At 33.3% G+C, this 58,569-nt stretch overlaps 5 protein-coding genes across 26 annotated transcripts; 3 read left to right on the forward strand and 2 right to left on the reverse strand.

The window, feature by feature from the left end:
* The first annotated feature begins 1,529 nt into the window (after positions 1 to 1,529).
* On the forward strand, positions 1,530 to 1,922 carry LOC107874310. Its single transcript, XM_016721132.1, has one exon. It carries the CDS (start codon positions 1,530 to 1,532, stop codon positions 1,920 to 1,922), a length of 393 nt encoding a protein of 130 aa, XP_016576618.1.
* Positions 1,923 to 15,836: 13,914 nt separating this feature from the next.
* Positions 15,837 to 18,075, reverse strand: LOC107875040 (pyruvate decarboxylase 1-like). The gene is made up of 3 exons (XM_016721687.1): positions 17,677 to 18,075; positions 16,988 to 17,034; positions 15,837 to 16,304 (listed from the first exon to the last, which is right to left on the reverse strand). The coding sequence occupies exons 1-3, from the start codon at positions 17,729 to 17,731 to the stop codon at positions 16,017 to 16,019; spliced, it is 390 nt and encodes a 129-aa protein (XP_016577173.1). The 5' UTR covers positions 17,732 to 18,075; the 3' UTR covers positions 15,837 to 16,016.
* Positions 18,076 to 23,653: 5,578 nt separating this feature from the next.
* On the forward strand, positions 23,654 to 31,281 carry LOC107873356 (nucleolar protein dao-5). Of its 19 annotated transcripts, none has more exons than XM_047414751.1 (13): positions 23,659 to 23,721; positions 23,983 to 24,068; positions 24,569 to 24,664; positions 24,955 to 25,140; positions 25,233 to 25,344; positions 25,436 to 25,469; positions 25,656 to 25,696; positions 25,797 to 25,834; positions 25,910 to 26,062; positions 26,802 to 29,284; positions 29,448 to 29,525; positions 29,624 to 29,734; positions 30,878 to 31,281. In XM_047414751.1, the coding sequence occupies exons 3-12, from the start codon at positions 24,594 to 24,596 to the stop codon at positions 29,689 to 29,691; spliced, it is 3,264 nt and encodes a 1,087-aa protein (XP_047270707.1). In that variant the 5' UTR covers positions 23,659 to 23,721; positions 23,983 to 24,068; positions 24,569 to 24,593; the 3' UTR covers positions 29,692 to 29,734; positions 30,878 to 31,281. The 19 variants fall into 19 exon arrangements, with proteins under 19 accessions (XP_047270711.1, XP_016575665.2, XP_047270707.1 ...); XM_047414760.1 differs by having other exon boundaries at positions 23,660 to 23,752; positions 25,659 to 25,696; XM_047414759.1 differs by having other exon boundaries at positions 23,681 to 23,721; positions 25,659 to 25,696.
* Positions 31,282 to 39,286: 8,005 nt separating this feature from the next.
* On the forward strand, positions 39,287 to 43,195 carry LOC107873355 (ATP synthase subunit delta', mitochondrial). Its single transcript, XM_016720174.2, has 2 exons — positions 39,287 to 39,918; positions 42,591 to 43,195. The coding sequence occupies exons 1-2, from the start codon at positions 39,661 to 39,663 to the stop codon at positions 42,933 to 42,935; spliced, it is 603 nt and encodes a 200-aa protein (XP_016575660.1). The 5' UTR covers positions 39,287 to 39,660; the 3' UTR covers positions 42,936 to 43,195.
* Positions 43,196 to 50,445: 7,250 nt separating this feature from the next.
* Positions 50,446 to 54,478, reverse strand: LOC107873354 (superoxide dismutase [Fe], chloroplastic). 4 transcript variants are annotated; one of them, XM_047414763.1, is made up of 10 exons: positions 54,250 to 54,430; positions 54,104 to 54,153; positions 53,708 to 53,735; positions 52,679 to 52,737; positions 52,046 to 52,234; positions 51,370 to 51,541; positions 51,190 to 51,263; positions 51,055 to 51,081; positions 50,915 to 50,938; positions 50,446 to 50,806 (listed from the first exon to the last, which is right to left on the reverse strand). In XM_047414763.1, the coding sequence occupies exons 1-10, from the start codon at positions 54,299 to 54,301 to the stop codon at positions 50,717 to 50,719; spliced, it is 765 nt and encodes a 254-aa protein (XP_047270719.1). In that variant the 5' UTR covers positions 54,302 to 54,430; the 3' UTR covers positions 50,446 to 50,716. The 4 variants fall into 4 exon arrangements, with proteins under 4 accessions (XP_047270719.1, XP_047270721.1, XP_016575659.1 ...); XM_047414765.1 differs by lacking the exon at positions 52,679 to 52,737 and having other exon boundaries at positions 53,661 to 53,729; positions 54,250 to 54,478; XM_016720173.2 differs by lacking the exon at positions 52,679 to 52,737 and having other exon boundaries at positions 53,661 to 53,735; positions 54,250 to 54,470.
* Positions 54,479 to 58,569: the final 4,091 nt, after the last annotated feature.

Raw genomic sequence — 58,569 nt, forward strand, 5'->3', positions numbered from 1 at the left:
ATAACATAGCCAACATATACATAACATTCTGTGTATATGTTGGCTATGTTATGTATATTAATAGGGAGAGAGAGTAAAGTAATTAAAAAAGTGGAAGAGGGTGTAATTACTTACAAAAGGGTTGGTATTTATTATTATTATTATTATTTTATTTTTATAGCAGCAACACCTAGCTTTTTTTTAATTAAAAAAAAATAACTAGCAGGGATCGAACCACCTGCGCAGTAGGCTGAAAGAAGCGCCCAAGAAGAGCAAATAATACCACTGGGCTATCTAAGTGTCTTGTTTCATATGGTTCAACATTAATATACGTACATAAATATAGATTTTCTACCTTATATAAACAACGTAATCTTTTTATCGAGGGGGTTCGGGTGGACCCCATGACAACCACGTAGGTCCGCCCTGCGTTAATTTAATAATATTTTGATAACGTTAATTTAATACTAACATTTTAATAACATTAATTTGATAACGTTAATTTAATATACTACTACTACTATCCTTAATAACGTTAATTTAATAACGTTTTATTAAAATTATATTTTTTTTTATTATTAGTATAGTTTTATCTTTAATTTAATATTTAAATAAATTATATTTAGATATATTATATAACATAAATTTGCCCTTTGCATTATAATATATATATACATACCCGTGCGATTTTTTTGTATGAAACTGGCCCACCTAATTAATAAATCAACAATATTGCTCTTTTTTAGCAATGATAAAATAAATTAGATGTCATTTTCATCTTTGAGTCGAAAATAATGAAAAAATAACTGTGAAAAGTCATTTAAAGGTTATATTTGTGCAGTTTTGAATAGTTAAAGGTCATATTTGTACACTGTCAAAGTTATAAATTTGATGTCAAGTTTAGGATCATATTTATGATTTATGCCCTTAGATTTTAAGCTAGACGTGCCCAGTTTTGCGTGTTTAACACGCGTTTTGCCACGTAGGATCAGAGGTCATATTTGTGCAGTTTTGAATAGTTGAAGGTCATATTTGTGCACTATCAAAATTTAAAATCAAAGTTATAACTTGATGTCAAGTTTAGGGTCATATTTATGTATTATGCCTTTAAACAACGATGATTGATTTGCGGAAAGTAGCATGTTTTTTCTTTCTAACGCAACAAACTTTCAAAAATTACACTTTCTATTGTTGGAATGAACTGTAATACTGACATTAACTGGTTGGATTTTCTCCCCTTTGCTATTTGGCGTCTTTGGTTAAACCAAAATGATAATGTCTACAATAAAAAAACGAATTTCTTGAATATTAATCTGGTTCGCAGTAAAACCTTAAGAGTTTTTACACTATCACTCAGCCCCGTGTAGAAAGTAATTTGGGTACTATTACTATATCAGTTAGATGGTTCCCTCCTGCACCTGGTACATAAAAATTAAATACTGATGGTTCATATTCTTGCTCACTACATTCTGGTGGTATTGGTGGCTTAATCGGCGACTCTACTGGTCACTGGATTATGGGTTTTCCTACCCATAGTTCTGCGTTCTACTATGGCTGAACTAAAAGCTTTATGCTTGGGTCTGAAATTAGCTTTGGACCACAACCTCCAGCCATTGGATGTTGAAACTGATTCGCTTGAAGTCCTAGATTTACTTTCCTTCCCATCACCTTCTTATGATAAAATTGTTGCTTCTTGCAGGTCAATGTTGAGGAGTTTGGGGAATCCAGCGGTACAACACAATTTCCGTGAAGCCAACGGTGCAGCGGACATCTTAGCCGAATTTGGGTCCTCATCAACCGCCTTGTCATATGTTTTGTTATCTCCTCCCGAGATCGTTGCAACTCAGTTGAAACGGGATCGTGACGGAGTCTCTACTAGTAGAATTATCTCTAAAGCATCTTATAATAAGCTAGTCTCTTGTGTTATCATCTGCTATGCCTAGTATGTATATAGGTTCACTTTCTAATGTAAATTTGCACTCTAGTTCTACTTCTGTTTTGATGTTTGGCTCTAGTAGTATGTCGTTATCCTCCAAGAACTACAGTGCTCATACTACTGCTTGTAACTCTACCAATCTCTGGTATTATATATATATATATATATATATAATTCTTTTTCTACCAAAAAAATATATGTAGAGGATCATAAGAGGATCACTCAGTAATTTTATTATTATAATTAAACTTAGTTGGTATTTGGACATGCGATTGCATGTGGTAATTTCAAATTATGATTTTAAATCCATGTTGGATATGCAATTTGAGATTATTTTTTCAAAAAATCATGATTTCAACTTTTTAAAATACAAAACTTGACCTAAAACTTTATATTTTGCAAAAAAAGAAAAAAAAATCTTTTTAAATTTTCTAAAAAGAAAACTTATATTCACTATGAAGAGATTGTCTGTATCATGTAAAAAAATTATATAAGAATAACTAGTTACTAATACTATTGGACTAGTGGATTTTTGTAAAGTGTGCGATTAGATGTTTGTAATTGCAATTATTTATGACGATATGCTATCAATATATTATAGTTTTATAATATTCTATTTAAAAATAATAGTTTACTCATTTAATAACATATATAATAATTTGAAAAAGTTTAACAGTTATTTACACGTTATGATATTTTTATGTTAAAATTACAAATTAAAAAAAAAATTAAACTGAAGATTTAAATAAAACTTTAATTTCATGTTAAATGACTTCGTATATTAGTTTCAAATTATGATTTCACTAGATGTTAGAGGCCCACGCAAGAACGGGCCCAACATTTAGGATTAATTTAAGTGTTATATTCCATATATTATATTTGGTGTTTGTTTTAGAAATTTGAATTTGTAAGGAAATTTAAAGTTATAAAGTTATTGCCTAAATAGATTTTAATTTATCTATAACATAAGACTGGAACTGCAACGTATAGTTTTTAGACTTCCTTCATAACGATTACAAAAAAAATTGAAGCCTTTAAAAGTGTGATGCTTAGCGTAACTTGTTCATATATAATATTCCCTCCGTTTCAAGAAGAATGACTTACTTTTCTTTTTAGTCCGTTTTAAAAAGAATGACCCATTTTTCTTTTTTGCAATACTTTAATTTCAACTTTCCACATGACATGTTTAGGACCACAAGATTAAAGGACATTTTGATAGATTTGACACAACTCTAATTTAAAGCCATAAGATTCAAAAATTTTCTTTATTTTCTTAAACTTTGTGTCAAGTCAAAGTAGGTCACTTTTTTTTTAAACGGAGGGAGTATATGTTTGCGAATAACAACTATACCGATGACAGAAGAACTTACATTACAAAACTAATATCAAGTTGTACACCCTTCAAGTTTATTTGTCAAATCCACATTAAAGTTAGGTCTGTATAGTCCATATCCCATGAGGAAATACTCTATTGGTATCAATATTGCATGTGGTTGTTCTTCTGTCACCATTGATTCATGCTCTTGCACCTGCAAATTGCAATCACAGCCCCATACCTTTCGTCAACAGCACCATTCCATATATTAATTCAGTATTTACTAAAAGTACAATAATATATAAGATTTACAACTCACCACAACATTCAATGCATATAAAATGTCCACAGTTGCATCATGCTCTACACTTTCAACTGGAATATGTAGCAATCAACAATCACTTATGTTTACATAGACAATTCCTGAAGTAAGCCAACCTGCCAAGAGAAGTGTCATAGCTGAAGCTTCTGCCTCAGAGATCAAAAACATTTCCAGCAAAGTTTCTAAGAAGTCCCAGCAGAAGGCAAGTATATGTCACTTACCCCGATTACTTTTAAAAATGAGCTTCTTGCTGCTAGAACCTGTGCCCGTTATTTAATTATCATGATCAACGTAAAAAGCATGAGTTTGAAAATGTGTTTAGACTCCATCTTTTTATTGTTGCTTCATCGAATATTATGTTGTTACTTAAAAAACATTCATTAAAGAAAACCACCAGCAGAGAAGAGTGAAAATATAGCATGGTTACATGTAGGTGTAGAGGTGTGTACAGACTAAACCGTCAAGTCAAACCGAATCGATGAATCAAACCAAATCGAGAAAAAAAAATGAATTATGGTTTGGTTTGATTGGTTTGGCGTTAGAAAAAAAAAAACGACCATTCTTGATTTGATTTGGTGTTAACCAAAAAAAAATTAAACCGAACCCGAATCAAACCGATATATATATATATATATATTATTCCAACTTTTTTATACATAAAATGTTAATTATAATCTACTTTTTAAATATTTTTTCAACTAGTTTTAGTAATTTTCAATAATTTGAAAATAGATGTAGATATATATTTAGATTTGAACCTTTAAGTTGTAATATTTGTCCATTAATTGCTAATTAAATGACCGAAAATACAATATAAACTTAAAACCTAAATTTTTCACTCTTCATCTCACTTTTTAGTTTCAAAAGAGTTTTCCGCTCCTTATTTTTTCATAATTATGGTTTTTCATTAGCACATGAGTGAAAACATATTTGATCTAACTTTCGATCACAATATAATTGTAAAAACTAAAGATTATAAAAAAACAAAAAAAAATGAAAAACCCAAAAAGACCGACTAAAATCTAAACCGAAAAGACCAATTTTATGTTGGTTTGATTTGGTTTATAGTTTTAATAAACCGACATGATTGGTTTGTTTGTTTTTTAATAAATAACGAGTCAACCCGACCTATGTACACCTCTACTTACATGAATACCATATTCCTTGGTCTTCAGCTCTTTTAAGTTCAGGTCGCAAATAATAGAGAGTACCACACATACTGCGTCTGCGATTGAAGATGAGTACCGCCCAACCAAAGTCTGCAAATTCAAATTCACCCTAATTATAGAAAAACACAGTTAACAACTCTGCCTATTTTTACAGCAGCAAAACAAAGCATAAACTCCAACAAAATGCAAAATAAGTACCTAAGCACCAACCAAAAGGTTCTCTGGTTTAATATCTCTATGCATCACATGCTTCCCTTGACAGTACACAATCCCATGACAAAACAAATAAGTAGAACGTTTGATCAATTTCATAGTAGGTAAATTAGAGAGCATATTAAAATGATATTACGTGTTAAAGGTCCATATAATTCTAGTTTCTCAGAATTGGGGCTATCTAAAATGGACCAAAAAAAAAAAAAAAAAGAACTTTCAACTGACATGAATTCTGTTTGTCCCCTAATTGAAAAGGGAATGAAATAACAGAGAATTCAAAGGTTCCACAGAAATACTAACATATAGTCTAATAGGGTGATAAAAACTCAACAGATATTGTTACTCGATTGCAGGAATCACAAGTATTCGAGGATCGAGTTGATTGCCCAGGAATTAACTCGAGGATACAATTTCAGAAGAACGAGGAAATAGAGAGAGAGATAGAGAGAATTGAGAGAGAAGGAATTGGGTTTATTTCATATCATGATTGTAACTGAATGATTACATGCCCTGTTAATAGAAAATACAAGTTGATCAGCTATTCTAACTAACTAAACAGTTACAGCTAACAAACTCAACTAACTGTTCTGTTCTGTAGCACACTGTACTTAACTAACTTTTGAATTCTAACTTGCATTCTATTTATGATAACAGTACTTCCCCCTTATACAAGATCCTTGTCCTCAAGGATCAAAAGATGGAAAACGAGCTTTCAACACATCACCAAATTCCCAGGTGGCTGCATCAGTAGAAAGATCAAGCCACTTTACTAACACCTGCGCAACAGCCTTATTGCCTTTCTTGACCATTCTTCTTTGCAAAGAAGCCTCAGGATGAGGACAATTTGGATTAGCCAAATACATTGTAGGAGGACAAGTGATAGTAGAAGGAACTTCATAACATCTTTTCAACAAGGACACATGCACTGTAGGATGTATCTTGACAGAACTAGGCAACAAGAGAGTGTAGGCCATAGGTCCAACCTTCTTGATGATTTGAAAGGGGCCATAATACTTAGCAGCCAGCTTATGATTAGAGTGATTAGAGATAGTAACCTGCTTATATGGTTGGACTTTAAAATAGACCCAATCACCAACTTTAAAATGTCTATCGCTTGTATGCGAATCTGCCTGTTGCTTCATTCTTAATTGAGCCCTGAGTAAATGGTGCTTCAAGAGATGCAACTTAAGCTCTCTATTAAGTAATGTAGTGTCCACCTCAGTAGAAGCTGATTCCCCTGGTAGATAATAAGGAAGATGTAGAGGAGGAGGTCGCTAGTATAAAGCCTCATAAGGAGTAGTCTGAATAGCAGAAATAAAAACAAGTATTGTACCAATACTCAGCCATAGGTAAGCATGCAAACCACTTAGAAGTATCATCACTATAGTAGCATCTTAAGTAGGTCTCAAGACATTTGTTAAGCACCTCAATTTGTCTATCAAATTGAGGGTGGTAGGCTGTGGAAGTATGCAATAGCACACCTGAAGACTAAGGAGCTCTTTCCAAAAAGAGCTAAGAAATACAACATTTCTATCACTTGTAATGGCATCAGGAAAACCATGCAATTTCACAATATTGTCAAGAAACACCTGAGCTACTGATTGAGCTGTATAAGGATGTTTTAAGGGAAGGAAGTGGCCATACTTGCTCAATTTGTCAACCACTACTAATATGACCTCATAACTATAAGATTTAGGCAGACCATCAATGAAGTCCATGCTAATTTGAGACCATACAACTTCAGGGATAGGCAGGGGTTGTAATAGACCAGGGTAAGCAGCAAGGTCTGACTTATTTTTCTAGCATACATCACATTTTTGGATGAATTTCTTCACCTCAGTTCTCATGTTCTTCTAATAGAACAGTGTCAACAACCTCTTGAGAGTAGCTTCTAACCCTGAATGACCTCCATGAGGTCCAGAATGCCAAAGAGTAATGATATCAGTCCTCAAATTCTGTACCTTACCAATTACCAATTTTTCTTTCCTTCTCAATTGGCCTTGTATCAAAGTAAATTATTTATGAGAAGAAGGATCAGCCTGTAAATCTATAATTAGCTGATTTAATTCAGGATCAGTATGTCAACTGTCTACAATAGCATTGAATAGATAATTGTTTTCAAGAGAAATAACAAGAGCAAGCAACTCAGCACCAGTAACCCTTGAGAGGGCACCAGTTGCTTTATTTTCAGCACCTCTTTTATATTCAATAGAGTAGTCAAAGGGCATCAGTTTAGTCAACCACAAAAACTGAAAATTGGTATGCAGTTTCTGTTTCATCAAGAACTTCAATGCATTTTGGTCAGTTCTGATGATAAACTTTTGACTCAATAGATACTGTGACCATTTAGTAACAGCCTGCACAATGGCTAGTAATTCTCTATCATACACTGATAGAGAAGTATGTTTTGGAGATAAAGTTTTGCTAATAAAGGCTATAGAATGCCCTTCCTGCATAAGCACAGCCCCAATGCCATAACTACTTGCATCAGTTTCCATAATAAAAATCTTGCTAGCATCAGGTAAAGCTAAGATGGGTGATTGCATCAATGCTTCCTTCAATTGTACAAATGCATCATGAGCTGCAGAGTTCCATTTAAATCTTTCCTTCTTTGTCAAATCATTTAGAGGTTTGTAAATTACTCCAAAACCTTGTATGAATCTCCTGTAATATCCAGCCAATCCCAAGAAACCCCTTAATTGTTTTAATGTAATAGGAACGGGTCAATTCGTGACAGCTTGGATCTTTTGAGGATCAGTAGATACACCCTCAGCAGTAATAAAGTGGCCAAGATATTCAATACTCCGAACACCAAAGAAGTATTTACTTTTCTTGGCAAACAACTGATGTTCCGCCATTTTCATGAACACAGACCTCAGATGTATTACATATTCTTCTATAGTTTTACTATAAATCAGAATATCATCAAAAAAGACCAACACATAGTTCCTTAAAAACTTCTGAAACACCAAATTCATCAATCCTTGAAAAGTTGCAGGAGCGTTTGACAATCCAAATGGCATAACTAAGTATTCAAAATGCCTGAAGTGAGTTCTAAAAGCAGTTTTAGGAACATCTTCTTTCGCTATCCTCAATTGATGATATCCAGACCTTAAGTCAATTTTAGAGAAGATTTTGGATCCTTCAAGTTCATCCAATAAGTCTTCTACAATAGGGATTAGAAATTTGTTTTTCATAGTAAACTTACTCAAGTCTATATAATCTACACATAGTCTCCATGTACCATCTCTCTTTCCTACTAACACCACGGGTGAGGTAAAAGGACTACAACTAGGTTGAATGATCCCTTGGTCTATCATTTGTTGCACCATGTTTTCAATGATATCCTTCTTAACTGAAGGATACCTGTAAGGTCTCTTATTCATAGGCTCAACACTAGATTGTAATACAATTCTATGATCGAATATACCTCTAGAGGTTGGTAGGCTAACAGGTTCTTCAAATAATGTAGCAAATTCTGATAATACCTCTAATATTGTAGGACCTTCCTTCCGATCATTATCAAATTCTGCTGGATGCCACTTTACTTCATCACTTCCTTAAGAGATCACCTGAATCATACACAAATAAGATTGTATTCCTGTGTGCTTTTCCAATTTTCCAACACTAGGAGTTAACACTTAACTGTCGGACCCTCTAAGTAGATGTTTTCTCCCTTTGTGCCAGAATTCCATTATTAAGTTTCTAAAATTCAACTTGATATTAGCTAGAGTCAACAACCATTGAACTCCCAATACAACTCCATAAGATCCCAGAGGTAACAATAAGAAATCAGCACAAAATTCAGCACATTGCAACAACCAAGTGATAGTAGTCATTTTATCCACTTTCATACTTCCATTTGCAGCAGCCACTACCTCAGGGTTAATAGATCTTACATCACATCCTAATTTTCTGACTAGATCAGGATCTATACAGTTGTGAGAGCTCCTAGTATCAATTAGTATATGCAATCCCATTTTAGAGTGATAACCAGTCACCTTTAAGGTTCTAAATCCTAAAGATCCATTCAAGGCATGCATAGAAATCTTCATGTGTTCTATAGGTTGTACCATTTCTAGTGGATCAACATATTCCTCTTGTAATTCTTCATTGTGTTCTTCAACTAATGTCTCCATTTATTTTGTTTCATCTATTTCTAACAAATACAATTCCTTGGAGGTGCTACATTTATGTTCAGGTATATACTTCTTATTGCAGAAGTTGCACAATCCTTTTGCCCTTTTGTTATTTAGTTCTTCTATGCTCAAAGTCCTTTGTTCACTCCTTTAGAAAAATTGGGATTATAGTTACCTGGTGTAGGCAAAAGAGGTTTGTTATTGCTATTTTTCTGATCTCCAATCCTCCTTCCATTCATCTGAGACTGCACAAGTTATCTCATAGCATTTTGATATGCTTCTTGCATTCTTATATTTTTGTACACTTGGGAAAGTGAGGAAAGATTAGTGATCTTCACGGCAATGTTTAACTCAGGTTTTAAACCCCCAATATAACATCTGGTAGCATTCTCTTCTGAGAGATTTACCCTTGTCAAACTTCTCTCAAAAGCTGCTTAATACTCTTTACACTTCCCGTCTGTCTGATCTTTTTTATTTCCTCCATAGGATCATCAAATTTAGTGCCAAACCTTTCAACCAAAGCTCTAACATACTCTTTCTAACTGATTGTCTGGAAATACTATCTATATCTCATAAAAGACACATGTGATTGGACGGTTTCCCCTTCCAACTGTATAGAAGCAATTGTTACTTTTTTTTCTGCTGCTACATTCTCCATAGAAAAGAACTGTTCAATCTTAAACAACTAACATCTCAAATTATCTCCACTAAATTTCAAGAATTCCATTCTTGACCATCGATTGAAGCTTGAATGATGGAATTTAGGAATGTTATGAAATTGAGAGTTATTGCGATTGCCAGGACTCCATTCTCTTTCCCTATGCAATTCGACCCTCTCACCTTGATTAGAATCTTCTTCATTCCTCAATGGAACAGTGTTTCATCGATTATCACCAGCTAGTTGTTTTCTTAATTCCATCATTGTGTGATCTAATTTCTCCAAGGATGAGACCTTCCCAGCTAGATGTCCTACCTCTGTTATCAGATTTTGCATTATTTCACGCAAATCCCTAATTTCTGCATTAGGATTTTCGTTACTCGATTCACCAATTACCCAAGCTCCCATCACCATTGATGCCACGGATCACCAATCTCTGATACCAATGTTACTCAATTGTAGGAATCGCAAGTATTCGAGGATCGAGTTGATTTCCCGAGAATTAACTCGAGGATACAATCTCAGAAGATCAAAGAAATAGAGAGAGAGAGAGAGAATTGAGAGAGAAAGAATTGGGTTTATTTCATATCATGATTGCAACTGAATGATTACATGCCCTATTAATAGAAAATACAAGTTGATCAGCTATTCTAACTAACTAAATAGTTACAGCTAACAAACTCTACTAACTGTTCTGTTCTGTAGCACACTGTACTTAACTAACTTTTGAATTCTAACTTGCATTCTATTTATGATAACAGATCTCCTTGTGGAGCTCAGCTTTGGCAGAATCGAAAAATAGGATCAAATTATCCCTTCATATTTGTAGACAGTCAACCAAGCATTTAATAAGAAAATACATATAGATGCAGCTTTAAAAGCTCATAGGCACAACTGCATACTATAAAATCGGCAGAAAACTAACTCACCGGAGAACATAAGAAAACATCAAAAGTTCTGGTTCACCTTCCCTCACATGGTTATTCCTTATTTGTGCGACATTTGTGTTAAAATTACCTTTGATGAACCTGGAAGGATATCAAACTATTGAGCAATGTGGCTCCACCACACGTGCACAGATTAGAAAAGGAATTAAAACATGAAGAGTATGTTGACTAAGTAGACGTAAAAAACAGCAACAACCTAATATCATTCTTTCCTTATCACTCGATAGGGATTGCATGTTTAACTGCTTAATAGCATCTTACCTACATCAAACTTTGTTAGAAGTAAGAATTCAAACTCATACAGGCTTTACACTTACCACTCTGTCTCTTCTTGCTTTTTTATAAATTCATGCATTGATAGTTATATTTTAAAATAATTTTAGTTTTTAATTATTGTGATTTATAATATTTATTCTTCTGTCTTCGTCAATATATTTACCCAACTTCAGAGTCGGGGTCAAATCCACGAGGAACATGTGAGTGGTGATTAAACTAATTTAAAACTGTAGCTATAAGTTGAATTCAAACAAATAATACGAAAAGATAAAATGGGGGTTTTTGATGATCAAACAAATGTTAAAGTTTTAACTTGCTTCAGAGCTCAAAACTAAAATTTCAATGGTTCAAATCAATGATATAGAGGAACTAGGGTTGTGATCACTATGATTATTAATCCCCATTAAATAATAACTATAGTATTGGACTGTCATGACTTGTGGGAAATACTAAATTATCAATTTCGACAATCCATCTAAGTGTTTCTCAACCTACTTAGATATTGAACTCCCTAATTCTCTTGAACTCAGGAAATTATTCAATTCATACTGATTTTATCTCGAGTTGATCAATCTTGTTACAGCATTAATCATTAGATGAGAACTTAACCTTCCCAAATCCTCGTTGATAATTCACTACCTTTAGTTTATTTCTCAGTTCGAGCAAATCAACATAAGGTAGGATCTATTGTTTGCAACCAATAGATAACTATCATTACAAAGAAATTATCAAGATGTCCCCACAATCACTCAAACCCTAACAAACTATTAAATCCATGGAGGAATAATCATAGATCCCATAACCCCAGTTGTGGGTTTTAGTTCCAGATGATATAAAAAGAGATAGCAACAATTGTATTCATCATTCAAAGAAATTAAACTTACAAAAGATGAAGTTTGAGGTTCGTTCTCTTCCAAATTCAAGAAGAAGTTCCCACAACTCAATCACAGAGTTGAAATTGAATTCTAAGTTAAGAGACCAAAGAGAAGTAAAGTAGTCTTTGGAATAAGTTCAAGATGTTCCGCCCCTTATGAAACCCTAAAAGCTGCTATTTATATCCGTAACTTAAGAAAAAATTGAAATTAGAAATTCAGATTTTTCTCCTTAACTGACGACATGTCTGACTGCTAATCAGAGATCTAATAGCTTATCAGACCTGTCGTCAGACATGTCTCCATTCTCTTGTTCTCTGCCTCAATGTGACGACATGCCTGACCGCTTATCAGGGAGTTGATGACTTATTAGACATGTCGTCAACTCCTCTTCCTATTTTAAGTGTTGCTGCCTTCGGCTGACAACGAACCTAAGGACTTATCAGAAGTCTTACGACTTATTAGATATTGCCGTCACTTTTCTAATTCAGTTTCTGCACACTGCCTAAGGCTGACGATGGTCCTGACGACTTATCAGACAAGTCGTCAACTATACTTTTATGGCTACTTGTTCCAAATTCTCCTCTTTTGTCTTTATTGTCGTTGGTTTTCTTGCATCTTGACTTTCCTGCATTATTAAAGAGAAAACAATCAAAAACAATGTTACTTAAGAACTTACAATTATTCCAAGTTAAAAGTCTTAAATGTGCTAACAGAAGGCCAGCACATCTGCAGAATTGAAAAATAGGATCAAATTATCCCTTATCTTTGTAGACAGTCAACCAAGCATCTAATAAGAAAATACATACAAATGCAGCTTCAAAAGCTCATAGGCACAACAGCATACTATAAAATCGGCAGAAAAACTAACTCGCCGGAGAACATGAGAAACCATCAAAAGTTCTGGTTCACCTCCCCACACATGGCTATTTTTGATTTGTGCGACATTTGTGTTAAAATTACCTTTGATGAACCTGGAAGGATATCAAACTATCGAGCAATATGGTTCCACCACACGTGCACGAATTAGAAAAGGAATTAAAACATGAAGAGTATGTTGACTAAGTAAACGTAAAAAACAGCAATAACTTAATATCATTCTTTCCTTATCACTCGACAGGGATTGCATGTTTAACTTCTTAATAGCATCTTACCTACATCAAACTTTGTTAGAAGTAAGAATTCAAACTCATACAGGCTTTACTCTTACCACTCTGTCTCTTCTCGCTTCTTTATAAATCCATGCATTGATAGTTATATTTTAAAATAATTTTAGTTTTTAATTTTTGTGATTTATAATATTTTTGCTTCTATTTCATCAATTATACGTCTCTAGACATAGTAAAATGTTCCTACTAAACACTTCGCGCTCATCAGAAAAGCTTCTATACATGTTCTTAAATATGAATTACATAGGTAATTAGACCATTTAATAAGTCGTAAAATCTTAGCGTATTCTAATTGAGGTTGATGTGTATAGTAAAAGGAGGTGGCAAATATTATATGGTTAACAATCTACGTAATAGGTTGTCACGCCCCAAAATCCCATTGGGCCGGACTGGCACCCGAAGCCGAGAAGGCCCGGGAGAACCCGTTCAAATACCTGTACTTTCACTTATATATCACCAAAAATTTGGACAGCACTTCGTTGCATATAGAAGGGTCTAATTACCTGTATCAGCACAACACGCACAAATATATATATATAATACTTGGCCGTCGGGGCCACCACATATACAAATATAACATCACTATATAAACTTCCATGACTTTACCCTTCCTTATGTCTACAAAGCCTCTAGGATATACATGACATAACTAGGGTCGGGACAAACCCCCGCCCACACATGACTCCTGTACAATAACAAAACATACGGGACCGACTCGAAAAGCTCCGAAGCAAACTGGAGCTCACCAACAATAGCTGTATGACCTGGCTCCTATCTATGCTGTGAATGAGCTGAAGTACCTGTGCCTGCAGCATGAAATGCAGGTCCCCGTGGGGGACGTCAGTACGAAATATGTACTGAGTATGTAAAACTGTAGATAATCACATATGATATAGGAGCTCAATAGAAATCAGAAACAAGTGAATAAGTCGTAATAGGAGTGGACCACACTTACTAGAACTTGTGACAACCTGTACATTGTATTTATTCAATCACTTTACCTTCGTTCTTATCGTCTTTGTAATTATTACTGTACTGTACTGTGACCATTAGGCTGCCTCTAGTACATATCAACTGGGATCGACCCATGCTAGGCTTATGCCCCTGGGATACCACCCATAAACACATAAATAGGGATCGACCCATGCTAGGCGTATGCCCCTGGGATACCACCCGATAAGAGAGAACTCCCATCACTTAGTTCAATTAATCTTTGAGATTGTTATTTCGGACGCCACCATATTTTTGATACTTTGAAACAATGATACATCAATAGGAACCAAGTAATAGACCTTCTATATAATAACGATGTAATAAAGACTCATTGGTACATCAACAATGTGTTTCAGAATCATCAATATCACAACAATGAAATAAGAGCCTTTTGGTATATCAATGAAACATTTTGACACTTTATAGGATGGAAACAACTTCGTTGGTAACGTAGAACAATACATGTTTTTGGACAACCTCGGAATCTTACTTGATGGAACATTGGTGTTTTCATGCCAAAGAACATTGTTAGAGTATGCTTTACATACCTCGTCGTAGATTCGGATACCAATTCAACACAACTTCCCGCCTTTACAAATCACTTATCTACAATGAAATGTTTGGCATCTAGTATTAGCAACCCAACACCACAATTCTCTTCCATAATTCCATACAACCAATATTTGCAAAGCATTCCAAAAACCAACTTGAACAATAGATTTATGTGTATATATATATATATATAATCATCATTTCAATACCACATCATCACACCAAATCCCTTTACAATTCAACATAATCCAACCATGCACAAGAATAATCCAACATCATTTCCAATCATCTTTCAACAACAATCAAATAACACACTTCTTATGCTCACATGCATATATATACATATCCATATAAATAACACCAACATAATTTACATCCTTACCATAAAATGGCCCTTTTGATTTCGAAGTCCTGTTGGCACAAATAAGGGGTGCTTCTCGAAGCCCTCGAGACGGTGAACACAACTACGGAATCAATTTGGATTTTCTACGGTTGAATCACAAGATAATTGGAGTTGAAATTTGGCTAGGGTTTCTTATTCTTCAATAATGGATGATAAATAATGGATATGAGGCTAAGTATATGTATATAATGACCAATTTTCGTTCATGAGGTGATGGAAAATGACCATATTGCCCTTAAAATTTTAAGTAAATCCAAATCTGTGCATGGTGGACTGTTTTGACAAGCTAAAGTAGATCGACCATAACTCTTTGCTCCGATATCGAATTTGGGTGAAATTGGTATCGTTGGAAAGATAATTCAAAGGTCTTTCATTTCATATAAAGTAGGCCACCCAGTTCGTCCTGTACAAGGAGTTATGATCGTTTGAAGTTGACCCTAAAAATCTGTTTTGAGAGGCTGAAGTAAAACGAGTATAACTCATTACTCAGATGTCGGATTTGGATGAAACCAATTGCATTGGAAAGAAGACTCAAAGATCTTTATTTTCATAGGTGGAAGCTCTCCCATTTCATTATATTAAGGGAGTTATGAGCGTTCAAAGTTGACCCAAAAAACTGGCAGGCCTCAGTAGTTTGTGTGCAGGAAATTTTCCTGCACATTTACTATTCACCATATCCCGGCCACCGTTTTATAGTTTCGAACGTGCTCGATTATATCCGAAACTTATCCATTTTTGGAAATCTTTATATCGTTGGAAAGCTTATTCAATAACCTTCGTATGAAACCATCGACGGGCAAATTCCGGTATAAATAAAATAAAAAATTAATTCCATATAAATAAGACCAATACACGTACTTGAATACGCCAATACATGTACTTGAATACGGGGTGTTACATAGGTGTTTGAGGGCATGCACAAAAAGCTTTTTCAAAAAAGCTCCTTGAATGATGGCATTACTGCCATCAGATAGCCACAAGCATCAGCAAGTTCCACAAAGGCTTTTTGTTCTTTTGCCACTTTTACTTTGGGACTTCCCACAATAACCGGCTTTACAGATTTGTTCAAGAACTTAGGTGCATTCCCTTTTTAAGACAACAGCGTAATATACTGCACATTCTTTCGCTAAAATGGAAAAAAAATAATTGTTAAGCCGTAAAGTGGAAAATGTATGTAAAGAACAGGAGACAACATACTTTGAAGCAAGATAGAAAGTAACAAGTTCTATAGCAAATGTGGGGTGAAGGATCCCAGGAAAATTGCAGGCTATGCTAACGTAAACTGGCTTGCTCCTCTCCAGAGCAGTTGATATTGCAATACCAACCAATCCAAGTGCATCATCCAAGTTACTCACCACTGTCTGTAACATTATACCAACTTGATCATTTTCAACAAACATCAAATCTAAAAATTACACTTTCAATTCTATTAAAAGCAAATTCACTGGACATCTCCAAATACATTAACATAATTATGCAAAAGTTCAATAATATAGTCCATAATAATTTACCTAAAACAATGTAGAAGAACTAAATTAGCAATAATTCTTAACTGGATTGTTTCTACTCAAGAATTAAGCACATACTCTTTTGAACCATTTACGACCCTTTCTTTTTTAATCTGTTCTAAAATGATTGTCACGTTTTTTTATTTGGCAACTTATTTAATGGCGCATTAAGATCCCCATTCTATATTTTTGGGTCCCAGTTAGCATTTTATTGGGAAAAAAATCAACAAAAAAGTAAGCACGTAAGTCACTTTCGCAATTTGGTAAATATAACAAAACCTTCCCTTATTTCTAAAACTCGGTGAGCGTTTCCTATTTTCTAAAGCTCCGTGTGACTTTAATAAGGAAAATTTGGCAAACAATTAAATCTTTAGCTATTTCTTAAACTACATGTCCGATCAGAAAGTGTAACATAAATTGGGACGGGGTACTACTATACATGATTAATGAAATAAGAGCAATTGTCATCAGAAAAGCAAAATTGCAGCACAATGTAAAATAGTAAGATGAACAAATTTAAGGATTATAGGAATTACCTGAGTACAAGTAACAGTTCGAAAACACCTAAGCTCCTGGCTAAAACCTGGTAAGCCAATAGTATGATGCAAAATTCTGTTAGTACCATAATTATTCGAATTCAGTATGTATCGAGTACTTCACAGCTAAACAACTTGCAAAGACATTTTATTTAGAGTGATCAAGATCGCAAAGTGAATCCCTTCAATAATTTTCGAACAACTCATGCTCATGCAATGGAGCATAGCTCAATCAAATCACATCCCTAATAGCTCAAGTATAAATCACAAAATATCAGGATAATTTAGGCGTGTTTTATATTCTCCACTCATAAAATAATAGTAACAGAATTCAACAGCTAAAACATTATTGCAATTTCAACAAAAATCACAGAAACACAATTAGGTTTTCCTTTGTTGCTCGAAACTTCACATCAATCATACGAACAATAAAATTTATTAATCTCTTAACAAGATGTTATCAAACAATAGGAATAAACAATATGATAACAAAAGAACAATAAGATGAATACACACAAATTTACATGGAAATCTTTGACAGAAAAAATCACGGGCAGAGGAAGAGAAATTCACTATAATGTACGGAGACGAAAATCTCAATAACGTATTTATATGACATCCAAAAACAACCCACTAAATGCACTTGTAAAATATGTGCGTACAAATAAATCCTAAGTAAAAAAATATACAAGTCCAAGAAATTCCTTCGCAATCACCACAGACCCCGCAAAAAATCTCAAACATGAATCGCACTACAAATTTTCAGTACACAATCAATAAAATTCTAATCACAAACTTTAACACAAAAAAGCTGAAAATTGAGATGGGAATGTCAGTCCACCAATGTCGGAAGAAGGATGGACTATCAATTCCCATCTCATACTAAAAGAAAAGTGTACGCCCAAAGAATAAAAGGAAAAAAAAATAGCAACAAATTCGGAAAGAAAAAAAATTGGAAATTGACTTAGCCCCAACTAACTTGAGCTCCACGCACTCCCTTTTCTTCTCTTCTTCTTTCTTTCTCCTAAACCGTCACGCGTTCTTTTTCAATAAATATATCCCGCGTTCTTTTTCAATAAATATATCCCCTCACCGTATTGTACGCCTCTCCATTATAGTGAATTTCTCTTCTTCTACCCGTGATTTTTTCCGTCAAAGATTTCTATGTAAATTTGTGTGTATCCATCTTATTGTTCTTTTGCTATCATATTGTTTATTCCTGTTGTTTGATAACATCCTGTTAAGAAATTCGTAAATTTTATTGTTCATATGATTGATGTGAAGATTCGAGCAACAAAGGAAAACCTAAATTGTGAATTTTTCTTTCCCATCAAAACTACACTTCTAACAGCTCCAGAACCCTTCAAAGACACACAACTGATCAACAAAAACACCCACAAATTCACCATCCCACTTGCCAAAATAAAATAACTCAGCAACCTATAAAAACACTCAGATTTCACTATTTCCAACGTATCCAAAGTTCCAAATCTTAATGTCAATTTGAACAAAATGCACAAATAAAAAAAAAACTTTAAAATAATACAAAATTCAGTATTCTCAAAACCCCACAACCTAAAAACTCCAGCCAAGGCTTTTTATCACAGTGTTTTATGAGAAAGGAATTTCATCAAACACCTTGCATGCATTATGAACATATCAACAACAACAAGCCACTTTCAAGTAATAACATTGCAAAGGAATATGTAGCGGCAAGAAATTGAAACTCAGTTGAGATGAAGAAAACGATGAAATAAAGCAACGAAGATGCCAATTTAATACTGGTTTGCACAATGAAGAAAATCCCCAAAAGTATACTTCAAAAAGTAAAATGGAAACCTCGTCATTCATGGTGAAGTCGTGTTCCACTGACACGTGCCACAACTACTACCCGCGCTTAACACATATTACATGGATTGACCTGAAATGGCAAAACTGCACTTTGTTGTAAGCAGGGAGGACAACTAGGTGTGCGTTCGTTATTCGGTTCGGTATTTTTAAAGTTTGGGTTTGATATTCAGTATTTGAACATAGATATCATATACCATATTTATAAACATCGGTTCAGTAATTCGATATCGGTAAATTAAACTTTGGTTCGGTATGATATTTTGTAATACCATATTAAAGTTGGACATGTGCATATGGACGTTTAAACTTCAAAGAGTATGTTTAATAGAAATCCTATTTAGTATTCTTTTGGTTGCTTTTTACGAATATACTATCAAAATTCAAGAGATTCTTTGGAATGACTAGTACTATTGTCTATTGGGTTGGGTTATATTTATATTCGATATTAGGTAAATACCGAATAACAAACGGTATTAATATCTTGTACCAAAGCCAATTTTGAATACCAAAATATTAAAATTTTACTCTCAAATACCATATCAAATTACCGAATACTAATTAGTAAATTTTTCGATTTAGTTTAGTAATTCAATTTTTGGTATTTTATGCTCAGGCCTAAGGACAACCCAAAGGCTAGAGCTCCTTGCTTCATTATAAAGTTTATACACATTTAAATTTTTTAATTATTGTAATTTACAGTATTTTTTTACTATTTTTCAAATAGTATATGTTACTCCCTCTGTCTTAATATATGTGAGTGTGATAGTATTTAACGAATCAATTAAATTTTTTATATGTCGTTAAATAATTTAAGTTGTACATCTTTTAAATTTTTTAAGTTACTAATTATTGTGATTTATAATATTTTTACGTAATCTTTTAAAACATATAACAAATTATTTTTTTTAGATACTTTAAACTATTAACTATTATAATTTATAATATTCATGTAATTTGCAATTAATATATGTCACTCACCTTATTTAAACTTTTATGGTATTGATAGTCAATTATATATTTAAAATAATTTAAATTTTTAATTATTATGATTTATAATATTTTTTCTTTCATTCTAATTTAAGTGACACTGGTATAATTTTGAGAGTCCGTCAAATATTTTATATTTTTAATTTTTTTAGTTGTTAATTATTGTGAATTATAGTATTTTTTACGTATTCATTTGGTCTCAATGTATGTGACATAAATAAAATTTAGATAATCAATTATATTTTTAATATATTTTTTTAGATATTTTAAACTATTAGCTATTATAATTTATAATACTCTCTCTCCTTGTCCAAACTTTTATGGCGTTGATTATCAATTATATTTTAAAAAAATAATTTAAATTTTTAATTATTGTAATTTTATAATACTTTTTCTTTTATTTATATTTAAGTGACACTGATATAATTTTAAGAGTCAACCAAATATTACGATTGAAGTAGCAAAGCAGACATGCCTTAAATGAGTCATAATAATTAATTACAAGTGATATAACAAAATTTCTATAAAAAAAATACTTGTGAAAAAAATTTAAGTGGACTCATATGAAACGTCAGGTTAATATAAAACACCAAGAGTTAATTTATCATTTTATGCCTATTTAATTTTTCTTATTAGATATTATTAATTTTTAATACTTAAATGACTTATAATAATTAATTAGGGTGATATAGTATAATAACGATTTAAGCAGCTAAAACAAACATGTCATAAATGTCTATTTTTATTTTTCTTACTAAATATTATTAATTTTTTAATAAGTAAATGACTTATAAAAATTAATTTGGGATGATATACTAAAATCACAGGTAGAAGCAGCCGAAACAGACATATCATAAATATTTATTTATTTTATTACATATTAATATTTTTTAATATGTTAATGATTTATAATAATTAATTAGGGGTGATATAAAAAAATCACGAGTTGAAGCAATTGAAGTAGACATGTCATAAATGATTATTTATTTTTTATATTAAATATTATTAATTTTTGAATGTGTAAATAATTTATAATAATTAATTAAGTGTGATATAGTAAAATTACGGGTGGAAGCAGCTGAAACAGAAATATCATAAATGATTATTTACTTTTTTTATTAAATAATATTAATTTTTTAATATAATAATTATTTACTTTTTTTATTAAATAATATTAATTTTTTAATATTTAAATAATTTATAATAATTAATTAATGATGATATAGTAAAATCATGGATTGAAACAGCAGAAGCAGGTGAAAGTAGGGAGGACAACCGAGAGGTATCTGCTGATGGCACTTATATACAAATAGTAAAATCAAGGATTGAAGCAGCTGAAGCAGGTGGAAGCAAGGAGGACAACCGAGAGGTGCCTGCTGATGGCACTTATATACAATAGTAATGTGTAAATAATTTATAATAATTAATTAAGGGTGATATCGTAAAATTACGGGTTGAAGCAGCTGAAACAAAAATGTCATAAATGGTTATTTACTTTTTTTATTAAATAATATTAATTTTTTAATATTTAAATAATTTACAACAATAACAACAACAAACCCAGTAAATTTTCACATCGTGGGATCTGGGGAGCTGATAAATAGACCTCGGCTCAAGACAAAGGACATTATATAAAACATCAAAAGCATGGAACACGCTAAAAATAACATAGGTACGACATCCACACAAAATTGTACATTGCCAAACAAAGGACACCGAGGCCCTCCTACCTACTGACTACGACTCATCCACCCATCTTAGCCCTCTACCCTAATGCTTTTCCTCCATACCTTCCTATCCAGGGCCATGTCCTCAGTCATTTGTAATCGCTCCAAGTCATGTTTAATCACTTTCCTCCAGTATCTCTTCGATCTACCTCTACCCCGCTTGAAACCATCCAAGTCCAACCTCTCACACCTACGAACTGGGGCATCCGTGCCCCTCCTTATCATATGACCAAACCATCTCAACCTCACTTTCCACATTTTATCCTCCACCGATACCACTCTCACCTTCTCCCGAATAATCTTATTCCTAACCCTATCAGTCCTAATAAATTCGCACATCCAACGCAACATCCTCATTTTTGCCACCTTCAACTTTTGGATATGAAAATTCTTAATCGATCAACACTCCGCTCCATAAAGCATAGCCGGCCGACCTGCAACTCTATAGAATTTGCCTTTCAACTTATGGGGCACCTTCTTATTGCATAAGATTCCCGAAGCGAGCCTCCATTTCATCCATCCTACCCCAATACGATGAGATACATCCTCATCTATCTCTCCATTCCCCTGAATCGTAGACCCAAGGTACTTAAAACTATCCCTCCTACAAACCGCCTGGAAATCCAACTTCACTACCACCTCCTCATCTTGCCTCGAGTCACTAAACTTGCACTCCAAGTACTCCGTCTTGGTCCTACTCAACCGGAACCCTTTAGACTCCAGGGTTTGTCTCTAAACATCCAGTTTATCATTAACACTTTGATGCGACTCATCAATCAAAACTACACCATCCGCAAAAAGCATACACCAAGGCTCCTTGCCTTGTATACTCCGCGTCAACACATCCATCACTAAGGCAAATAAAAACGGACTAAGAGTTGATCCCTGGTGTAACACTGTCAAGACCGAAAAATGCTCGAAATCTCCTCCCACTGTTCTTACCCGCGTCTTCGCCCCCTCATACATGTCCTTAATCGCTCTAATGTACGCTACTGGGACCTCCCTGTCTCTAAGCATCTCCAAAGAACCTACCTAGGGACCTTGTCATACGCCTTTTCCAAGTCAATAAATACCATATGAAGATCCCTCTTTCTCTTTCTATACTGCTCAATCAGTCTCCGCACTAGGTGAATTGCCTCAGTCGTAGAGCGACCAGGCATAAAATGAAATTAATTCTCCGAAAATAGACACAATCTTCCTCAACCTCCGCTCCATCACCCCTCCCAAATCTTCATCGTGTGACTCAACAACTTTATACCCCGATAGTTATTGCAATTCTGAACGTCACCCTTGTTCTTATATAAAGGGATCATCGCGCTCCATCTCCACTCCTCGGACATCTTTGCGGTCTTTGAAAATGTTGTTAAACAAGTTGGTCAGCCACCTCAATCTTGCCCTGCCAGAGAACTTCCAAAAATCCACGAGGATCTCGTCGGGCCCCGTCGCCTTCCCTTTCTTATCTTGCGAATAGCCTCACTGACCTCCTCTACCTTAAAACGCTGAGAATAACAGAAATCGCAACACTTTTCGAACTTAGTAAAATCACGGATTGAAGCAGCTGAAGCAAGTGGAAGCAGGAAGGACAACCGAGATGTGCCTGATGGCACTTATATATAATAGTAATATAATAATTAATTAATGATGCTATAGTAAAATCACGGATTGAAGTAGCTGAAGCAAGTGGAAGCAGGAAGGACAACCGAGAGGTGCCTGCTGATGGCACTTATATATAATAAAATAGTAAAGTAATATTCCCTCTGTTTTAAAAAGAATGATCTATTTTAACTTGGTAATTTTTAAATTTTGTGGCTTTAAATTAAAATTGTATCAAATATATCAAAATGTCCTTTAATCTTATGGTCCTAAACATACCATGTGGAAAATTGAAACTAAAGTATTGCTAAAAGAAGAAAGATCATTTTTTTAAAAATAAATTAAAAAAATAATTTATTCTTTTTGAAGCGGAGGGAGTAATATGTAATATCCAAACGAATTGTTGACCCTTGAAAGAATAAACTAAAGAAAATAAGTAGAGAAATGTGATTTCACTAGCCTGTATGTTCAGTGCAATAATAAACACATCACCATATTAATCAAGTTTGTCCCCACTTTCTTTGTCTTTCATTCTGATTTCTGCAGCCTTTCTCCAAACGCAATCTCCACTTTCAAGTTTGTTAGCGAATACAGTAAAATTAATTTGGTGAAATTTGAATTCTAAAGTTTCAAAAATGAAAGTTTAATTATAAATTAATTAATCATTATTATATCATAATAACACCGATTTGAAGACAATTAATCATTATGATTCTGTACAAATGCAAGTTTAAATATAAATTAATCAACTCTCTCAAAACACACACACTGTTTCTCAGCTTTACCTCTTTTTTGTCTTGTCTCTTGCACTCAAAATTGTCCTTTTTGTGCTTTTAGCTTCCACACTCCCACTGTGGCTCTCCATAATAATTTTGAAAAAGCACTGTCAGTTGTACATCTCCTGTCTGTCTACTTCATTTTCTGTAAGTTACCTTGTACAATTTTAGCTTGAAAATTTGACTTGTTGTAAGTGTATACATTGACTTGTTGGAACATGGGGTTTTCCTGTCGGTGGACCTTTTGCTGTACTATTGCCCCAATATTAGATTTCTTTTAATGGTAGATCTAATTTTTCAATGTGGGTTGGTGGGGTCTTCATTGTTTTAGTTCAAATTCTGGTTCACTCACCTTTCACATTTAGATTCAAGTTTTTTCAAGTTTATGTCATAGAATTTAATTTTACTCTGCTTCTTTAAGAAATATTTTAGGCAATCTTGCTTAAATTTTAGTTCACATTAACTATAATATGTTTGCTTCTGAAAATCTTGATCAGCTGATGTATTGATTTGGTAGCTATTTTGTGTTATTTTTGGTGTAAATGTTTTATTTCTTCATCAATCAAATGAATTCTTAATAGAAGTCAAGTATGTTAGATGGGAGTATCCTAATATAGGGATAATGTAATTTAGTGTTTTTTTACCAGAATTGAGTGCTTTTGAGAGATCAAGATGGAGGGAGGTGAAGATGCTAATGTCTTGCTGGAGTATGTTGAATTTCAGATTTTCCCGAGCCAGGGCAGGTTAGACTTCTGTTCTCTGTTCAACTGGTTTCATTCGTGTTACGACCTCGTAGTTCCTTGATCTTTGTTCCCTAGTTCTCATTTTATAAGGTTCCTGCAGTGGCATCTTTAAGAGGTTTGATCAATCATTGACACATTGTGGATAAAAATTTGAAGACTGACTATTCATTGGCCAAGCGCAACTAATTGAAAACACCAGTTGGGTTACAATGATTAATGAATTCGACATGGATGCTACTTTGGATCACAAATGAGCTTGTTCAATAATTTGGTTTTCCTTCTTGAAACAGGTATGAGACACGTATGTGCTATGGCAACAAGGTAGAGGCAGCATCCTCTGGGCTTCTGGAGCAATTAGTACTACATTCTCCCAAAATCAAGTCATTGCACTCCAAAGGCTCGGATTCCAGCTTCAAATTTAAGCCCCTGGGAAATCTTAGTGATGCCAAATGGTTTACGAAATCCACTTTAACCAGGTATATTCAGACAGCATTTGCTTCAAGCTATTTCTTTATTAGTTCTAAGTGTTCATATTCTCACATTGCAATTCCTTCTTTTTTTTCTTCAGGTTTCTTCGTATTATCAGTTCATCAAATATAGTTAATGTGGCCAAGGCAATGGTAAATGAAATATCACAGCTTGAAGATGCTCGAAAGTTTCATCTTTCTTTATACACAAAGGTGCTTTGGTGTTTTAACATGCTTTTTTCCCTTCAACTATTTCATAGAAACACGTGGCAAGCAAAATACTAAAGCTCGTTTACTCTTTCAGGGTCCTCAAGATCATACTGGGAGTGGGGAAACAGGTTAGTTCTACTATTCTGTGTTTAATAATATTAAACATAAAACCGCATCATGTCCTATTCTGCCTTGAATTATGCCTAGACTAGTTTGACTATGTTGCCTCTGCGACTACCCTTTCTTCGTAGAATGTTTGTCAAAAGAAAAAGGGACTGCAGAGCAAGTGATATCCTTTCTTCTTCTTTTTCCAGCAGATGTCAGCTACTCAAATTGTGTGGCACCAACAGTTGATGTAATTTGATCTCTCCTTCTTCGTGAATCATCTTCTCGTTTCACAGAGATTATTGCTTATATATGAGTTGAAGCTAACGTGATTTCTGATTTCCATCCAGGCTGATGATAACCCATCGTCAACAGATGCTGCTTCCAAGTATGTCTTTGAGACTCTTTAAAGTTTAAATTCTATAGTTATTCAAGGATCTCCTAAAATCCTCACTGTAAACAGGAATGAATTGTTGCGAGCAATGGACTTGAGGCTCACTGCATTAACAGAGGAATTAGCTACGGTTTTTGACCAAGCTGTTGGCACCAAATGCTCTTTGGGGGATATCACTAACATAGAAAAGTTCTCTAACTATTTTGGAGCTGTTAACTTAAGGTACGCTAATGGATTGGAAAGGCAACTGATGGTAGAAGGGTTTTGTTTTTACATTTAACAAATTATGTGGTAATTTCTATGTTCTATCAACATTTCTGAGAACTTTTAGTTTGTCTACTATTTTGAGTGGTCATATTATAATGGAAGCCACATTTTCCCTTTGGTTCAGTTTGAAGTACCATAACTTAATAGTAAAATAATAGAGTTATAGGAAATTGAAAGTGAAGTACCACAAATTATGGCATGGAAGGAGTTATTTTTGAATTGTCCATGTGTTGATTCGGAGGTCTTCCTAACCCGTTCTCGTGGACATACACTCATTTGGTTGAGAGGAGAGACTTGAATTCTGGGTTTGACACTATTATGACTGCTCCCTTTGTTGAATTAAGGTGACTTAGCTACCCTTGCCTCATACTAAGAAATTTCCTCTCAAAGGCCTTAGTGCTTCTTAGTTTTACCAGTTCAGATTGGAGCCTTTTTTCTGCACAAGTGCTCGTTATGGAGGGATTGAAAAAATTTGTCCAAATTCTTTTGAAATAATGTGAGAGGGGGAATCATTCACTTTCTTGGGGCAATAGAACTTTGAAAATTTAAAACTTCTGAGTATTGGATGTATTTCTTTCGTATGTAGTTTAACCTGTAAATAGGCTCCTTCTCCCTATCAATGATATGAAACTAAATCTTCTAGAACCACGATATGTGGAACTGGTAATGACCAAGGATGTGCTGTATCTTGTAGGAACTGTCTGCAGAAGTTTGTTGCATTGAGACAGGAGAACACAAATTGTGATTCTCTTGGTAAAGAGCCACCTCTCTCCAACACCGATGTCAGGAACGAAAAAGCTGGTCCAGTATGGAGTACTTCTAAGACATCCAGACCGTCACAGTCAGATACAGCTGTGAAATATAGTGCCTCGCCTGCTCAAGCTGCTCAGCTTGAGAGGCAAAGCTCATCAGCAAGTGAGGAATCATCTTCGACTAGTGAGGAGGAACAACCATCGGTGGAAAGGAGTCGGACCTTTATAAGAACTGCATCACCAAGGAGGTCTGCATCTCCTATGCGAAGAGTCCAAATTGGACGCTCTGGATCACGGCGATCCACTGCTTTAACAATAAAGAGTCTGAATTTCTTTCCTGCCAGGGAAAGGTCAGTTTCTCATATAGATGAATCTCCAAGTGATTGTGATGAGGAAGAACGTGAGCAAACCTCAAAAAAATCTGAGAACAATGTACAAAGAATGAGCGTGCAAGATGCAATTCATCTCTTTGAAAACAAACAGACAGGTCAAAAAGTAGATTTTCAGAAGACAAAGTCATTATTGAATGTCTCAGTTACTAAGAAGGAGGTATTAAGAAGATGGAGTTCAGGGGTGTGTGAAAGTGCTAATCCACTAAATGTTGCTTCTGGTGATCTGGCTTCCCTCGCAGCCAAGAAATTGGAAGATCAAGAAACCAAGAGCGCTTCAGAAATGAAGCAGGATTCTTATACTACTCCCGAAACCTATGATGCTGAGGCTGTTGACAATGATTTCAAATCAAACTTACCTGAAGAAAGAGCATCTAGTCCAGAGAAAATGAGAAAGGAATCTTTCCCTAACCAAGATGAAGAGATAGATCAGAAATTAAATGCCTCAGTCGAATGGACTCGAAAAAAGGAAGCAGAACTAAACCAATTGCTGACGAGAATGATGGAAACCGAGCCTGCCAAATATCAGAACTTGGCACCTGGTGCTAGCAAACTCCAACGTGTGCCCAATGAGCGTAGAGGTGGTTTCTATGATCATTATAAAGAAAAGAGGGATCATAAACTTCGTGGTGAAACTACCAGGAAGCAAACAGAGAAGGGAAAGCAATTTAAAGCACTGCAACAAATTCTTGATGAGAGAAAAGCTGAAATGGTCTCAAGAAAAGTGAGTAATGATAATAAAAAGTCAAATATAAAGAGAACACAGAAAGCAGTGAAGAACTTTCCTGTATCTGCCAATCCCAGAAGTGGAACTCCTAATCCTGCAGTTGTAAAGAAAATTCCAGCAAAAACATCACTGTTGCCAGCTACCCGCAAGTCATGGACATCTGCACCTTCACCAAGGGCTCCAGAGATATCACCTGCTAAAACTCCTGTAGGTACTACACCTACCCGTAGAATATCACAGCCAGCACCAACCGCTCCTCGGTCAAGCCAAAAGGTTGAGAGATTACATCCAAAAACAGTGAGAGCAACTGAGAATGGTACCAAAAAAACTGTTAAAGGTGTAAGTGAAAAAAAGTTGGAGACTATGACAAAAACTAGCAAACCTAGAAGATCCAAAGTTCAGCCTGCATCTGAAGATTCTGCCTTCTCAGCCAAACCTAAGCTCCACAAGGTAACAAAGAAAAGTAGTGTGGTACCTATGGAATCAAAGGAGCTAAAGCCTTTCCTTCGTAAGCGCTCAGGCACTGGATCTACTTGTAACTCTGGTATTGGTCCAGTGATCAAGGTTAAAGTTTCATCTCAGCCTGAAGAGTGTGTGATGGACTCTGCAGATTCGGTTCAAATGGAAGTGAAAGGGATGGATTCTGTTTCTTTTGATACTGTTAATCAAGTGCAGGATAGGGGTCTTGAAGATTTAAAAGTTCACGAGGATAAAAACTCTAAAGCTCGGGCAAAGAACGCCCAGAAATGCGAAAACACAGAAAGTTTTGATATGGTCACTCCAAATGGCACAGATGATTTTGGAAGGATTGAAGATTCTACCCCAAAAGAAGAGGTCGAAGGAGAACCAAACATCTCACCTAGTGCCTGGGTGGAAATAGAGGAGCTCGAGGATCAGTCTTTTCCAAGTAATGGTGATTTCTGTAATAATGATTCTCTGGGTGACATTGCACCTGTAAGAGTCTCAAGTCCACGAGTTCGTCATTCTCTTTCTCAAATGCTGCTCGAAGACAATGGCGAAACTGATGTTATTGATTGGGATAATGCTGAGAATACACCAACCATGATCTATCAGAAGGATGAACCTAAAGTTTTAAAGCGGCTTCTGAAGTTTGCTCGGAAGGGTAAGACTGATGCAAATTCAACTGGTTTGTCAAGCCCCTCTGTATTTTCTGAAGGAGAGGATGATCGAGAGGATTCTAAAGTTCTTATTAAGAGAAGTTCGGACAATTTATTGAAGAAGGCTACACTTCATGCACAAAACGTTGGCCAACAAAAATCTTCATCATCTGAAATGTACGAGCTATCTGGTATATATTCTTGCTTCACATCAAGCATTTTATTTTCCATTCTGATCACTGTTTAAGTTGTCTGATAATTTTAATCATTTCATATATGCAAGAGCGTTAAATTGTGCTTTCTGATGAACTTTGGTACATTATTTTTATGGATTTTGGACGGTTCTGTTTGCAGCATCAACTAATATAGGCAAAATCGCTGCTAAGAAATTGCAAGAGGGACATATCTCAGCATCAGCGACTACAACAAAAGGTTACCACTTTTTTTTTTCCAATTCCAGTTTGACTTTCTTACCATAAATTTATATGAGTATGTTTGTTTTCTTAACGTTGTGGTGCTTTATGTTTCAGCAACAAGATCATTCTTCTCTCTTTCAGCATTCAAAGGAAGTAAACAAAATGATGCAAAGCTTCGATGAGAAACCTGCTTTAATATATAGGGGGATAAAATGTTGTTAACTGGTAATGTTTCTGTTTCCTTTTTAGCCATTTTTTAAAGATAAAAATATGTTAAAATCTTTCTATGTGGATCCTTTAGAGAGACGCCAAGTGAATAACTTGTTCCTATAGTAAAGAAAATAATTACTCCCTCTATCCCAATTTAATTGCCGCTTTTCATTTTTTGAGAGTAAAATAATTTAAGTTTACCGTAAATTTGGGCACAAATTTTTTAATTTTTTTAAAAATAAAATTTATATATTTAAAAATTACGTAAAAAGTATTATAAGTCACATTATTGATAATTTAAAATATTTGAAAGATCTATGAAAAATATGATTAAAAATAAACTTGTTTGAATTTTGAAATTCGAAAGGTGACACAAATTAAAACAGAGGGGTATTTGTTTATGCGGGGACTATTTAGCGGCAAAGAGACTATAAAGCACAACATTACCGTTCACCGCTTCATCTCAGCTGCTACTGGATTCCTTTCTCATTTTTATGTATGAAAAACGGAAACAGAAATATTTAACTTCTTTTCCGGCAACCATTGATGGCTTCTAAAATGTTGGTTGATATTTGGTAGGCGTTTGCCCATAGATTCTAAATATTTCTCACATTATTTAAAATTTATGGACATGGAATTGTGTTTGATAATATATTTGCAAAAAACATTTGGAATTGTATTCATTCTTGAATACAACTATATAAGTGAAAAGGTGGAAAATATGCTATAAACTATTTCTAAATTTGAAATATAACTTCAAATTGGATTTAAAATATTCATGATCAAACACTAACTTTTAAATAAATAAAAATTATTTTAGGAAAAAATGAATAATCTTAATGGCTAAACCGTCCTTAATAACAGATAAAGAATGGCCATGTACATTCTTGTCCCTCGTAGCCCTTGTATTTGTGTTATTATTATTTGTTTCATTTGTCATATTATTTTGTTTTAGTTATTGTCATGTCTTTCTGAATTTTTTTACCTGACCCGAGGTTCTATCAAAAAATAGTTGAGTAAAGGCCCAAAATCATACATTATCTTTTGCTTCAGACACAAAATAATACATATTCTTTCAACCGGTGCACTAATAAGCCTTTTGTTTAAAAAGTGGTGCATTTTTAGACACAATCTTAACACCGTTAATTTTTTTAATAGCCCCTCACCTTCATCATCCTTATGCACTTTGCCGAATCAAGAAGCATATAAGAGGGAAAAAGGTGGATGATGATGATGCAGTCACTTGCAATATGGAAGAAGACGATCCTATGGAAACAATTCAGGTATGTTGCTTGAACCTGATGTTGCATGTAACCGCGAAGGAGATATTGGAAGCAATGATTTATGGGAAACGATGATGAATAATAGAATATTGAAAGACATTACAGTTGATCCTATATTATTGTAATTATATGCGTTATTTTTTTGTGCGATTATAGTTGTTTAGGTTTCTTAAATCCCAAACAAATGGGTAAAGAAATTGATTTTGCTATATAAATTTGTGTATATGTTATTTTAGTTGAATAAGCCGCTTAAATGAATGAAATACAAATTCTTCATCAGTTACTTTTCTTAATAGAATAAGTTGATATCATTCATTAAATGTCAATGTATATCAGATATATATGTTCAAACTTGTAAAAATTGAGAAGGGCCTGAGAGGATGAGTAATGAGTATTACTTACCTAATTAGTTTGGATACATACAATATGCAAATTGAGAAGGGTCTGTCTGGAAGTGTTCCCATTTTTGCTTCTGCCAGATGACTCTCTACCTCTTGTTATTGATATATAACAACACATAAAGACAATGACATCCAATTAAAATAAATTCTTGAAGTTTATAAATCTCGAGTTTCAAGTTCCACCAAAATTCATTTGATTTTCTATGTGCGGAATGAATTACTTTGATGTCACTAGCCTTTCTATGTGGTGTATAATGTATAATACCAATAACAAGTACAGAATTATCCAGTAGAAGGGAATACAAAAACATTTTGAGATGCACCACTTCAAGTCATGGGCTGTAGTCGGAGCACTCTGCTAAACAACACATGCGCTTTTAAAATACCAAGTCTCTGTGCTCATGACTCATGAGCAGCTGTATAATGATAATTGCATACTTTTTAGTTCATTTTCATCTCAAATTCTTCATGTTCATTATACTTATCCACATCTTACAGCACCCCAAGATTGAATTTCACGAGAAGTGATAAACATGCTCATGAGCTGCTGCATAAAGATAATGGCATGCTTTTGAAGTTATTTTCATCTGTAACTCTTCACATTCGTCATGCTTGTCCACATCTTACGACACTCCAAAATTGAAGCCCGCGGAGTCATAAACCCATCTCAGATTTAGAGGCTAACTATTTCATTAGGCTTCAAAAAGGCACTTTATTTCGTAGCATACCTACGGTGTTGTGCTCACAATTTAAAATGGCAGGGGAGGCGGCTATATTTGTTTACCAACCTCAAGAATCTCCTTTGCCCTTCTCAGTTTCTCCTTCATCACAGAAAGTATCCATCAGATAACAACGTGACAATTTTAAACATTAATCTCATAGTAACATACACACTTGAAAGGTTTTAAATTTGCGCGGCAACAAACTCTCAAGCTATTTACCAACCTCTTTTTCGCGGTTGAGAAATTTGAATGAATTACCACAAGCTCCGCTTAAGCATTCGACATACATTTAAGTTATCTTGATATTTTTTTCTGTTAATGAATACCGACATGAATGGAACATTTGTTGAATGACATACAACGATCAAATTACAGTTATTTTTCAACATAAACTTCAGCCAAAATACTAAAACAACATCCAAATTACAGTCACTTTTCAGTAAAAATAATAGCCAAATTCCAGCAAAATACACTATCTAAATCGCAGCCATTTTAAGTAAAAAAAAAAAACTAAATTCCAACAAAAAGATCAGCCAAATTTCAGCAAAAATAATATCCAAGTTGCTATCATTTTTGTGTTTTTTCTCTATTAGCTTGTATTCTAGCTATGAGCAGATACCGCAACTTCTCCAAAAGTGTCACAATTGGCTTGTCTCTAGCATCAATTATCGTGCTATTAAGCACTTCACACAAATTATTTAACAAAATGTCATGCTTAACATTTGAAGAGAAATGCGATCTTGATCATTCACTAGGTTTTTTTTCATTTAACCAAGTAGCAGCATCAAGATCTAACTTTGAAACATTCTTCATGCAATCATCAAACCTTTTGACAGTACTAGCCTTTGCAGCAGCCCAAAGTTCTTCTTTTAATGTGACACCGCCAAAGCCATTATTTTTTAAAATTATTATAAAGGTGTCTAACACAGAGTCTGTGACTCACATAAGGTAAGACATCATTAAATGCTTCAATAAGACCTTTTTGCTTGTCAGACATAAACGTCCAATCATTTTCACCTATACACAAATCAGCATCCAAATGATTTAAAAACCAAGTCCATGTCTCTTTACTTTTCTTTTCTACAATCGCATATTCAGTAGGAAATATATTGTTGTTAACATCGAGGCCAATGAAAGATAACAATTGAGTCCCATACATTAGACCCTTCAATCAACACCCATCCAAGCCTACTATTTTTCTACAACCTGCTCTAAATCCAAGCTTACAAGCAGCAAAATAGATATAGATTCTTTGAAATCTTTGTGGCTCGTTGGGGACCTCGTTGTCAGTAAGCTTCATATATATTGTGTTGTCTGGATTTGTTCTATTAATCTCATTGCAATACTCCCACATCATTTTGTATTGATCTTTAATATCACCATCAATTAATGCAATAGCTTTTATCTTAGCTCTTTTAGCTTGAGATAAGGTCACATGAGCTCTTAGTTCGACACTTACTTTATCCCGAAATTCTGCCACTCTTCAATTTCTATTCGATCCAACTTCTTTGAGGTACTTTCTTGCAATGAAAGATGAAGTGATTGTCCTATTTTCATAATGTCACTCCTTACAAGTATGTACGGTATCATAAGTTCGAACCTGGAAAGCCTTATCTCTTTGTATTTTTGAAGCCTTGATTTTTCATTTGCACTCTGGATGATGTATACAAATTGCTTCCACTCTTAAATTATCATTCCTACACCATTAAATATACTCTCCATTCTTAATCTCATGAGTTGCTATAATATTTTTAAAGTCTATCTTTGTATCAAAGACATATTCGAGACCTAATACTGTGTTATTTATCTCCATCGATCTTTGAATTGTACTGAGAAAAGTTGAAACTTTCAGTTTCAGAATCACAACAATCAAAATCTCCATCTATATCAGCTATCTTTCTCATTATTTCAACACTAAGGAGCTCCCCCTCTTCTAGAATGCTTTGGTTCCTCTTCCCATGTGTATCAAATGTAACATCATCTGATAGTCACTAAAATTTTCACCTGATGAATTTTCATACAAAATATGTTGTTTATCATTTTCTCCCATGTTTGATTGATTTACTGAATTCATTTTGTCCATCTGTATCCAAGTGTTCAAAGTATATCTCAAGCACATTGTCCTTTTGGATGTTTTTTCTAACTGCGTATGCTTCAAAGTCTGTAGAGATCAACTTTCATTTATTATCAGATTTTCCACACCGTTGCAAAAAGGTTATCGAATCATTCGCATAACCACATAACTCTGCCATCTTCTTGAATTCAACAAGATTCAGTTCTGCCGCATTTACATAATCAATGTAATCCATGTTTCCTCCAACGTACTGCTTGTCTGGTGTACGCTTCATAATTTCTCTATGATATATTTTCACCGTGACAAATGAAAACTCGGTTGACAAATCTAAAATTACAAAAAGTGAACTTCATAAAGTGTTGTTACAGATCAAAAAAAATTCAAAATTGTTGTTTCTTGCAAATGAACTAACATGATTAAGCTAACCATATTGAAAACTAGCAAACTAAATTGCCTTACCTAGATTCCAAGAAAACCAACAGATTTTGAGACATTACTCTACCAAAATAAGCAAATGAACTATTCTTCTATATTTGCTCAAAATCAAGGTGAGAAACAATATGTGCTCTAATTTGAATAATTTATTATCAATTTGAAAAAATAAAAGAATCTCACCATAGAAAGGAGGTGATCGTCTATCACTGTTGCGTCTTAAGAACATTATTACTTCCTGATAATTGGTGCTTCTATAGATTCGATTCGGGCTTGATATGATTTGTTGTTTCAAATTCTCAATTTAAAGTTGGGTGGAGGGTTATGTTTTTCCGAAGAAAAGAAGACAGAGAAACAGAGTATATACTTTTGGAGGGAAATAAACTAATCTTACCTGCAGGTGGGTTTTTTTTTTTTTGAGGGAAAAAATTAGCGTGATAGAAAAGCGATTGACTGCTGTTAAAAAAATTAACAATGTTAGGGTTGTATCTATACCACTTTTTAAATAAAAAGAACTATTAATGCACCAATTGAAAGAATATGTATTATTTTGTGTCTAAAGTAAAAGATAATATATGATTTTGGGCCTTTACTCAAAAATAGTCTCTATCTATGTAAATTGATACAATGTAACAACATAGAGTTGGCATTGACAAAGTGTAGCCAAATCTCCTAAACTTCACATCAAATACCCAAATTAACCTTTTTGGGCAATTTTCAATTGCCAAAAACTATTTTCTGTCTCTTCTTTTAAAATAATTATTAAATATTTTCTCTCTTTTACGTCAACATATTTTACTTTTTATTTTTCAAAATTACTTTTATCTGCAATCGTGTTTTGCTCTTTTTTTCCCATTTTCATTCTCAGGTTTTCTTTTCCATTTTTTTCTTACAATCTCTCAATTAACTGCTATTCACTTCATCCCAAACACATGGAATCTTCCATTTCCTTTTTAAGTTTTTCTTAATTGTCTTATTTTAACAAAAACTAATTCATTTTAAAGTTTTCTCACGCAAATCAAGGTTGTGATTTATGCACAACTTGATAGAAGATTGGTGTTGTGTTACTGTGTTTGTTGTTAAAAGTAATGACTAAGAAAAATTAATGACAAAATTTTTATAATAGTGTGGGTAGTGATTTTGATTTTAAAGATTGTCTTTTAAAATTTTCAATTTTATCACATGCATGTAACATTTGATTATTTAAAATTAAATAATTTTATTTATTGTAAAAAATTTTAATGAAAAGTAAAAATTTAATTTATTTTTTAAAGATTCTTCACACTTTAGTATAATAATGTAAATCTAAATATATTTTTTTAGTGTAAGCACCTATTTATTTTACATCATCACTTTTGTTTTTGTCATGCACTACCCCTTTCTCTTATTGTCGGGTATTTTTTTTTTTTTTGGTTTCTATATTTATAATTTTTTCTTGTTTTTAAAATCAAATTTTTACATAATCATTGATTACATTTTTATTACATACAGATTGATCTATAGAATTTCACGCAACTAAAAAGATGAATAATTCATAGATAAAGAGAATTTTGATTTCTGGTACATATTGCATAACATAATCTATAGATTAGACAATAAATTAATAGTGCATAGTGAATTTGGTAAGAATTACACAATTTTATCTTTTGTTTACCTCCTCTTCTTTTTAATACACTCTCGTTCATCTTTTTATTCTAAAAAAAAGTATAATGATATTACTGCATCATCTAGCAAGTCCAAGCTCTTGATATATTCTTATAATACGATTTTTCTAACTTAGAATTCCATTTAACTGTCATTAGAAACAAAAATTAGTCACTATAAAAATAGAAAGAAACTTAAAAATCCTTTATACACAACAAAGACATTGTAGACATCTAAAATTTGTGGAACTCTTCAAAAAGAATCCAAATTCTGTTAGAATTCTAGGAGGCTACTTTACCTTAAATCTCGCCTATTTAAAGGGTAACATATTCACAAATTCCGCCTATTTAAAGGGTAACATATTCCCTGAAAAAAGCATCTTGAATATTCCTTAAATTCTGGGTATTCGTAAAAAGATCAAATCTCCAAAGTCTTAATAAATTCATGAGATATTTATAAAGAGGAGATCTCCAAGATTTTCAAAGTACCAATAAATTCATGGGATATTTATAGATCAAAACCTGTCTTCTTGATAATCAAATACATCAAGAAGAAGAAGACAAACCCTCCTTCCTTTCATGGAGATCAAATTCAAATATTTTTACGTTCGAAAAATATGCCACTAACAGTCCTCGAATTACGGAGAATTCATATCCAAATATTCAAATATTTCTACGTTCGAGAATTTATTGTCCAACAAATTCTGGCCCATCCAGTGGGATCAAATATGCCCTTCATCTCTTTTCTCATAAATCAGATCTGCAAATCTGTAGCCGCCGCATAAAGATGGAAGCTCTGTTGTTACTTTAAGACTCGTCATCAAATCTACACTTCGACAAGCCTTGAAGTAGGGGACATTTGTAGACATCTAAAATTTGTGGGACTCTTCAAGAAGAATCCAAATTCTGTTAGAGTTCTAGGAGGCTAGTTTATCCTAAATCCTGCCTATTTAAAGGGTAACATATTCCCAAATCCCACCCATTTAAAGGGTAATATATTACCTGAAACAGACATCTTGAATATCTCATAAATTCTAGGTATTCGTAAAAAGATCGAATCTCCAAAATCCCAATAAATTCACGAGATATTTATAAAGTGGAGATCTCCAAGATCTTCAAAGTCCCCAATAAATCCATGGGATATTTATAGATCAAAACATGTCTTCTTGATAATCAAATACATCAAGAAGAAGAAGACAAACCCTCCTTCCTTTCATAGAGATCAAATTCAAATTTTTCTACGTTTGAGAAATACGTCACTAACGGCCCTCGAATTACGGAGAAATTCATATCCAAATATTCAAATATTTCTACATTTGAGAATTTATTGTCCAACAGACACATAAAGAGTTATAATCGAATAACCTTTTGAGAGAGAAAAAAAATAATAACTGTGATAATAGTGTTATATAGTTTGACTTTAAAATTTGCGTAAAAACTATCAAATACCTTTGAAAGGAGTAAAACTTGCAGCAATCAAAAGAGAATCACCACACATGTAATATAAACCTTAATTTTTTCGGCGAGATAAACCTTTACTTTTTTTTGGCTACTTCATTCGGCGACAACACACTTGTTTCGTTCAATTTTTCTATCAAAAATTTGCAACTGAAAAAGAAACACAAGAAAATGTTAAAAAAGGAAATACATGTCAATTGTTGATTATACATAATTCATATATAATCTTTAAATTCATTAACTAAAAAGAATAAAGAAAGACAGAAGGATGACGATAATGAATGTAAGAAGACAACTTGAATTAAAATTAAAATCAATAAAACTCAAAATAAAAAGAAAAGAAGAAGTAGAAGAAAGGTTGTATTTTTGTAGTAAAGTATGATCAAAATATTATTTAAATAGAATTCTAGATTTTTTTTATATAAAGTAAAATTTTAATTGATTTGGAAGTGTTAAATATTATGATTTATTACTTAAATAAAATAAGAACTTTAACTAATTTGTTAATGTTATGAATAATTAGAATTTTAGGAATAGACAATTGAATTTGGATCTAAAAAAGTAAAGGAAGTAAAAATTTTAAAAAAATACGTTTTTGCCTTTTTGGGTACTATAAGCTTTGTAATATATATTATTGTTTATGTATAATTAGAATTTTATTTGAGGATTATAGAAAAAGACAATATTAAGTTTCTTAAAATCAAATTTAGTTGATCTAGAATTCTTAAAGTAGTGAAAAAAGTATCAGTTGTCATTAATTTTGATATCTTCTAATAAGGAATGACTTCACCATAAATATATTTAATTAATTTTCAATTCTTAAATATTGAAAAAAATAGTGAAAAGACGATTTTGTCTAAAGCAAAAACTTTTAGTGAAGGATAAAAAATTCAAATGATATTTCTAAGGCGCTTCACACTTTTAATATATTATAGATATATTTTATATATATATATTGGTGACGATTCCTTCTATTTCATAATTCACAAACCTATTGTGACAATTTTATTCTCTGCTACAGTGAATTCTAATAGGTAGAGAAGTCACCTTCTCCAAATAAATTGACCCTAAATCAGTAATAATTTTGATTAAATTTTTATCTTTCTTTCACATTTCCTCTCAATTTTATGATTATTTGAAAGTTTGCAGTTGAATGAACCTAATTATAGGAAAAGTGGAAAGCAATTGAAGTTAGAGTAAATACGTGTGTATTTTTGTATCTCTTAAAAAAGCATAACTTTTTATTAGTTAGCTCGTTAATGTCAATTAGTTTAGATCTCCTTTTTACCAATTTTTATTTGACTATTTTTTTGTCAATTATATTAGTATAAATAACATAAATACCAATTCTTTTGAAAGTAATTACACTCTCTTTCACTTTTTAAATTACTTTATTCTCTTTTTCTATTAATATACATAACATAGCCTACATATATATATAACATTCTGTGTTATTGAGATTTTTATAATATGTTTAGGGAGTTAAAACTTTTTATAATATTAAAAAGATAAATTGTATATTTATGTAATTTTTAGATTATATTATAGTGATATATAAGTGTCAATATCTCTTTGAAATAAGGGATAAGGTCTACCCACACAATATCCGACAACAACAATAAATCCAGTATATTCTCACCTAATAAGGTGTGGGGAGAGTACATAGCACTACCTCTAAAGAAGCAGAGAGACTATTTCTGATAGACCCACACAATATCCTTTCAAGCGAATATAGTCAGATATATAGGCTCTTGTACTTGGGCCTGATGATCTGATCCAGATTTGAAGAATAAACCGGAGCCCATTATACTGCTCCATTTCAAACTACCATCTGAAACGGCAACTCCACAGTCCACTACCAGTTTCCCCAATCCTCTTCCAAATCTCTAACCGGGTTTCTGCAATCACCGTTTCCTAATCCGCCGTCAATGTTCCGACAGGGTTCACGATTCCTTTCTCGTGCCTCCACGATGAGGTGGTGCCGCCCATTTTCGACCGACCTGCCCGCGGAAGCCGCTGCAGATTCGAACTTCGTGGAGGCATGGAGGAAAGCAATTCCCAACGTTGAACCACCAATTACTCCCTCTTCTTTCATGGCTACAAGGCCTGCTACTCCATCATCCATTCCCTCTAAGCTCACTGTCAACTTTGCCCTTCCTTACTCTTCTGAACTCTCCGGTAAAGAGGTATATATACCCATTTCCATATAAATTTCCTATTCATTAGTGCCCTTTTAGACAAATTAGTTGGTATTAGGATGAATGAATACACAAGATTTATATAGCTGATCTCGACTAGTTTTGGATTTAGGTTTTTGATTTACCTTTGCCTTGTTTATGTACCTCGGACATCTTTAATTTTTTGCTTTTTTCTTATGAATATGTGGGATCGTTTCATTTGTTTCGCTTGATTATTTGGACAATTATAAAACTTCTCAATTTCCTTTTCCTATTTTCCATTTGATCGGAAGTCTATTCCTTCTGTGAGTTACTGTTCATTTTCCTCCGAAACCATCCATGTCCATGTCTTAAAACGTGAGACCTCTGATGCAGAATCAGGCAGAGGTGAATTTAGGATTTCTATGACATGGTTGCACCAGTGGCGGAGCCACAGCCAACGAAGGGTGGTCAGATGAACACCCTTCATCGGAAATTTTTTTCGAGTATATAGGTTAAATATAGATATTTATGGTTATATACATGTTGTTGCACACCCTTGACAAGCTAGATAAGCATAGTCCAGTGGTCAAGAGTGTGCATTTCCGCATCAACAACCCGGGTTTGACCTTGGCAGGGGCGGCAGTGCTTTATTTTCTTTGTTTTTTAAACAGTTCTTTGCCCAAGGGAAAATATGAACACCCTTAACCAAAAGTCTGGCTCCGCCACTGGGTTGCACCACTAAAGAAAAGAAGAAGACAAAATGTAATAAGTGGGAATTGATCTTTAGTCCTCTAGGTAATTAACTCAAAACTTTCAACCAAGTGCACCATTTATCCTACGTGTACCATGAGTGCCAAAAGATAATATTAGTACCAATTTTAGTATATATATATATATATATATATATATGTACATACATACGTGTACCATGAGTGCCTAAAGATAATATTAGTACCAGTTTTAGTATATATATATATATATTTTATGGAACGACCATGGGTTCACAACTTCACATGCCCTATATTAGCCTATTAACTCGCCCCTGATTATGGGTTAAAGCCTACATAACAAGAAAAAGATGCCCTGGATAGATGGGCTTAGTAACAGATACAGTAATTATATAAACAACAGTTGTAACATTTTTGAAGTATAATTTTCATGCTCCATGGCTTTTACATATATATTAGGTTACATGCTAAATTCACACTTTATTGTTACCTTATCCAAAAAAATAAATAAATAATTTTAAACTTTTCATTTTTCCTCTCTCTCTCTCTCTCTCTCTCTCTCTCTCATTCTCTGTCTCTCTCTCTTTTGGCATGGGGGGTTGCATTCCAGACTTCTGTTCACACTTAGAGAGCTGAGTGAGATAGCAAGGAGAGAATTGACTAGATTACATATGTTTTTTTAATCAAGTTAGATGACAGATATGTATTACCTTTAGTATGAGCGACAGTGATGTTCTATCTATAAGTTTATATACTTTTGCGTAATTGTTTTCTAGGCTGATGGATGAGTTTCATTGTCATTTATGTCGTAATTTCAATGCACAGCACGAAATATAAATTATTTTTCTTTTATAGTTTGTAAGGTATGAACTTGTACTTCTTCAATTGCTACTTCAATATTTTTCCTAGTATCACTTGTATAATATATAGGTCAAATTAATATCTTAATTAACATTCTTATTCATACTTTCTCACTTAAAATTTAATAAAGAAATAAGCACCCACGTTGAGGATAAGTAGCTCATGGCTTAGAGGTGTTATACAAATTCAATTTTACGTAGAAAAGCTTCAAATGGTTGGAATATGAAGATCCTTGAATTCATCTGAGAATACCTGGGATAGATAAGTTTTGATTTCATCACACAGCTAAGAATTGATTCTAACATTCCATTTGGCGAATTGGCTGTGGCAGAAATACATGCCATAAAATTTTTCTGACTTACTGAAATATATCAGCTAAGATAAATCACTAACACATATGGGTGAGATGGGGATCTTATCAATTTGAATGCAAACAAATAAGGATCAAAGCATACCTCCTTTTATCAGCTCCACTGTTGTTATTGAGTTGATTTAGCAATATTTCTCCTCCCTTTCACTCTGTCCATTCTTTCATCAACAATATCTTGCACATGGTGACAATATTTAGAGAAGCTTGGAGTATGCATTCTGTTCCATAATCTCGTTCACTGCTTTTTTGTTCTCTGTTAAACACATCTCACATCTAATTACACTTTTCATCTGTCATGAATATTTAATGTCGTTAAAGTTCAAGCTCATGCTATATTAATACTTGTCTGAAAGTGCTAGGAACATCAATAAAAAGCTTCTCAACACCATCTCTTTCGTATCTCTTGTATTAAACTCCACAACGGTCAATCAGCTCAGAAATTCGGTGCCATAATTTATTTCCTTGGCTTTTAATTCGGCAGGTTTTGCTAGGGTGGTCATTTTCACAGATCATTAGTTAACATATTGGAGAATCTGACTGTAGTACCCATTAAGTTTTAGATTGCATACTGGATCCAACCTGGATCAGAGTAAAATTTGTTGTTCAGTGTCTCGACATGTGTCGAGTGATGTGAGAAGCCTTGTGTCAGATTTAAGGTATGCATATGTGCATAGCCCTACGTTATCTGCAAAATTATGAGTTTGAGCTTGGCAATTCATCCTTTTTGCATTATATTCCAGGTTGACATGGTTATAATCCCCGCAACTACGGGACAGATGGGTGTCTTGCCTGGGCATGTGGCAACAATTGCTGAGCTAAAGCCTGGTGTGTTATCAGTCCATGAAGGCAATGACATCTCGAAGTATTTCGTGAGTGGTGGGTTTGCATTTGTTCATGCAAATTCTGTTGCAGATATAATTGCTGTTGAAGCTGTACCACTTGACCGCATCGATCCCAATTTGGTTCAAAAGGGTCTGACTGACTTTACACAGAAGTTAAGCACTGCATCAACTGATGTAGAGAAAGCTGAAGCCCAGACAGGTGTTGATGTACATAGTGCGCTTAATGCTGCACTTACTGGTTAAACAGGCGGAGGTTTATGTTTGTTCTTGTTCAGCATCCTTTCTCCTGTGTGCTTGCTTGCTTGTGCTCGCCGCCCGCTTTTCAACAATTTTACCTGGAAGAGGTATGGTGCTACCTGTTTCAAGCCCCACATCACTTGAATAAACATGCCTGAGACAAGATTTCCTTTCTTGCACGTGGTTAGTTGCCGCGTTTGCTGTACTTCTAAACTGCATTTATCAGAAATAGATTTATTCAATGAAATCTTTTATTGTTTGTTTCATCTTGGGATCTTTTGCTTTACTTCCCAGTTATCTTGCCATCATATTGTGTTAATTCATCTTTGCGTAGATGAAAAAAGGCTACTTCCTGTCAGATTGAAGACCTTGACTCCTCGAAAAAGATCCTTCTGAAACATAATATTTTACTACCTAATACATGTCCAAGCGCAATAAACAATCTCTCTGTCTATCGAGTGTAGGTTTGGTCATCCATGGGGCTTTTGCTAAGAATGAAGAGAAGATATTTTGCTTGCTCAAAACACCCCATCTTTTACTTATATTACACTTCCATAATCACCACTCACCAACTACAGAAGAGACCTCCAACTCCTAACTGATCCATGAGGCTTGGATTAGAGAAGATCTTCATCTACCATCGACTCGCATATCCTTGGGCAGCGATTTCTCTCGTAAATGAGTTTCAGGCATGTATTCCAACACTGAAATATGGCAGGCACCGACCAATAAACCATCCCATATATATCGACTAAAATACAGAGTAGGGAAGGTTTCCTTTGTTTCATCTGCGACTAAACTTGAATAACACGACATAATTATTATTTTGAGTAAAGTACTAAAAAAACACTTAGTTTATCTCCTTTTTTTTTTTGAGTTTACACTTGAATTAATGGAAGTGTGAGAAACACACATAAACTATCACTTTTAATTTGAGAAACACACCTAAACTATCACTTATAGTTTGAGAAACACACCTAAATTATCACTTATTAGTTTGAGAAACACACCTAAAAGCTTGAATAGACCAAATATATGCGTACAAATTCTTTAGGTGTATCAACCATTAAAAATCAGTCTGCATAACATATTTTTTTTCTTTTTTGCTAACAATTTTTTTTTTTCATTTTAAAGATATTTTAAATTGATTTTTATTCATTTTGAAGTGTGTTTCTCAAACTAGCTTATACCCTCAATAGTTTAGGTATCCACTTCAAAAAAAGAGTGATAGTTTAACGTATTTTTGACACTTCACTCTACTATTTTTTGGGAAAATCTTACTAAAAAAAATGGGCGAGAAATTAAAATAGTCCTGCAGATTTAGTTTGATTTTCCATGGCTTTGATAGATTACTCAGATAGTCCAATGCAGATCACTCAATCGGTGAACTATCTATTGCCAAGTAGAAATCATTTAACTTTAAAATTTAAAATTTTCATTTACGCTTCATGAAATGTATAGTCCCATAAAATATAATGACTTATCCCTGAAAAGAATGAGGAAAGACCTGCAGCTATGGTTCATTATCCACACAAGGAAAGAGTTAATCACTTGACATCAAATCTCATCCAATGTGCTGCCATATCACAAGGATTTCCTCAATCAAGATTTATTCCACAAAAGATTCCTCAATATCCTCCTGACTATTCACGAGGATACTAATAGATCTTTTATTATCTTTTTTATCTCTCGTGAATTTCTGTATATATATAGATTCCCATTGTAATTAAAATTACACAGAGAAAGCAATACAAAGCTTGAATTGCAATTCTAATAAAGTTTTTCTTGACATCAAAGCAACACGAGAGATTAAGTCGATGGCCTCTTCTGCTCGTGTCACCACCAAACCTGAACTTCCTCCACAAGTTCTTCATCAGTGTTCCAGCCTTATTTCTCTGAAACTTGACAGCTTCAGTTATCTGCTATGGCGATCTCAGATGGAGCTATTGATTCAAAGTTTAGACATGGCACATCATTTGATCGAAGGCAGCGAGCCAGCAAAGGAGATTACCAAAGATGATGAAAAAGCTGATCCAAATCCAAATCATATTCGCTGGGCAAAGAATGATGGTCTATTGAAGGCCTGGCTGCTAAGGAATATTAAAACAGAGGTACTGATTTCCCTTGAAAATATAACCTCGACTTATAAGGTATGAAAATCTATTGAAGAACAAATTCTTCCTCATAATGTAGAAAAAGAAATGATGCTTGAAAATACCTTAATGACCTTAAAAAGGGGAAGTTCCTTACTAGATGAATATCTTAAGAAATTCAAAAATGTTTGTGATAGTCTTGCAGCAATCAAGAAATTAGTAATGAAACAAAAAAGGTGTTTTAGTTGGCTAGAGGTCTTGGACCAAGATACCAGGACTTCCGAACTGCTATGCTAACCAAACCACCTTATCCCACTTATCATCAGTTTGTTCTATCCTTGCAAGACTATGAAAAGATGCTTAATAACAACAACGAAGAAAAAGAAAGCATGCCATGCCATGACCAAGCCTTTATCAGCCAAAGAGGACGAGGACGGAATCGAGGTGGAGGCAGATTCAATTCTAGAGACAGACGATTCAATCTAGCAACAAGGTACAATCCAAACTCTCACCAAATCTCTAACTTCAATGGCAACAAGAATGAGCAAATTACAAAAAATGTCCATTGGAAACAAACCTCGACTCACCAACATGGAGAAAACATTGTAAAATGTCAAATATGTGGAAAGTTCAATCATACTGCCCTTGAGGGTTGGAATAGGTTTGATCATTCATTCTAATCAGAGGACAATTTGCCAAAAGCACTAGCTGCGATGAGTTTGAAAGCTAAAGAAAATCCAAATCTATATGCAGACTCGAGAGCAACAACATACATTTTAAACGACACAGGTAAACTCTCTAAAGTTATGCGTTATAGAGGTAATGATACAATTCTTGTTGGTAATGGAGAAAGCTTGAATATTTCTCATATTGGTGAAGGTAAACTTGAACTCAAAATGGTACTTTAAACCTTAAAAATGTTCTGATTGTTCCAAATATTAAAAAGAATTTGATATCTGTGGGACAATTAGCTCAAAATAATTCATGTATCATTTCATTTGATGCTGACAATTTTTTTACTAAGTCACAGAAGGGCAAACTACTTGCTAAAGGACGCAAAAACAGAGGGTTGTATGCACTAGATGAAATAAAGCATCAAGCCCTTTATGTTTTCAAAAATCCTGCCTCCGAAAACATCTGGCACAAAAGAATAGGTCACCCTCATCCAAAACTTTTGTAGCTCCTACACTCAAGAAATTTAATCAATGTTTCCAGCTGGGAAAAAGAAAACCCCCTTTATATTAGTTGTCAAATGGAAAAGAATTGCAGAATTCCTTTCTTTTTATCCAATAATGTTTTGAGATTTTCTTTAGATAAATTACATTGTGATTTGTGGGGTCCTGCTTCAATTTTATCTTGTCAAGAATTTAAATACTATGCAATTATTATTGACGATTTTACTCGTTATTCATGGCTTTTTCCTCTAAAGAAGAAATTTGATTTCTTTGAGAACTTCCTTAAATTTCAAAGACAAATTGAAAATCAGTTCCAAAGAAAAATAAATATTTTCAAAGTGATGGTGAAGGTGAATTCATATCAACTGAGTTTGAAAATCATTTATCTCAATGTGGTATCCATCATCAATTTTCTTGTCCGCACACTCCTGAACAAAATGGTGTAGCTAAAAGGAAGCATCGTCACATTGTTGAAATAGGTCTCACTTTGCTTTTTCAGGCAAACCTTCTTTCTAAATATTGGGTTGATGCTTTTCTAATAGTATGCTTTCTTATAAATCGTATGCCTTCCACAACGCTAAAAATGGAAACTTCTTTCTTTAAATTGTTTAATCGTCATTCTGACTATCGGAGTCTGAAAGTTTTTGGATGCAAGTGCTTTCCATATTTATGAGACTACGGTAAAAACAAGTTTGCAAAGAAAACGTATCCTTGTGTTTTCCTTGGATACAACCCTATTCACAAGGGTTATGGATGTCTTGATCCTTTAACTAATAAAATTTGGATTTCACGACATGTTTTTGATGAAAATACTTTTCCTTACGCTCCTTCTAAAGAAATATCTATACATAAACATCTAGAAGTCACAATATTTTCAGATTCAGATGCGTGGAGAAAGAAAGAGACCGACTTTACGATCCAAAAAGGGAGTGCACATCAATTGAAATCCACTAATGAAGATGGTCCACAAATTCAAAAAGGGGCATCATGTACTCTATTTGACGAAGACTATGTCTCTGTATCTCAAAAATAAAACAAGAAGTCACCTCAGTTATGCGATGTGGAGTCAAAAAATGACACCATGTTGGAGATCACTACTGAATTGGAAAATGCGATAAAAAATATTGAAACTCATGCAACAGAAAATGAACAACACGTAGTTAGCAATGAAGAACCAGAATCTTTAAGTAGTAGACATACAAACTCTGACTACCATTATTCTCGAACAACTGCACATCAACCTCTTCACGAGTTACCTAATTTGTATGAAAAACTAACTTCTACTTCTAACAATTTATGTGCAGGTCCAATGCAAGCCTCAAAAGACACTCCTATGGTAACTCGAATGAAGTTGAGGAATGATCCAGAATTAGATCCTAACCTTGCAAATGAAACTCAACAAATTCGAGAAAAAAGATATCAACGGGGAGAAAAATTCTATCACTGCACCTTCATCGCAACTACCAGCATTACAACCCCAAAATCACACAGAGATGCCCTTGCTTACTCACACTGGCAAGAAGCAATGAAAGAAGAGATACAAGCACGACATGAAAATCACACCTGAACCCTTGTGCCCAGACCAGCAAACACCAATATAGTTGGTTCAAAATGAATTTATCGTGTTAAATTCAAAAAAGATGGATCAATAGAACGATACAAAGCTCACCTAGTTGCATAAGGGTACACACAAGTGGAAGGCATGGACTATGAAGAAACCTATAGTCCAGTTGTAAAAGCTACAACTATAAGATTTGTGCTAGCTATTGCAGTCTCATCAAGATGAAAATTAAGGCAATTTAACGTCAAAAATGCCTTCCTCTATGGTATCTTAAAAGAAATCATATATATGGAGTAATCGGCGGCATTTAAGGATCCAAAACTTCCTAATTACGTGTGCAAGCTAAATAAATCAATCTATGGACTCAAACAAGCATCTCAGACTTGGTTCAACAGATTGTCTGAATTTTTAATTCATATTGATTTTGTCTGTAGCAGGGCAAACTCTTCCTTATTTATTTTAAGAAAAAAGAATATTATTGTGCTCATGCTTATTTATATCGATGATATTGTGCTTACAGGAAACAATGAAGAGTTTATACAGGCATTAATAACTCAACTCAGCTTGGAATTTTCATTGAAGGACTTGGGAAAATTACATTACTTTCTTGGGATAGAAGTACAATATTTTCCAAGAGGCATTACTCTTTCACAAGGCAACTACACGAAAGATCTTCTCAACCCAGCAAACCTTATAGAAAGTTTTCATTTCAATACACCAATGGCATTGAAATCACAACCAACACCAGAGGACTCAAAGCTAGTTAATGCAAAGGAATATTGAAGTCTAGTCAGTACACCTCAATATTTAACGTATACACGTCCTGACATCATCTAAGCAGTCAATAAAATATGTCAAAAACTGAATGAGCCAACAGAAGGAGACATGAAAGCGGTAAAGAGAATTCTTCGTTATCTCAAAGGAACAATGCACTATGGAATCAAATTTCTTGCCCAAAGTCCTTTAAAGCTATATGGATTTTGTGACGCTGATTGGGCAGGTTGTCCGGACACTAGAAGAAGCACTACTGAGAAGCACTATTGGGTACTGTACATATCTAGGAGCTAATTGCATCTCTTGGTCATCAAAGAAGCAACCAATATTTTCAAGATCAAGTTCCGAAGCAGAATATAGATCAATGGAAAGTACAACGGCAGAACTAGTATGGATTACTTTCTTACTACGAGATGTTGGAATTAAATTACATGAACCACCACAACTCTTTTGTGATAACAAAAATGCATTGTACATGACTATAAATCCAGTGTTTCATGCCCGCACGAAGCACAGTCTCATCAAAGAAGCAACCAACAGTTGCAAGATCAAGTTCCGAAGCAGAATATAGATCAATGACAAGTACAACGGCAGAACTAGTACGGATTACATTCTTACTACGAGATGTTGGAATTAAATTACATGAACTACCCCAACTCTTTTGTGATAACAAAAGTGCATTGTACATGGCTATAAATTCAGTGTTTCATGCCTGAAGCACATAGAGATTGACTATCACTTTATTCGTGAGAAGGTAGCTATTGGAGCATTGACAATTCGATATATTCCCTCGTCTCATCAGATTGCGGATATCTTCACCAAACCTTTGTCAAAACTCCCATTTCGACATTTTAGGGACAAGCTAGGAGTACATCGTTCATTGCCTCGAGCTTGAAAAGGGTGAAAAGAATGAGGAAAGACCTACAACTATGGTTCATTATCCACGCAAGGAAAGAGCTAATCACTTGTGTGGGAGTTGGTTCATTATCCAACTCTTTTGTGATAAACAAAAGTACATTGTACATGGCTATAAATCCAGTGTTTCATGCCCGAAGCACATAGAGATTGACTATCACTTTATTCGTGAGAAGGTAGCTATTGGAGCATTGACAATTTGATATATTCCCTCGTCTCATCAGATTGCGGATATCTTCACCAAACCTTTGTCAAAACTCCCATTTCGACATTTTAGGGACAAGCTAGGAGTACATTCGGTCATTGCCTCGAGCTTGAAAAAGGGTGAAAAGAATGAGGAAAGAGCTGCAACTATGGTTCATTACCCACACAAGGAAAGAGCTAATCACTTGATATCAAATCTCATCCAATGTGCTGCCATAGCACGAAGATTTCCTCAACCAAGATTTATTCCACAAAAGATTCCTCAATATCCTCCTGACTGTTAGAACCAAACCAGGAGGATACTAATAAATCTTTTGTTGCCTTTTTTATCTCTCGTGAATTTCTTTTTTATCTCTCGCGAATTTCAGTATATATATAAGTTCCCATTGTAATTAAAAGCAATACAACGCTTGAATTGCAATTCTAATAAAGTTTTTCTATCCCATCCCTTAACAAAACGACCCATACCTCTTTCAAGTCCAGCATAAACGAATCAACCTTGGGCAAGCTTCCTCTACATGTGATGCAGCAACTAGGAAAAGAAAAAAGACGCTGGCATGACTTGAATGCTATGGCGAAACAATTTCAACTTCTTTTTTTTAAAAAAAAAAAAAAAAAAAAAAAGGAATATTGGGTCAAGTACTCAATTGGTAGAATGCCCTTCGTCCCATATAGCAATTGCGAAGTAGTAAAGGGCCTATTTTACACCAATTTGGATTCGTTCTCCCATCATTCCGATTAGTGCAATAGATTTTTTTATTCGTGTCCTACATTGTTGTTCCACACAACTTTAATTTAGCCATCAACTGCTTAAGAACATAACAATATAGTTATCAGAATTTAGAACATCACTCGACTCTTTCAAAGTACACATAATAAGACATCTCATAATCTCAAAGAAGACATCTAGAACCCTCACTGAAAAAGGAGGATGGCAGGATAGAACATAGACTCTCTTTAACAAAAATCATTCTGCCTCAAATATGTACTCTCAGCGTACATCTTTCTCCCTTCAGTGCCTCCTAGATTTGCCTCTTCCTCCTTTCTGTCTCCTTGCTAAGCAGCTCAAGCTGTTGCTGTTTTAAGCCTAGAACTGACTGCTTCCCATGACACGAGCTTCTCCATAAAGATAGATATATAGTCAGGTCGCCGATTCTACAAGCAAAAGATGGTAGTGCTACTGTTAAGAGAGTTCAAAAACTTTTATTGAGGGAATATGGAACATCCAATAAATTATTAAAGTAGTTCATCAGCTAGGCTCACCTGAAAGTCCAGATAATAGGCATGCTGCAGTATCAAACACAAAAGTAAAAGAATAAGACGTGGCTTCTTAAATCATTTCAACAGGGAAAACAATAACAAATTCAGGTGGATTGATGACAAGGTGTGTGTGTTCTGCTTACCTCCCAAACGTCTATCGTGAGCAGTGCCTGCAACCAAAACCACAGTAGTGAGACTTATACCATAAGATTACTACTAGGCTATGTCAGATGAAATCCCATGAACAAAAGAAATAGAGAAGCATGCGTTTTACTCACGGTGTAGCCCAAAACAAGAGGATTTTCAGCATTAGGAGTTTTCACCAGAGCAAGCTTTTTGTCTTCGGGTTTGTCTATGACATAACAAATGAATCACTTTTCAGCTGTTTGGCTCAATTATAACAAAAAGGTTGAACAGAGACAAAGATTCATGCAGATAAAAGGCAACGAGTTTCTCACATGCAAGCCAGGCCCAACCAGAACCAAATTGTGTTGCTGCAGCTGCCTTAAATTCTTTAACAAATGTATCATAGGAACCAAAGTCTCTGTTGATTAGTTCTAATAATTTACCAGATGGCTCTCCTCCTCCGTTTGGCTTCATGGATTCCCAGAAGAACTGATGATTCCAGGCCTGCAATGCGGAAGGAGATATAAATAGACTCGGCATTACACGGAAAAAATAGCTAAAAGTGCATAAACCATTGAACCCAGAGACTGATTTGTTATAGCCAATGACTTACTGAGACAACTTAAAAACTATATTACAAACACATACAACAATCAAATATTAAGTTTCCATAAGGAACTTGGACAATTTAAAAATGAAATATTATACTCATGTAAGGAATCTCATTTTATGGCCATCCAAACAGATTAGAACTTCATTGATAAAGACTTGACTTGATTGTATATTACCAAACTCTCTTTCCTGAGCAAGTAAACCACTTGGGAAGCCCCTCACTTGGTTAAAAGACAAAGGAGGGGCAGGCGGTGGCGAAGACATGAATTTTGCTAAGGGTGTTCAAGATTTAATATATATGTATAAAAAGTATAGTACAAAATTACGACGAAGGGTGTTCAACTGATCACACCCTTCAAGCTAGCCACTGACCGCAAGAGAGAAGTGTTATTTTACCTGAGCAGCATTATTAAATGCTGGAAGGGGAGAACCTTTGTTATATGTAATGAGTATTATGTCTTCTAGTGTCTTTCCATCTAGTTCTGTTCCGTCTATTTGCTTGTTTAAGTTGTCAACATAAGCCCTATGATGCTTCCCCCAATGGAATTCAAATGTTCTACTACTCATGTGAGGCTCCAAAGCATCCTATGTCATATTCAGAGGTCAAATGTATAAGCACATGAGTAGAACATTAAATTAACAGAGAAACTGGCAGAAGAGGGAGGAAGGAGAAGTGGGGGAGTTCACATTATGAATAAATTGCAAAATTTTCCATGTTTTTACAAATTATTATTTATCAGAAGAGGGATGACTTGCTTGTTTCAAGCCCAAGAGTAGTTGAACAAGGAAAACAGGCATATATTTCTGGAAGTACTCTTCTTCCCTTGTTTGATAAACTGTTCCAAAGAGTGAAATAAGAATCCTAAGAAGTCTAATATGCATATCTCGGTCAAATATATCAAATGAATCAAGCTTTGAGAATAACGTTGGTTGATATTACTTCCTGAAATATTTATAAGCAATAAGTGATATAAATGTTCATCTTAGTCCTTAAGGAAAACTATTGTATGCAATGGAACTTGTTCACACTTCCAATACTGATACTGAAAACATTTGATAAGGAAAGTTCCATGCTGGAGAGGCCCAACCTGCCCAAAATAAATAAACTCACATCATTTAGGCCACAACCAAAATCATCTTTCCTTTCAGGGATCTTAAATCCCAAAAGTTGATATCTAGCATCATCTAAATGGTGGGGCGGGGATAGAATCAAACATTTTACATCATTAGAAGGTTATATACTCCTAATTCCTGAATCATAACAAAAATTAGCAATTTTGGAAACGAATCTTCTAACAAAATCCCAGTCATTATGTTTCTAAAAATATGTTTATAGGGGATTCGCCTATGCCATACAGGATTCAGCATTCGGCAGAACCAAACAACTTTTGCTCAAATTCTGTACTTAGATTTAAAAGTCCACTTAATATGTGCAAAAGCTACATATTTAGAATCCAGAACCCATAAACTTCTACGTGTCTGATTCAGTGTTGTCAAAGGTGCAGTTAAAGCGCGTTTAAGCACTGAACGCTGAAGAGAGGCTCAAAACGTGTTGAGCACTTTGTTTTGCTTAATATGCACTTCACTGTCTTCATATATTTCCTTCCCAGTGAGCCTGCCTCTCCTCTCCAGAGGAGAGGAACACTAAACAATTGATATTTCACTTTATCGTAAGAAAAAAAATTCAAATTTTTTGTCCATATATTTTTCATTCATGCTTTATAATTATTAGTCTTGTACTAAACATATATATTTGTATTTTTCGTTATCTATTTCTTTTTTTCATTAAAGCCCACACTTTATTTCCATTATGCACTTAAAGTCCCCAATGGACCTTAGGGCTTTTTTGTGCATTTTGCTTTTGATAACACTGGTTTGATTGTGATTAGCAATATAAATCTCGTATATCCAATCTGGTGGAGTAATTTCACTCCAACACCCAAACAAATAGGAGCATATAAACTCAAAAAAGGAGCTATCCGAAAGAGGAGTTTTTAATTTGTAAAGTCACCATGGGATAAGGAGGAGGCTGGAGTTCAAATTTAGCTGTTATTGTACCCGAAACAGCTTTCCTTGCAAACTGCTTCTGCCACCAGAAATATTACGGATCAAAACCACTCATTTTGCTGTTAATTTCACAAACAACCCTATATAACTTCTGTACAAATTTATGTGGCACTTTTCGCTTCTCAAGAGTCGGAACAATTTAAGTTTGATGTGAATTTGAGCATGAGATCTTCAGTTTTTTTGTGAAATAAAATTTATATATTTGTAAACTACGTAAAAAGTAATATAAGTCATAATAATTGACAATTCAAATAATTTAAAAAGATCCATGAAAAAATTACAATCAAAGATAGTCTTGTTTGAATTTTGAAATAAAAAAAGTGCCACATTAATTGGGATGAAAAGTAATTACTTAGCGCATAACAGAAGCAACTACATCAGTAATACCTTTTGGGTGCTCAATTGTACGTTCTGATTATGAGATGGCCCATGAAATCCTGCATCAAAATCAAAACTAGCTAGTCATGCTTTTTCTAAAAGGTGTCTAACATAGAGAAACTATTAAGGAGGAAAGAGAAATGTGGAAATGGAACCATGACGAGGAAGAAAAGCAGATGTAAGTGACAGTGAGTTAGCAGCAGCCATTATCAGTTCTAACTTCTGTTTACTCAAAAGTTGGGAGAACAATGGGACTTTTCTAGACTTGATTAGCTTTTGTTAATGTAATTTCTTTTTTTTTTCGGGCTCTTGTCAACGTGGCGACATAGTGAGGTGAGTGTGCTAATCTATTGTGGTGCTAGTACAAATATACTGCAGTACACGGCTCTATTCCATGTAGTACACTTCAACCAACCCTTATAGGCGCGTTTGGTTTGAGGTATTAAAGTGAATAATTTTGAAATAAAATAATAATTTTAGAATAAATTTTCTTATTATATATTTGATTGTAAATATTTGAGATAATTTATTTTGAGATTAATAATTAATTTCGAAATAAGTTATCTATCCAATTGATGAGATAACAATCCCAAGACTATTTTTCTTTGATATAAAATTATATAATGACTAAAATACCCTCAAAATCTATGATTTCATTTCACACACACATATATATATGCACTAGTATTTTAATTATGAATTTTAATAAAAGTTAAATACTTAATAATTTTGATATAAATTTTATATTTACATTAAAAACTTATTAGTAATATATAATAATTTATCAAAAATTCAAATCTAAAATTCAAAATTCTTATTCCATCATTATCTCCAATTATCCGCTTTCATTGACCCGCCTTACATAAAGAATTTCTTTTAATTCACCCATATATATACTTTTTATTTATGAATATATTATACGTTAAATTTATTTGAATAATTATTCTCTAAAAAATAATAAAAATATCAACACCATTATTGAATTACATATTTTAAATTAAATATAATCGCTTGAAAATTGATTATTATGGTATATATCAATTAAAATAAATCTTAATATATTATATGAGTGATATGTGTTTAAATGAAATGAAATAAACAATAAATCCTCTTTTACTTTAACAAACTTAAGTTGAAAATTTTTATTTCAAACTAAATAAGATGTAGTAAGTTCTTTTTAAACACATACGGCATAGTCATGGAAAGACACATACAAAAACATTAAAGCTAAATAAGATGAAAGTTTTATTTTTAAAAATAAATATTTAAAGCTTGAAAAGAAATTATATAAAAAAGAGTTAAATAAGATGGAGGGTATTTTTGTAATCACTTAATTTTTTCTTAGAAATTATACCATGCATATTACTTTGAATACAACAAATCAAATACTCAATAAAAAATAATCTCAGTATAACTAATCCCAGTATAACTTATTTTTCAACCAAACGACCCCTAAGTGTGAGGATATCGTTTAATGATACAGTATTAAATATTTTTTCACTATCTAAGAGCCCGTTTGGCCATGAATTTTTATTTTTTTTTTGGAAAATTTTTCCGGAGTTGAAAATTGTGGTGTTTGGCGATGAAAATTCAGAAAATAATTCTGAATTTTTTTTTTTTAAAAAGGGAAAATAGGTTTTTGGTGTTTTCACAATTTTTCAATTCCAACTTTTATTATTATAACCCCAATCTTTTACATAAAACTCTCCTTATAACATTACTTTTTAAATATTACAAGATAATTATAATTTCAAACTTAATGCTATCCTAATTAATATATATCTTTTTTTCTGTCTCATCATTATTTCTCTCCCTTATTTAATTTTCTCCCTTATTTAAAACATTATTTTACTGTTAATAGTCCTAATTAATATAAAAATAATAATAATTTTTTATTGTAATACGGACGTTTAAAGAATTATATTCGTGTAATTAATAATGGATAATCGTTTTCTATATTTATGGAATAAATAAAGTTGTAGCAGATTAGTTTACCACTGCCACAAATTATTCTCATTTTTAATTTGAATATATATATTATATTGTGTACATCTTTATTATACTATTCAAATATAAATAGTTTATACCATATATATGCTAAAAATATAAATCGGTGATACATATATTTCATAAAAAAATATGTCCAATTTAACAAATTTATACCTTAAACTGCAACTGCTACCTTTATATACCATAAGACTTGGTATCTTTATACACAAAGTATTATATTTATACCCATAAATATATAAAGTATTATATTTATAAATGAAATATACAAAGTATGTTAAATATAATGTTTATACCATGTATATATCATATACACACATATATAAATATATAAAGTATTAAGAAACATACTAAGCATATTTATAACATAAATATACAACGTATGTTATATATGAAGTTTATATCATGTATATATCATATACACACATATATAAATATACAAAGTATAAAAAGACATGAATATGCCATAAATATGCAAAGTATGTTTTACATAGAAATAATTTATTCACACACAGTAAAATCTTTCATGTATAAGAAAATTAATAAAATAAATTAGCGGCACACTAAAATTTAATAACAAATCATCATTTCCTATTTTGTAAGAACAAAAAATAAAGAAAAGAAATTAAATAAATTCCTAAAAAAATAAATTTGTTTGAAAGATAATATTTGTTACCTAAAAAATAGGAAGCAGTGATCTATTAATATAACATCCATATTTAAAATTTTCAAATATGAAAAAACGGCTATTAATGTAAATATTATATATGTCATAATTGAAATTCATTAAATATGACCATGTATATATAATTATTTTTATAAAAGTGGCTAATTGTGTTCTTTTCCCGTTAGTAGGTAAATTTCAGTTGGATGATTTTGATAGTTTGTAAAAGTTGGGGCATAAAATCATATTTGATTTTTTTTTCAAAAGTCAAAAAAAAAAAATTCAAAAAAGACAAGGTCAAACACAACTCCAACTCCAATTTCAACTTCAACTCCGAAAAATTTTAATTTTCATGGCCAAACGACTACTAATAATGTAAGAGATGTTCTAAAATAAATGGTGATAGAGGTCATATAATTGTCTCCATGCCTTAGGAAATTAGGCACCCACCTTAGGCCCCAAATTTGACGGGCCTCATTTTCTTAGCAATAATAGAATTATTATAGGGTTTATTTAAAAAAATATTTTGTATCATTAGTTTTAATTTGTTTATCTTTTTTTAAAACATGTTTAAGGGTATAAGGTTAAAGAACATTGTTGGTGTATTTTATATGTTTTTAATTTAAGAATTAGAGATTAAAAAGTTTATTTTATTTTTTTAAAACTCCAAACACTGTGTCAAGTCGAAATAAATCAAAAAAGAAATTAAGATGGAAGGAGTACTATTTTGTAAAAAAAGTAAAAGAAAAATCATATATAAAAAAAAAAAAAAAAACTTTGCATCTCAAAATACTTTTGTAAGAAATATATTAGCAGCTTTGCATTTTAAAAAGTTAGAAGAGTAGACTTTAAATTATTTTTTTTTTTTTTTAAATTAAGATATTCAATTCATTTTTGGCTTTTGGCCACCAACGAACTTAAGCCGTCCCTGCCAGAGTTATGACCAATATCAACATCAAAGAAGTTTTTTTTTTAAAAAGATGGTTTGAATCCTTTAAATGCGGTCACAACTCAGAACGAATATAGTTATTTGATTGATCTGCTACAAGGCCAAATTATATACCGATGTATAGAATAAAAGTTTCTGTAAATTTTTTTTTTTGCAAAATGCTCTATTGGACCCTGTACTATGTCAGTTTTGTAGTTGGACACTTCTACTTACATATTTGTTATCTGGACCCCTGAACCCACGAAAAAACTACATTTTAAACGCTTTTTTGGAGAGTGTAACACACTCTCCCATGTCAGCTACCACATCAGCTGCCACATGTGCCATGTCATTTGTCACGCGTGCCACATCACCTGTCACACGTGCCACGTCATCTGCCACATCATTTTAAAAAAATAGAAAAATTGTTACATTAAATTTCAAGTCATTTTTAAAATGCTACATAACAAATTAAATATTAAAATTACTTTAATTAAATAAGAAAGATTTATAAATTGTAGAAAAATTTGAATAATTATGCTTTTGAAAGTTGAAAAATTTGAATAATTATTTTTAAAATAAAAAAATAATTAAAAAAATATTAGATTAAAATTAATTAAATATTAAAATTAATTTAAATTTTAAATTTGAATTATTAAAAAATTAATTAATTAAAATTCTTAACTAATTAATTTATTTAAATTAATTAAATTTTAAATTAATTAATTTATAAAATTTAAAATTCTTACCTAATTTAAATAAATTTTACTTAAATAATTATTTTAATTTAAATACAATTTACATATTTAAAATATTTAAGTTAAATAAATTGTGGGGGTAGGGGCTGGGGTGGGGTGGGGGGCTGGGGGAGGGGGT

The sequence above is a fragment of the Capsicum annuum genome, chromosome 6 (genome assembly GCF_002878395.1).
Source record: "Capsicum annuum cultivar UCD-10X-F1 chromosome 6, UCD10Xv1.1, whole genome shotgun sequence".
Classification (NCBI taxonomy): domain Eukaryota; kingdom Viridiplantae; phylum Streptophyta; class Magnoliopsida; order Solanales; family Solanaceae; genus Capsicum; species Capsicum annuum.

Coding starts and splice junctions, on each gene's coding strand:
- LOC107874310 (XM_016721132.1), top strand. CDS start 1,530: ATGGCTGAACTAAAAGCTTTATGCTTGGGTCTGAAATTAGCTTTGGAC.
- LOC107875040 (XM_016721687.1), bottom strand. CDS start 17,731: ATGTTTGAGATTTTTTGCGGGGTCTGTGGTGATTGCGAAGGAATTTCT. Junction 17,035..17,676: donor CGAAGGAATTTCTTGGACTT/GTATATTTTTTT, acceptor TTGGCTTACCAG/GTTTTAGCCAGGAGCTTAGG. Junction 16,305..16,987: donor GAACTGTTACTTGTACTCAG/GTAATTCCTATA, acceptor ATAATGTTACAG/ACAGTGGTGAGTAACTTGGA.
- LOC107873356 (XM_047414750.1), top strand. CDS start 24,594: ATGGAGGGAGGTGAAGATGCTAATGTCTTGCTGGAGTATGTTGAATTT. Junction 25,141..25,232: donor ACGAAATCCACTTTAACCAG/GTATATTCAGAC, acceptor TTTTTTCTTCAG/GTTTCTTCGTATTATCAGTT. Junction 29,526..29,623: donor ATCAGCGACTACAACAAAAG/GTTACCACTTTT, acceptor TTTATGTTTCAG/CAACAAGATCATTCTTCTCT.
- LOC107873355 (XM_016720174.2), top strand. CDS start 39,661: ATGTTCCGACAGGGTTCACGATTCCTTTCTCGTGCCTCCACGATGAGG. Junction 39,919..42,590: donor CTGAACTCTCCGGTAAAGAG/GTATATATACCC, acceptor ATTATATTCCAG/GTTGACATGGTTATAATCCC.
- LOC107873354 (XM_047414763.1), bottom strand. CDS start 54,301: ATGGCTGCTGCTAACTCACTGTCACTTACATCTGCTTTTCTTCCTCGT. Junction 51,542..52,045: donor CATTTAATAATGCTGCTCAG/GTAAAATAACAC, acceptor TCCGCATTGCAG/GCCTGGAATCATCAGTTCTT. Junction 51,082..51,189: donor CTCTTGTTTTGGGCTACACC/GTGAGTAAAACG, acceptor TTTTGGTTGCAG/GCACTGCTCACGATAGACGT.